At 43.1% G+C, this 71,586-nt stretch overlaps 2 protein-coding genes across 2 annotated transcripts in view; one reads left to right on the forward strand and one right to left on the reverse strand.

Moving 5' to 3' along the window:
* Nucleotides 1–4,721: 4,721 nt before the first annotated feature.
* LOC139563704 (ALK and LTK ligand 2b-like) lies at nt 4,722–24,892 on the forward strand. The gene is made up of 6 exons (XM_071382568.1): nt 4,722–5,849; nt 10,439–10,758; nt 14,072–14,125; nt 14,888–14,968; nt 20,517–20,590; nt 21,738–24,892. The coding sequence occupies exons 2-5, from the start codon at nt 10,494–10,496 to the stop codon at nt 20,579–20,581; spliced, it is 465 nt and encodes a 154-aa protein (XP_071238669.1). The 5' UTR covers nt 4,722–5,849; nt 10,439–10,493; the 3' UTR covers nt 20,582–20,590; nt 21,738–24,892.
* Nucleotides 24,893–50,717: 25,825 nt separating this feature from the next.
* Nucleotides 50,718–71,586, reverse strand: part of LOC139563487 (golgin subfamily A member 6-like protein 26) — a 21,262-nt gene continuing 393 nt past the window's right edge. Inside the window, exons 2-3 of the mRNA XM_071382196.1 lie at nt 55,139–55,960; nt 50,718–50,966 (exon numbers count right to left, since the gene is read on the reverse strand). Coding sequence (XP_071238297.1) covers nt 50,718–50,966; nt 55,139–55,960 — 1,071 coding nt within the window. The remainder of the gene's footprint in view (nt 50,967–55,138; nt 55,961–71,586) is intronic.

Consider the following 71,586-nt stretch of genomic DNA (forward strand, 5'->3'; position numbering starts at 1 on the left):
TGAACAGCTTCTATCACCATCAGACTGTTGAACAGCTTCTATCACCATCAGACTGTTGAACAGCTTCTATCACCATCAGACTGTTGAACAGCTTCTATCACCATCAGACTGTTGAACAGCTTCTATTACCATCAGACTGTTGAACAGCTTCTATCACCATCAGACTGTTGAACAGCTTCTATTACCATCAGACTGTTGAACAGCTTCTACTACCATCAGACTGTTGAACAGCCATCACTAGCCATCTACCAGGTGATGCTCACACAAAGCACACACACATCTCACCCGCACACCTCATACTCAAAAACACTTGCACATACATTCACATACACATTCACACAATCTCACACACACAGCCAACGCTGGTGTCCCATATCATAGAGACATGTGACCACTGGACACCTCACGATTCACACTGAGTATTTAAATACTGTATTCCCTACATACAGTATCAGTCAAAAGTCCGGACACACCTACTCATTCAAGGGTTTTTCTTAATTTTTACTATTTTCTACATTGTAGGATAATAGCGAAGACATCAAAACTATTAAATAACACGTATGGAATCATGTAGTAACCCAAAAAGTGTTAAACAAATTAACATGTATTTGAGATTTGAGATTCTTCAAAGTAGCCACCCTTTGCCTTGATGACAGCTTTGCAGACACTTGGCTTTCTCTAAACCAGCTTCATGAGGTAGTCACCTGGAATGCATTTCAATTAACAGGTTCATTTGTGGAATTTCTTTCCTTCTTAATGCGTTTGAGCCAATCAGTTGTGTTGTGACAAGGTAGGGGTGGTATACAGAAGATAGCCCTATTTGGTAAAAGACCAAGTCCATATTATGGCAAGAACAGCTCAAATCAGCAAAGAGAAACGACAGTCCATCATTACTTTAATACATGAAAGACAATCTGGACATTTTCAAAAAATGTGAATGTTTCTTAAAGTGCAGTCGCAAAACTATCAAGTGCTATGATGAAACTGGCTCTCATGAGGACCGCCACAGGAAAGAAAGACCCAGAGTTACCTCTGCTGCAGAGGATAAGTTCATTAGAGTTACCAGCCTCAGAAATTGCAGCCCAAATCAATGCTTCATAGAATTAAAGTAACAGACACATCTCAACATCAACTGTTCAGAGGAGACTGTGTGAATCAGGCCTTCATGGTCGAATTGCTGCAAATAAACCACTACTAAATGACACCAATAAGAAGAAGAGACTTGATTGGGCCAAGAAACATGATCAATCGACATTAGACCGGTGGAAATCTGTCATTTGGTCTGATGAGTCCAAATTTGAAATTTTTCGTCTTTGTGAGACGCAGAGTAGGTGAACAGAGGATCTCTGCATGTGTGGTTCCCACCGTGAAGCATGGAGGAGGTGGTGTGATGGTGTGGTTCCCACCGTGAAGCATGGAGGAGGTGGTGTGATGGTGTGGTTCCCACCGTGAAGCATGGAGGAGGAGGTGTGATGGTGTGGTTCCCACTGTGTAGCATGGAGGAGGTGGTGTGATGGTGTGGTTCCCACCGTGAAGCATGGAGGAGGAGGTGTGATGGTGTGGTTCCCACCGTGAAGCATGGAGGAGGAGGTGTGATGGTGTGGTTCCCACCGTGAAGCATGGAGGAGGAGGTGTGATGGTGTGGTTCCCACCGTGAAGCATGGAGGAGGTGGTGTGATCCTCGTCTGTAGAACCTGAGAAACAGCATGACATGAGGCCCATCCTCGTCTGTAGAACCTGAGGCCCATCCTCGTCTGTAGAACATGAGGCCCATCCTCGTCTGTAGAACATGAGGCCCATCCTCGTCTGTAGAACCTGAGAAAGAACATGACATGAGGCCCGTCCTCGTTTGTAGAACCTGAGAAACAGCATGACATGAGGCCCATCCTCGTCTGTAGAACATGAGGCCCATCCTCGTCTGTAGAACCTGAGGCCCATCATCGTCTGTAGAACCTGAGGCCCATCCTCATCTGTAGAACCTGAGAAACAGCATGACATGAGGCCCATCCTCGTCTGTAGAACATGAGGCCCATCCTCATCTGTAGAACCTGAGAAACAGCATGACATGAGGCCCATCCTCGTCTGTAGAACATGAGGCCCATCCTCGTCTGTAGAACCTGAGGCCCATCCTCATCTGTAGAACCTGAGAAACAGCATGACATGAGGCCCATCCTCGTCTGTAGAACATGAGGCCCATCCTCGTCTGTAGAACCTGAGGCCCATCCTCATCTGTAGAACCTGAGAAACAGCATGACATGAGGCCCATCCTCGTCTGTAGAACATGAGGCCCATCCTCATCTGTAGAACATGAGGCCCATCCGCGTCTGTAGAACATGAGGCCCATCCTAGTCTGTAGAACATGAGGCCCATCCTCATCTGTAGAACCTGAGAAACAGCATGACATGAGGCCCATCCTCGTCTGTAGAACCTGAGAAACAGCATGACATGAGGCCCATCCTCGTCTGTAGAACCTGAGGCCCATCCTCGTCTGTAGAACCTGAGAAACAGCATGACATGAGGCCCATCCTCGTCTGTAGAACCTGAGAAACAGCATGACATGAGGCCCATCCTCGTCTGTAGAACCTGAGGCCCATCCTCGTCTGTAGAACCTGAGAAACAGCATGACATGAGGCCCATCCTCGTCTGTAGAACATGAGGCCCATCCTCGTCTGTAGAACCTGAGAAACAGCATGACATGAGGCCCATCCTCGTCTGTAGAACCTGAGAAACAGCATGACATGAGGCCCATCCTCGTCTGTAGAACCTGAGGCCCATCCTCGTCTGTAGAACCTGAGAAACAGCATGACATGAGGCCCATCCTCGTCTGTAGAACCTGAGAAACAGCATGACATGAGGCCCATCCTCGTCTGTAGAACCTGAGGCCCATCCTCGTCTGTAGAACCTGAGAAACAGCATGACATGAGGCCCATCCTCGTCTGTAGAACATGAGGCCCATCCTCATCTGTAGAACCTGAGAAACAGCATGACATGAGGCCCATCCTCGTCTGTAGAACCTGAGGCCCATCCTCGTCTGTAGAACATGAGGCCCGTCCTCGTTTGTAGAACCTGAGAAACAGCATGACATGAGGCCCATCCTCGTCTGTAGAACCTGAGGCCCATCCTCGTCTGTAGAACCTGAGGCCCATCCTCATCTGTAGAACCTGAGAAACAGCATGACATGAGGCCCATCCTCGTCTGTAGAACATGAGGCCCATCCTCGTCTGTAGAACCTGAGGCCCATCCTCGTCTGTAGAACCTGAGGCCCATCCTCGTCTGTAGAACCTGAGAAACAGCATGACATGAGGCCCATCCTCGTCTGTAGAACATGAGGCCCATCCTCGTCTGTAGAACATGAGGCCCATCCTCATCTGTAGAACCTGAGGCCCATCCTCGTCTGTAGAACCTGAGGCCCATCCTCGTCTGTAGAACCTGAGGCCCATCCTCATCTGTAGAACCTGAGGCCCATCCTCGTCTGTAGAACCTGAGGCCCATCCTCGTCTGTAGAACCTGAGGCCCATCCTCGTCTGTAGAACATGAGGCCCATCCTCGTCTGTAGAACATGAGGCCCATCCTCGTCTGTAGAACATGAGGCCCATCCTCGTCTGTAGAACATGAGGCCCATCCTCGTCTGTAGAACATGAGGCCCATCCTCGTCTGTAGAACATGAGGCCCATCCTCGTCTGTAGAACATGAGGCCCATCCTCATCTGTAGAACATGAGGCCCATCCTCGTCTGTAGAACATGAGGCCCATCCTCGTCTGTAGAACCTGAGAAACAGCATGACATGAGGCCCATGGAGAGACATGGAGCAACATTGTTAAAAGGAATTGGCTCATCAGAAAAGAGTTCATTAAGAACTAGTAATATATTGGGGTTGTTCAACATTGCATTTTGGGTAAATCATGAGTGACTGACTTAATCTACAAATAATAAATTAGTAGTTATGAAGCAAGGTGATGTAAATCAGTGCCTGCAGTCGCTTGCACTAAAATATCGAACAAGCAACAATTACTTTATACAATTAAGCCATGGACGAGTTAGTAGTCAACCTATTAGTGCAAACGTCATAACAATGCAATATAGGCGGCAAAGCTGCGCAGTTCGTGTCCTTCCGTACCCGCCCCCGGGCATACGTCCACCCAGGGGTGGGCCAGATAGGGCAGGTTACATTCAGGAGGTTCTGAGCAGCTCAATGAATATTCAACAAAAAGTAAGAATCTTACGTGATCTGTCTTCATATAGTAGGCTCGGCTAGTGTAGCTTAACGTTCAGAAATAAACTAGAGCCTAGTTCTCAAATGAGTGCGTACAATTCTTCTTCGAGAGAAGAGATATATCATATATCATATAAGGAATGATATATTGAATGATATATCTACCAGTTTGGTCTATAATTTGAACGAGTGTAGGCTATTTTGCTGAGTTGCAGTGTTGAGCCCATAGTTGAGCTGAGATCGAGGTGAGCTGTTGTCTGTCCCTCGTGATCTTCCTGATTAATCAGCACAAGCTTAATAATAGTTCCAGCGCGAGCGAGACATAATCCCGATTAACATTAGCCGCCCCGAGGGCAAATAATAGCCTACCCCAAAACCACACGCGTGCACGCACGCACACACACAACCCCCGACTCAGGCCGAAAAGAGGAGGATAGATAATGTTTATTTCTCTATACGGGGAGTGGTGTTCAGATTAAGTAAACGAAAGCATTATCGGGCGTATAGTTCGAGGAGAGACCTGAATGCGCGTGCTCCATGGTACGGTCTAAACGGAGCGCACAGTTGTGTGTGAACGTTTACGTGAGAGCTTGTGTGTGTGTGTGTGTGTGTCCAGAACTACACAAACCACCCTGCCTCTGTAAATCATATTATTGTCTGTGAATTCCTGTCCTCTGGCGGACAAGATGTGAGTGAAACGGAAATCGATAGGGGAGGAACCTCGTGGGAGCAGGCTTTATACAATCTGTTAACCCTCGCGCTGCTCCTGTCCCATGCGGGGACATGGTTGAAGGACGGGAACACGTTTTTCCCATACTATCTTAGGGTACTAACTTATCATTCTCAGCACTATCGACCAAGATCAGGAAAAGAGAAAAGAGAGGAACATAAACGTTTTCCAAAACGAGAGGACTGAGTGAACGGCATAGGGCGACCGGGGCCAGGGCTCCTTACTGATCCGGTGTAAATATGACGTCTCTGTTCGGTTCAGCTCGCGCTCTGAACGCTGTTCTGATCAAAGACAACCCGGGATAATAGAAAAATACTCCAGGGACCTCAACACACACAAACACACACACACACACACACACACACACACACACACTCCACAGAGCGCGCGGCACAGCACAAGCCATCCAGCATGACAGCGCGAGCAGCAGCGGAGGAGCTCACCACAGACGAGCAACAGAACCTCTTCATCAGCGTGAGATGAGGTCTAGAGACTTGTTAATAAAGTTGTATCGGTCATTAATTTATCCAGGCACACTTCTACGGCCGCTCGGTCGGCACCTTCAGCAGAGGAGCACCAGATATAAGACAGCGCACGGTGCTGGGAACTACTGCACTTGTGAAAAGAAGACGCACGGCGCACTACTATCAGGGGAAAGTTGTGCGCAGCACCGGAGCTGGGGGATACCTATTTGGAAACGGACAGACGACGCACTGCGAGGACAACAAGCTGTGTTGTGTGTATTGGAGTGTGTCTGTGTGTCTAGTTGGAGTGCGTATTGTAGTGAGGGAGTGTGTGTGTGTGTGTGTAGTTGAAGCGATTAAAAGGTGTTTTAATCCTGGAATACGCAGCAGCGGGATCGGCTTCTGTTTCACCTGGAACCCGCGAGACAACAACACAACTCAGGTAACCTATTATATTACCGGTCCTGTTCGAACCCCGTCTGTCTGAGACTTAACTGTTGTTCATTGTAATGACATAAGTGAAAGTTAAAAGTAATATGGTCTCTAACGAGGCTGTCCTTTTACGCAGCATCGTTGCCCAAATGGCCAAATGTTGGCAGCGCCTCATGGGTCACAGCAGTAGTCTGTGGTTAGAACCGCGGATCAGACAGGGGAACATTAGCTTATAATAGCATATAGCCTTTCTCTGTCCCTCTCTTTCTTTCTCTCTTTCTCTCTCTCTCTCTCTCTCTATGTGTGTGTGTGTGTGTGTGTGTGTCTGAGAGAGAGAGAGAGACTTCTGGTCAGGTACTTCAGGGACACGTCCTGCTTTACCTACAGTACTGGCAGCTAACTCCTGTCTGTGTTTGTAAGTTGCCATGCAGCGAAAGTGGTGACATGGCAGATATGTCTGATGACAACTACAGAGGAGACAGCTACAGACAGTACAGATAATACTGGCAGCTACCGGCAGCACAGACAGTACAGATAGCGACAGACAGTACAACCAGCTACCGGCAGCTACTGACAGTACAGACAGCTACAGACAGCTACAGACAGTATGGTATGGGACACATTCAGCGGAATGCCTTTTGACTGTGTGTGTGTGTGTGTGTGTGTGTGTGTGTGTGTGTGTGTGTGTCTGTCTTATTAACACCTCCCCTGAATAAGCATAATAAGCATTGCTCAAAGTGCTTGTAGTTATGTGGCTGTGTTTAAGAGAGTCTACGTTTCGATCACATGACTAATATCATCATTATGTGATGTTTTAATGACTAACTCACACACACACACACACACACACACACACACACACACACACACACACACGCACGCGGGGGAGAAGGATGGATGGAGGGTGGGAGGGTTGTTAAAGAATTATAATATCAGGTTGTTACAGTATAAATCAGGTCTGGCCATCAGGAGGGTCTGTGAGGTTATAGATCATCAGGAGGGTCTGTTAGGTTATAGGTCATCAGGAGGGTCTGTGAGGTTATAGATTATCAGGAGGGTCTGTTAGGTTATAGATCATCAGGAGGGTCTGTTAGGTTATAGGTCATCAGGAGGGTCTGTTAGGTTATAGGTCATCAGGAGGGTCTGTTAGGTTATAGGTCATCAGGAGGGTCTGTGAGGTTATAGATTATCAGGAGGGTCTGTTAGGTTATAGATCATCAGGAGGGTCTGTTAGGTTATAGGTCATCAGGAGGGTCTGTGATGTTATAGATCATCAGGAGGGTCTGTTATGTTATAGGTCATCAGGAGGGTCTGTTAGGTTATAGGTCATCAGGAGGGTCTGTTAGGTTATAGATCATCAGGAGGGTCTGTTAGGTTATAGGTCATCAGGAGGGTCTGTTAGGGTATAGGTCATCAGGAGGGTCTGTTAGGTTATAGATCATCAGGAGGGTCTGTTAGGTTATAGGTCATCAGGAGGGTCTGTTAGGTTATAGATCATCAGGAGGGTCTGTGAGGTTATAGATCATCAGGAGGGTCTGTTAGGTTATAGATCATCAGGAGGGTCTGTTAGGTTATAGATCATCAGGAGGGTCTGTTAGGTTATAGGTCATCAGGAGGGTCTGTTAGGTTATAGATCATCAGGAGGGTCTGTTAGGTTATAGATCATCAGGAGGGTCTGTGAGGTTATAGGTCATCAGGAGGGTCTGTTAGGTTATAGATCATCAGGAGGGTCTGTTAGGTTATAGGTCATCAGGAGGGTCTGTTAGGTTATAGATCATCAGGAGGGTCTGTTAGGTTATAGATCATCAGGAGGGTCTGTTAGGTTATAGGTCATCAGGAGGGTCTGTGAGGTTATAGGTCATCAGGAGGGTCTGTTAGGTTATAGATTATCAGGAGGGTCTGTTAGGTTATAGGTCATCAGGAGGGTATGTTAGGGTATAGATCATCAGGAGGGTCTGTTAGGTTATAGGTCATCAGGAGGGTCTGTTAGGTTATAGGTCATCAGGAGGGTCTGTTAGGTTATAGATCATCAGGTCTGTGAGGTTATAGGTCATCAGGAGGGTCTGTGAGGTTATAGATCATCAGGAGGGTCTGTTAGGTTATAGGTCATCAGGAGGGTCTGTTAGGTTATAGGTCATCAGGAGGGTATGTTAGGTTATAGATCATCAGGAGGGTCTGTTAGGTTATAGGTCATCAGGAGGGTATGTGAGGTTATAGGTCATCAGGAGGGTCTGTGAGGTTATAGGTCATCAGGAGGGTCTGTGAGGTTATAGATCATCAGGAGGGTATGTGAGGTTATAGATCATCAGGAGGGTCTGTTAGGTTATAGGTCATCAGGAGGGTCTGTGAGGTTATAGGTCATCAGGAGGGTATGTGAGGTTATAGGTCATCAGGAGGGTCTGTTAGGTTATAGGTCATCAGGAGGGTCTGTTAGGTTATAGGTCATCAGGAGGGTCTGTGAGGTTATAGGTCATCAGGAGGGTCTGTGAGGTTATAGGTCATCAGGAGGGTCTGTGAGGTTATAGATCATCAGGAGGGTCTGTTAGGTTATAGGTCATCAGGAGGGTCTGTTAGGTTATAGGTCATCAGGAGGGTCTGTTAGGTTAATGGACACTTGGACTGAGATCACTGGGACTACTGCTGGGGAAAAGCCCTCACATCTCTCTCTCTTTGTCTCGTCTGTCTGTCTGTCTGTTTGTCTGTCTCTCTGTCTCTCTGTCTCTCTGTCTCTCTTTTTCTACAATGGATTGTGAGGGCTGGATTCACAAAACGTGGTGATTTGAGTGAGGTTGGGTGGCTGTCTGCAGCTGTTATAGCAGACTTGTCCTCTCTCATGTCTTCCCGGCTGCTACAGTAGGTTCTAGAGGGACTCTTTCCAGGGGCTACTGGAGAGAGATGAGGCTTGACTGGGTAGACAGGGTTGACGACTGCAGTCTCCTCCTTTGCCATCACTGCTGTTAGGGTTGGGTGATATATCTTGTTTTAAAGCTGGATTCCTTAGTTGCTACATCCACTTTTGGACATATAAATGCATGATATATACCCATTGATGGGTTTGGTGTGGATAGGGGTGGTGGATAGGGGTGGTGGATAGGGGTGGTGGATAGGGGTGGTGGATAGGGGGTGGATAGGGGGGGTGGATAGGGGTGGTGGATAGGGGTGGTGGATAGGGGTGGTGGATAAGTGTAGTGTGGATAGGGGTGGTGGATAGGGGTGGTGGATAGGGGTGGTGGATAGGGGGGTGGATAGGGGGGGTGGATAGGGGTGGTGGATAGGGGTGGTGGATAGGTGTAGTGTGGATAGGGGTGGTGGATATGGGTGGTGGATAGGGGTGGTGGATAGGGGTGGTGGATAGGGGTGGTGTGGATAGGGGTGGTGGATAGGGGTGGTGGATAGGGGTGGTGGATAGGGGTGGTGGATAGGTGTAGTGTGGATAGGGGTGGTGGATAGGGGTGGTGGATAGGGGTGGTGGATAGGGGTGGTGGATAGGGGTGGTGGATAGGGGTGGTGGATAGGTGTAGTGTGGATAGGGGTGGTGGATAGGGGTGGTGGATAGGGGTGGTGGATAGGGGTGGTGGATGGGGGTGGAGTGGATGGGGGGGGGGGTGGATAGGGGTGGTGGATAGGGGTGGTGGATGGGGGGGTGGATAGGGGTGGTGGATAGGGGGGGTGGATAGGTGTGGTGGATAGGGGTGGTGGATGGGGGGGTGGATAGGGGTAGTGGATAGGGGTGGTGGATAGGGGTGGTGGATAGGGGTGGTGGATAGGGGTGGTGGATGGGGGTGGTGGATAGGGGTGGTGGATAGGGGTGGTGGATAGGTGTAGTGTGGATAGGGGTGGTGGATGGGGGTGGTGGATAGGTGTAGTGTGGATAGGGGTGGTGGATAGGGGTGGTGGATAGGGGTGGTGGATAGGGGTGGTGGATGGGGGTGGTGGATAGGGGTGGTGGATGGGTGTGGTGCATGGGGGGGGTGGATGGGTGTGGTGGATGGGGTGGATGGGTGTGGTGCATTGGGGGGGGGTGGATGGGTGTGGTGGATGGGGGTGGATGGGTGTAAGCCGCAAGCTCCGGCTCCGAGGGTCACATGTTTTTGTCCCAGTCCTTGTGTTAAACCCAAACCTTGACTCTTAACTTAACCATTCAGAATTAATGTCTTAAATTGAACCACAGGTTGTATAAAAAAAAAACGACTTCGAATTTTGACGTTTGGAGAAAGTGGACAAAACATCTCAATCTGAAGTCAAACCATGAGATCTTGTTGCAAACGAGAAAAAACAGAGAAAATATTGTGATATGATATTTCGTCCATATCGCCCAGCCCTAACTGCTGCTATTTACCATACCGGTATACCTTTAAATAACGGTCTGGTTTTCATCAGACACAGATTCTTTCATGCCATGATCTATCAGTGGAAAGGAGGTGTTTTTGTGAGCAGGAGGAGACAGTGGATCATCTGTTTTCTTATGACTTGAGGGTGACGGTCTCTAAACTTATCTGAGGTCAACTGTCGTTCATGTCTCGTCTGTATGCTGAATGATGAATTGTACTTAGAAAGGCAGTCTGGAAGATCCTTTAGCGACAGTCTGTGTGTTTTCAGGGTAGTGCGAGGTGACTCTGCGAGGGGAAGGCGTGCTCCCGGGGGAGTAGAAGCGATGAGCGCGCTGCGTATCCCCGTCCTACTGGCGCTGCTGGTCCTACTGCTGACTGCTGGCTTCTGCAAACAGAGCTTCCTGGACGTGAGCAAAGGGGCGCGCACGGACGGACACAATCTCATGGAGCTCATCATGGACAAGGTGCGCCTGGCTCAGAACCAGGACCAGGTACACGTGCGCTACCCCGCCAAAAAACAGGAGTTTACCTTGGAGACCAAGGAGAGGAATGATGTGAACAAGTCTCACCATGGAGAACACATCATAGGTGAGTTATTAACAGTTAGTGACAAGTCCAACCATACAGAACACATCGTAGGTGACTTATTAACCATTAGTGACAAGTCTAACCATACAGAACACATCGTAGGTGACTTATTAACCATTAGTGACAAGTCTAACCATACAGAATACATCGTAGATGACTTATTCACCATTAGTGACAAGTCTAACCATACAGAACACATCGTAGGTGACTTATTAACCATTAGTGACAAGTCTAACCATACAGAACACATCGTAGGTGACTTATTAACCATTAGTGACAAGTCTAACCATACAGAACACATCGTAGGTGACTTATTCACCATTAGTGACAAGTCTAACCATACAGAACACATCGTAGGTGACTTATTAACCATTAGTGACAAGTCTAACCATACAGAACACATCGTAGGTGACTTATTAACCATTAGTGACAAGTCTAACCATACAGAACACATCGTAGGTGACTTATTAACCATTAGTGACAAGTCTAACCATACAGAATACATCGTAGGTGACTTATTCACCATTAGTGACAAGTCTAACCATACAGAACACATCGTAGGTGACTTATTAACCATTAGTGACAAGTCTAACCATACAGAACACATCGTAGGTGACTTATTAACCATTAGTGACAAGTCTAACCATACAGAATACATCGTAGGTGACTTATTCACCATTAGTGACAAGTCTCACCATACAGAACACATCGTAGGTGACTTATTAACCATTAGTGACAAGTCTAACCATACAGAATACATCGTAGGTGACTTATTCACCATTAGTGACAAGTCTCACCATACAGAACACATCGTAGGTGACTTATTAACCATTAGTGACAAGTCTAACCATACAGAATACATCGTAGGTGACTTATTCACCATTAGTGACAAGTCTCACCATACAGAACACATCGTAGGTGACTTATTCACCATTAGTGACAAGTCTAACCATACAGAACACATCGTAGGTGACTTATTCACCATTAGTGACAAGTCTAACCATACAGAACACATCGTAGGTGACTTATTAACCATTAGTGACAAGTCTAACCATACAGAATACATCGTAGGTGACTTATTCACCATTAGTGACAAGTCTCACCACGGAGAACACATCGTAGGTGACTTATTCACCATTAGTGACAAGTCTCACCACGGAGAACACATCGTAGGTGACTTATTCACCATTAGTGACAAGTCTAACCATACAGAACACATCGTAGGTGACTTATTCACCATTAGTGACAAGTCTCACCACGGAGAACACATCGTAGGTGACTTATTCACCATTAGCGCCAAGTCTCACCACGGAGAACACATCGTAGGTGACTTATTCACCATTAGTGACAAGTCTCACCACGGAGAACACATCGTAGGTGACTTATTCACCATTAGTGACAAGTCTCACCACGGAGAACACATCGTAGGTGAGTTATTAACAGTTAGTGACAAGTCTAACCATACAGAACACATCGTACGTGACTTATTCACCATTAGTGACAAGTCTAACCATACAGAATACATCGTAGGTGAGTTATTCACCATTAGTGACAAGTCCAACCATACAGAACACATCGTAGGTGACTTATTAATCATTAGTGACAAGTCTCACCATACAGAATACATCGTAGGTGAGTTATTCACCATTAGTGACAAGTCCAACCATACAGAACACATCGTAGGTGACTTATTAACCATTAGTGACAAGTCTAACCATACAGAACACATCATAGGTGAGTTATTCACCATTGGTGACAAGTCCAACCATACAGAACACATCGTAGGTGACTTATTAACCATTAGTGACAAGTCTAACCATACAGAACACATCATAGGTGAGTTATTCACCATTAGTGACAAGTCCAACCATACAGAACACATCGTAGGTGACTTATTAACCATTAGTGACAAGTCTAACCATACAGAACACATCATAGGTGAGTTATTAACCATTAGTGACAAGTCTAACCATACAGAACACATCGTAGGTGACTTATTCACCATTAGTGACAAGTCTCACCACGGAGAACACATCGTAGGTGACTTATTCACCATTAGTGACAAGTCTCACCACGGAGAACACATCGTAGGTGAGTTATTAACAGTTAGTGACAAGTCTAACCATACAGAACACATCGTACGTGACTTATTCACCATTAGTGACAAGTCTAACCATACAGAATACATCGTAGGTGAGTTATTCACCATTAGTGACAAGTCCAACCATACAGAACACATCGTAGGTGACTTATTAATCATTAGTGACAAGTCTCACCATACAGAATACATCGTAGGTGAGTTATTCACCATTAGTGACAAGTCCAACCATACAGAACACATCGTAGGTGACTTATTAACCATTAGTGACAAGTCTAACCATACAGAACACATCATAGGTGAGTTATTCACCATTGGTGACAAGTCCAACCATACAGAACACATCGTAGGTGACTTATTAACCATTAGTGACAAGTCTAACCATACAGAACACATCATAGGTGAGTTATTCACCATTAGTGACAAGTCCAACCATACAGAACACATCGTAGGTGACTTATTAACCATTAGTGACAAGTCTAACCATACAGAACACATCATAGGTGAGTTATTAACCATTAGTGACAAGTCTAACCATACAGAACACATCGTAGGTGACTTATTCACCATTAGTGACAAGTCTCACCACGGAGAACACATCGTAGGTGACTTATTCACCATTAGTGACAAGTCTCACCACGGAGAACACATCGTAGGTGACGTATTAACCATTAGTGACAAGTCTAACCATACAGAACACATCGTAGGTGACTTATTAACCATTAGTGACAAGTCTAACCATACAGAACACATCGTAGGTGACTTATTAACCATTAGTGACAAGTCTAACCATACAGAACACATCGTAGGTGACTTATTAACCATTAGTGACAAGTCTAACCATACAGAACACATCGTAGGTGACTTATTAACCATTAGTGACAAGTCTAACCATACAGAACACATCGTAGGTGACTTATTAACCATTAGTGACAAGTCTAACCATACAGAATACATCGTAGGTGACTTATTCACCATTAGTGACAAGTCTCACCACGGAGAACACATCGTAGGTGACGTATTAACCATTAGTGACAAGTCTCACCACGGAGAACACATCGTAGGTGACTTATTAAATCCCGCTGCTCACCGTGCTGAAGGAAAAAAACGCTAGTGGACGTGGCGATGTGGATGGCAAAATAAATAAAAACTACATATTGTCCTGCAGTCCAGCGTGCATGTGGTCTGAATTTATTGTATTCCCTGTCGTTCCAGAGGTGTTCCCCAGAGACCTGAGACAGAAAGAAAAGTTCCTCAAACACCTAACAGGTCAGACCCGCTTCTGTGTGTCAGTGACAGTTAGTGCAGACCTGGGCAACTCTGGTCTCCGAGGGGGGGGGGGAGGGGAGGGGGGGGGTCACACTTTTGCCCCAGCCCCAGCTAACACACCTGACTCCAATAATCAACTAATCATGATCTTCTGTTAAAAATGCAATTAGTTTAAATCAGGTGTGTTTGCTAGGGATGATGGGGGGAAAGTGTGACACCAATCAGGCCCCTGAGGACTGGAGTTGCCCAGGACTGAGATAGTTTGTGTGTTAATGTGTGTGTGTGTTCACCAGCGTAACCCTTATCTGTGTTAATGTGTGTGTGTTCACCAGCGTAACCCTTATCTGTGTTAATGTGTGTGTGTTCACCAGCGTAACCCTTATCTGTGTTAATGTGTGTATGTTCACCAGCGTAACCCTTATCTGTGTCTATGTGTGTGTGTGTGTGTGTGTGTTCACCAGTGTAACCCTTGTCTGTGTCTATGTGTGTGTGTGTGTGTGTGTTCACCAGTGTAACCCTTGTCTGTGTCTATGTGTGTGTGTGTGTGTGTGTGTTCACCAGTGTAACCCTTGTCTGTGTCTATGTGTGTGTGTTTACCAGTGTAACCCTTGTCTGTGTCTATGTGTGTGTGTGTGTGTTCACCAGTGTAACCCTTGTCTGTGTCTATGTGTGTGTGTGTGTGTTCACCAGTGTAACCCTTGTCTGTGTCTATGTGTGTGTGTGTGTGTGTTCACCAGTGTAACCCTTATCTGTGTGTTACAGGTCCTCTATTCTTTAACCCAAGGTGTAGGAAACACTTCTATAGACTGTACCACAACACCAGAGACTGTACCATCCCTGCCTGTGAGTATTAATGCTAACACACACACACACACACACACACACACACACACACACACACACACACACACACACACACACACACACACACACACACACACACACACACACACACACACACACACACACACAGGGGGAAGAGGAATCTAAGCCAGTATAATGTTTATCTGCAGCTGAGCGCATTACCTCTCTGATAAAGTGTTGTCTCTCTGGTAAAGTGTTGAGTCTCTGGTAAAGTGTTGTCTCTCTGGTAAAGTGTTGAGTCTCTGGTAAAGTGTTGTCTCTCTGGTAAAGTGTTGAGTCTCTGGTAAAGTGTTGTCTCTCTGGTAAAGTGTTGAGTCTCTGGTAAAGTGTTGTCTCTGGTAAAGTGTTGAGTCTCTGGTAAAGTGTTGTCTCTCTGGTAAAGTGTTGTCTCTCTGGTAAAGTGTTGTCTCTCTGGTAAAGTGTTCTCTCTGGTAAAGTGTTGAGTCTCTGGTAAAGTGTTGTCTCTGGTAAAGTGTTGTCTCTCTGGTAAAGTGTTGTCTCTCTGGTAAAGTGTTGTCTCTCTGGTAAAGTGTTGTCTCTCTGGTAAAGTGTTGTCTCTCTGGTAAAGTGTTGTCTCTCTGGTAAAGTGTTGTCTCTCTGGTAAAGTGTTGTCTCTCTGGTAAAGTGTTGTCTCTCTGGTAAAGTGTTGAGTCTCTGGTAAAGTGTTGAGTCTCTGGTAAAGTGTTCCTCTCTGGTAAAGTGTTTAGTCTCTGGTAAAGTGTTGTCTCTCTGGTAAAGTGTTGAGTCTCTGGTAAAGTGTTGAGTCTCTGGTAAAGTGTTGAGTCTCTGGTAAAGTGTTGTCTCTCTGGTAAAGTGTTGTCTCTCTCGTAAAGTGTTGTCTCTCTGGTAAAGTGTTCCTCTCTCTGGTAAAGTGTTGAGTCTCTGGTAAAGTGTTGAGTCTCTGGTAAAGTGTTGAGTCTCTGATAAAGTGTTCCTCTCTCTGGTAAAGTGTTCCTCCATGGTAATCATTACACTTACAGTGCCTTCAGAACGTATTCATACCCTTTGACTTTTTCTACATTTTGTCGTATTACAGCCTGAATTTTAAATTTATTCAATTGAGATTTTGTGTCACAGGCATACCCACAATACCCTATAATGTGAACGTGGAATTATGTTTCTCTCTGTAGTGACTGGGTGTATTGATACACCATCCAAAATATAATAACTTCACCATGCTCAAAGGGATATTCAATGTCTGCTTTTTTTATTTTTACCCATCTAACAATAGTTGCCTTTATTTGCGAGGCGTTGGAAAACCTCCCTGGTCTGTGTGGTTGAATCTGTGTTTGAAATTCACTGCTCGACTGAAGGACCTTACAGATAATTGTATGTGTAGGGTACAGAGATGAGGTAGTCATTCAAAAATCATGTTAAACACTATTTATTTCACGCAGAGTGAGTCCAAGCAACTTATTATGTGACTTGTTCAGCAAAGTTTTACTCCTGAACGTATTTAGGCTTGACTTAACGAAGGGCTTGAATACTTATTGACTCAAGACATTTCAGCTTTTCCTTTTTAATTCATTTGTAAGAATGTATAGAATCATAAATCCACTTTGACATTATGGGGTGTTGTGTGTAGACCAGCGACACAAAATCTTAAATCCATTTTAAATTCAGGATGTAACACAACAAAAATATGGGGGAAAATCTAAGGGTGTGAAAACTTTGTGATGGCGATGTACTTTAAGATTTCTGACAGTGTTGTTTTTTGTTTGTTGATTGCATGCCATTATAGCTGGCTAGACAAGATCATACTTAGAGGGAGATGGTAAAGATGTGTTCTGATTGGTCCGTCTGTATTTGTTCAGGCTTGTGATTGGATAGCAGATAGGAAACGTATAGCGTTCAAATGGGTTTATGCAGAGATAACTTTATAGTTTTGCCACTTAAAATTAACGTTAAAAAAACATATCTACCCAGACGTATGAAGAACCATCTACATATCAATTACACTGTATTCACATAGAACCTTATAGTCCAAAGGAAACGAACACCCCCACCTCTCTGTCATGGTTTAATCCATGTAGCTGTACTTGTCATCCGGGGACAGTATTTCAGACACTTTTCAGGTGTCTTCACTTCACTTCTTCACTTTACAGTTCTTTCTGCCTGCCTGCCCCCTCCTCTCTCTCCCTCATGCTGGCCTGCCTGCCCCTCCTCTCTCTCCCTCATGCTGGCCTGCCTGCCTGCCCCCTCCACTCTCTCCCTCATGCTGGCCTGCCTGCCCCTCCTCCCTCCCCTCTCTCTCCCTCATGCTGGCCTGCCTGCCCCCTCCTCTCTCTCCCTGCTGGCCTGCCTGCCCCCTCCACTCTCTCCCTCACGCTGGCCTGCCTGCCTCCTCTCCTCCACCTCCTCTCTCTCCCTCATGCTGGCCTGCCTGCCCCCTCCTCTCTCTCCCTCATGCTGGTCTGCCCCCTCCTCTCTCTCCCTCCTCTCTCTCCCTCATGCTGGCCTGCCTGCCCCCTCCTCTCTCTCCCTCATGCTGGCCTGCCTGCCCCCTCCTCTCTCTCCCTCCTCTCTCTCCCTCATGCTGGCCTGCCTGCCCCCTCCTCTCTCTCCCTCATGCTGGCCTGCCTGCCCCCTCCTCTCTCTCCCTCCTCTCTCTCCCTCATGCTGGCCTGCCTGCCCCCTTCTCTCTCTCCCTCACGCTGGCCTGTCTGCCCCCTCCTCTCTCTCCCTCACGCTGGCCTGCCTGCCCCCTTCTCTCTCTCCCTCACGCTGGCCTGTCTGCCCCTTCCTCTCTCCCTCACGCTGGCCTGCCTGCCCCCTCCTCTCTCTCCCTCACGCTGGCCTGCCTGCCCCCTTCTCTCTCTCCCTCACGCTGGCCTGCCTGCCCCCTCCTCTCTCTCCCTCACGCTGGCCTGCCTGCCCCCTCCTCTCTCTCCCTCATGCTGGCCTGCCTGCCCCCTTCTCTCCCTCACGCTGGCCTGTCTGCCCCCTCCTCTCTCTCCCTCACGCTGGCCTGCAGGCCCCCTTCTCTCCCTCCCTCACGCTGGAGCCCTGCTCTTTCTCTTTGCTAATGATGCCAGCGTGTGTTCAGTCTTCGGTCTGGTGCGTGTAGAATATTATAGCCTATTCATTGATGATAGAGGCGCTGCTTTACTGAGGTTGCGAGACATTGCAAGCCAAGATTGCAAGATACAGCATTGCAAGTGCGAGATACAGGTATTGATTGTCGATAGATGGGCCTAGTGTTCAAAATGTCTATCTGGTGGCTGACCTACCTATACCGTGCTGCTCCCCTCTCTCTCCGGCCCTCGCTAGCTCGCTGTGAAAGATGCAAGTGTTTGTGTTCTCGGGAAGTACGGCAGTTAATCAGTCTCTTCCGTTCCAAAAATACTGAATCTTGACACTCGGTCGACTCTCCACCACTACGTCATCGTCGTTAACAGTTGTAATAATGGCAGAGAAAGGCAAGCGACAGCAGCAAAGTCCTGTATGACTTTCAGATGTTAAATGAGAAGGAAATTCAAACTTTTCTAGGTGGAACTGAGGTACTGTAACGGTAGTACAGGTGCAATGCTTAACCATCTTAAAGGGACGGTAACATTAGTACAGGTGCAATGCTTAACCATCTTAAAGGGACGGTAACGGTAGTACAGGTGCAATGCTTAACCATCTTAAAGGGACGGTAACGGTAGTACAGGTGCAATGCTTAACCATCTTAAAGGGACGGTAACGCTAGTACAGGTGCAATGCTTAACCATCTTAAAGGGACGGTAACGGTAGTACAGGTGCAAGGCTTAACCATCTTAAAGGGACGGTAACGGTAGTACAGGTGCAATGCTTAACCATCTTAAAGGGATGGTAACGGTAGTACAGGTGCAATGCTTAACCATCTTAAAGGGACGGTAACGCTAGTACAGGTGCAATGCTTAACCATCTTAAAGGGACGGTAACGGTAGTACAGGTGCAATGCTTAACCATCTTAAAGGGACGGTAACGGTAGTACAGGTGCAATGCTTAACCATCTTAAAGGGACGGTAACGGTAGTACAGGTGCAATGCTTAACCATCTTAAAGGGACGGTAACGGTAGTACAGGTGCAATGCTTAACCATCTTAAAGGGACGGTAACGATAGTACAGGTGCAATGCTTAACCATCTTAAAGGGACGGTAACGGTAGTACAGGTGCAATGCTTAACCATCTTAAAGGGATGGTAACGGTAGTACAGGTGCAATGCTTAACCATCTTAAAGGGAAGGTAACGGTAGTACAGGTGCAATGCTTAACCATCTTAAAGGGAAGGTAACGGTAGTACAGGTGCAATGCTTAACCATCTTAAAGGGATGGTAACGGTAGTACAGGTGCAATGCTTAACCATCTTAAAGGGAAGGTAACGGTAGTACAGGTGCAATGCTTAACCATCTTAAAGGGAAGGTAACGGTAGTACAGGTGCAATGCTTAACCATCTTAAAGGGACGGTAACGGTAGTACAGGTGCAATGCTTAACCATCTTAAAGGGAAGGTAACGGTAGTACAGGTGCAATGCTTAACCATCTTAAAGGGATGGTAACGGTAGTACAGGTGCAATGCTTAACCATCTTAAAGGGAAGGTAACGGTAGTACAGGTGCAATGCTTAACCATCTTAAAGGGACGGTAACGGTAGTACAGGTGCAATGCTTAACCATCTTAAAGGGAAGGTAACGGTAGTACAGGTGCAATGCTTAACCATCTTAAAGGGAAGGTAACGGTAGTACAGGTGCAATGCTTAACCATCTTAAAGGGAAGGTAACGGTAGTACAGGTGCAATGCTTAACCATCTTAAAGGGAAGGTAACGGTAGTACAGGTGCAATGCTTAACCATCTTAAAGGGACGGTAACGGTAGTACAGGTGCAATGCTTAACCATCTTAAAGGGAAGGTAACGGTAGTACAGGTGCAATGCTTAACCATCTTAAAGGGAAGGTAACGGTAGTACAGGTGCAATGCTTAACCATCTTAAAGGGACGGTAACGGTAGTACAGGTGCAATGCTTAACCATCTTAAAGGGAAGGTAACGGTAGTACAGGTGCAATGCTTAACCATCTTAACGGGACGGTAACGCTAGTACAGGTGCAATGCTTAACCATCTTAAAGGGACGGTGCATCTGAGACCCAAACCGTTGCTGGCAGCAACACATCTGCGTTGTGAATTCACATGTCATTTTATGAATTTCGTTCTAATGGAAATTGGGCACAAAACCAACATTTTAAAATGGCCATCTCAGTCTCTGGACTTCAAACCCATTGGCAACCTGTGCTTTGAATTGTAGAGGGCAGTCCGATTCTGTATGGGGGAATGGTCTACGATCTCTCCCAATGTGTTCTCTAACTCATAAAACAATTTTAGATAAAGCCTCAGTGGCGTTGTCCTCGCTAGGTGAGGTATTGAAAACAGGGTTGTCAATATTTGTTACCTCTACCTTTCAAATGAATATTTTTTATTGTAAATGATAACGACGATGCATTCCAGCATTTTGTCAGTTATTCAAAACATTGCTGTTGTTGTTTGTAGATGGACCTGTTGTGTTGTTTTACAGACTATAAGAGGTGTGCCCGTCTTCTCACCAGACTGGCAGGCAGTCAGCGGTGTACAGAGAGGTAGAATACCCTGGTAAGACTATGGAAGATCATCTACATTTCTTTCTCTCCCTCCTTCCCTTTTTCTGTTTCTCTATCCCCTCTTTCTCTCCATTCTTCACTCTCTCTCACTCTCTCCCCCCCTTTCCACTCTCTCCCCCCCTTTCACTCTCTCCCCCCCTTTCCACTCTCTCCCCCCTTCCCTCTCTCTCCCTCCTTCCCTCTTTCTGTCTCCCTCTTCCTCTCTCTCTCTCCCATCTCGCTTTCCCTCCTCCATCTCGCTCTCCCTCTTTCCTCTCTCTACCTCTTCCCTCTCTCTCCCTTCCCCCTCTCCTTCCTTCTCTCTCTCCCTCTTCCCCCCTCTCTCCCTCTTCCCCCCTCTCCCTCCTTCCCTCTCCCTCCTTCCTTCCCTCTCTCTCCCTCCTTCCCTCTCTCTCCCTCCTTCCCTCTCTCTCCCTCCTTCCCTCTCTCTACCTCTTCCCTCTCTTTCCCTCTTCCGCTCTCTCTCTACCAGTGTTAGAAGGGTAGAGAGTTTATAAGGAGTATCTTTCTAGCAGATAAATCAGCATGTGACCTCCTGTGGGGCTGGGCTCTATAGCAGTATAATTCAGTAGTGGAATTCAATAACAATTTGTAGGTCTTTAAATTCCAGTGTCAGACTGCAGCAGTTGATTTAATGTTGTTGTAATTATCAGGAGAATATCAGAAAGACATTAAGGTGGACAAAACAGAATGATGTGTTTGTCTATTGTAGATATGATTGAAACAGGGCTTCTCTCTCTCTCTCTCTACTTTCTCTCTCTGTCTCTCCACTTTCTTTCTCACTCTCTCTCTTTCTCAGATATATCATTAGTCTGTTATTAATACCACTCTCAGACCACCTTATCTTGGAATGAATTCAACATGCAGCCAAGTACAAAGTTCACTATATCTCTCTTTCTTTCTTTCTTTCTTTCTTTCTTTCTTTCTTTCTTTCTTTCTTTCTTTCTTTCTTTCTTTCTTTCTTTCTTTCTTTCTTTCTTTCTTTCTTTCTTTCTTTCTTTCTTTCTTTCTTTCTCTCTCTCTCTCTCTCTCTCTCTCTCTCTCTCTCTCTCTCTCTCTCTCTCTCTCTCTCTCTCTCTCTCTCTCTCTCTCTCTCTCTCTCTCTCTCTCTTTCTCTCTCTCTTTCCCTCTCTCCACAGAGCCGATGAAAGAGAGAAGTGCCTTGAAAAGCAACAGGGAATGGAGATTGTTGGTTCTGTTCGCACCACAGACTGCCACTGTTTGCAGAGAGCTCACACTCTACTCTACATTCTAAATGGTGCAAATGAAGAGACTTGTTGGACAGAAGAAAAGACATCCTCATAGTTCTACTGCCAAAAAACCTTGACGACACAACACGTGGATACTAGTTTAAGACACTTGGATTATATATTTCATACAACATGACACTCTCTGGAACTGCTTCAGTGGTCATCGACATGCCTTCACGTTTTAATCAGAGTTTTGAATCATTTTGCTTTTGGATTATGGTTGGAGATTGGACGGTGGTCTCTGAGCTGTGGTGGTTGTGTGTTGTGGGCCGTGGCTTCAGACTGAAATATATGACAGTAGTCTTGATCTTCTCTTCAGCTACATTCCACAAAAGTGAACTAATCTAATCCCTAATGAAATGACTGATTGATCGCCTGGTGATAATCTAAACCCTGATGGAATGACTGACTGGTAGCCTGGTGAGAATCTAAACCCTGATGGAATGACTGACTGGTAGCCTGGTGAGAATCTAAACCCTGATGAAATGACTGATTGATCGCCTGGTGATAATCTAAACCCTGATGGAATGACTGACTGGTAGCCTGGTGAGAATCTAAACCCTGATGGAATGACTGACTGGTAGCCTGGTGAGAATCTAAACCCTGATGGAATGACTGACTGGTAGCCTGGTGGTAATCTAAACCCTGATGGAATGACTGACTGGTAGCCTGGTGATAATCTAAACCCTGATGGAATGACTGACTGGTAGCCTGGTGATAATCTAAACCCTGATGGAATGACTGACTGGTAGCCTGGTGGTCTGCAACAGGACTCTCATGCTACCTCAGCAGGTATACTCTGCCCTACTGCAGAAAGTCAACTCTGACATTTTGGACATTACGGACACTGTATGAAGACTAGTGTTGAAAAATTACGGTAAATTTCCCTCAAATTGCCTTCGGTTTCCAGAAATCCTGGTTGGAAGATTGCTGGAATCAAGCAGGAAATCTGCGATTCATACAATCAGTTACAGGAATTTTTCAACCCCAATGAGGACCAATCTGAATTCACTGTCTTTTCTCTACTACCGGCTAAACCTACACAGTGTACTACCGGCTAAACCTACACAGTGTACTACCGGCTAAACCTACTGCATGTGGCTCTGGTGCAAAGTAGATCACTTGCTAGAGAACAGGGTGTAAATTGGGACTCATCTCAGTTTGCACCTTAGTCTCTGTAATAAACCTAAAGAAGCGAACGATCATGGCCACCACAGCTCACACCTTGATGGAGAATCCAACTGTCTAAACATGAATGTGTCACATCATATATACATATATATTTATATATTCAACAAATTGTCTTTTTTTGCACATTGTGTTTATAGTTACCTTCTAGTGTGTACTATGTAAATATTGTAAATACTAAATATATATGAAGTATATATACAGTGCCAGTCAAAACTTTTGACACACCTACTCATTCAAGGGTTTTTCTTTATTTTAACTATTTTCGACATCGTAGAATAATAGTGAAGACATCAAAACTATGAAATAACACAAATGGAATCATGTAGTAACAAAAAAAAGTATTAAACATATCAAAATATTTTTTAGATATGAGATTCTTCAAAGTAGCCACCCTTTGAGTTGATGACAGCTTTGCACACTATTGGCATTCTCTCAACCAGCTTCACCTGGAATACTTTTCCAGCAGTCTAGGAGGAGTTCCCACATATGCTGAGCACTTGTTGGCTGCTTCATGAGGTAGTCACCTGGAAGGCATTTCAATTAAAACTTCTTCGGGATCGGTGTGGGAAGGTTGAGGTTGTCTTTGTTAATGTATTTCATTCTTAATGCGTTTGAGCCAATCAGTTGTGTTGTGACAAGGTAGGGGTGTTGTACAGAAGATAGCACTATTTGGTAAAAGACCAAGTCCATATTATGGCAAGCACAGCTAAAATAAGCAAAGAGAAACGACAGTCCATCATTAATTTAAGACATGAAGGTCAGTCAATCCGGGAACATTTACAAAAGCAGGTGCAGTTGCAAAAACCATCAAACTCTATGATGAAAGTGGCTTCATGAGGACCGCCACAGGAGAGGAAGACCCAGAGTTACCTCTGCTGCAGAGGATACGTTCATTAGAGTTACCAGCCTCAGAAATTGCAGCCCAAATAAATTCTTCACAGAGTTCAAGTAACAGACACATCTCAACATCAACTGTTCAGAGGAGACTGCGTGAATCAGGCCTTCATGGTCGAATTGCTGTAAAGAAACCACTAATAAAGGACACCAATAATAAGAAGAGACTTGCTTGGACCAAGAAACACGAGCAATGGACATTAGACCGGTGGAAATCGGTCCTTTGCTCTGATGAGTCCAAATTGGAGATTTTGGTTCCAACTGCCGTGTCTTTGTGAGATGCAGAGTAGGTGAACGGATGATCTCCGCATGTGTAGTTCCCACTATGAAGCATGGAGGAGGCACACTTAGAATTCAAGGCACACTTAACCAGACTGGCTATCACTGCATTCTGCAGCGATTAACCCTCCCATCTGGTTTGCGCTTAGTGGGACTATCATTTGTTTTTCAACAGGACAATGGCCCAAAACAGGCTGTGTAAGGGCTATTTGACCAAGATGGAGAGTGATGGAGTGCGGCATCAGATGACCTGGCCTCCACAATCACCCGACCTCAACCCAATTGAGATGGTTTGGGATGAGTTGGACCGCAGAGTGAAGGAAAAGCAGCCAACAAGTGCTCAGCATATGTGAGAACTCCTTCAAGACTGTTGGAAAGTATTCCACATGAATCTGGTTGAGAGAATGCCAAGAGTGTGCAAAGATGTCATCAAGGCAAAGGGTGGTTAATTTGAAGAATCTAAAATCTATTTGATTTGTTTTACACTTTTTTGGTTACTACATGATTCCATATGTGTTATTTCATAGTTTTGATGTCTTCACTATTAAAGAAAAGACTATTGAATGAGTAGGTATGTCCAAACCTTTGACTGGTAATGTATATATGAATGTGTTTGGTAAATAACATTAAGTAGCTTGACATAATGAAAATGTTAGTGAAATATATTCACGTGCAATATATGTTGAGACTCGTACTTCGAGAGGTGTGTGTGGGGGGATGGGGGTTAGTGGGACCTTTTCTCAGCGTGATGTTGTCACAGAAACTCATCAAATTGAAACCACACACACACACACACAGAACACAGACAGATTACAACAGCCAGTAATGTTAGTGTTGGCAGACTGCTATACAAGGCAGAGAGGGAAGTTGCTCAAACAAAGGATTACTGTTCTTTCCTGCCTGTTTACCTGGGTCTGAGAAGAGAGACGTGACCCCAAGGTTTATTCTAGTTGACTGTTAGTTAACCAGAACGTTTATTCTACTTGACTGTTAGTTAACCAGAAGGTTTATTCTAGCTGACTGTTAGTTGACTGTTAGTTAACCAGAAGGTTTATTCTAGTTGACTGTTAGTTGACTGTTAGTTGACCAGAAGGTTTATTCTAGTTGACTGTTAGTTGACTGTTAGTTGACCAGAAGGTTTATTCTAGTTGACTGTTAGTTAACCAGAAGGTTTATTCTAGTTGACTGTTAGTTAACCAGAAGGTTTATTCTAGTTGACTGTTAGTTAACCAGAAGGTTTATTCTAGTTGACTGTTAGTTAACCAGAATGTTTATTCTAGTTGACTGTTAGTTGACTGTTCGATAACCAGAAGGTTTATTCTAGTTGACTGTTAGTTTACTGTTAGTTGACCAGAAGGTTTATTCTAGTTGACTGTTAGTAGACTGTTAGTTGACCAGAAGGTTTATTCTAGTTGACTGTTAGTTAACCAGAAGGTTTATTCTAGTTGACTGTTAGTTAACCAGAAGGTTTATTCTAGTTGACTGTTAGTTAACCAGAAGGTTTATTCTAGCTGACTGTTAGTTGACTGTTAGTTAACCAGAAGGTTTATTCTAGTTGACTGTTAGTTAATCAGAAAGTTTATTCTAGATGACTGTTAGATAACCAGAAGGTTTATTCTAGTTGACTGTTAGTTAACCAGAAGGTTTATTCTAGTTGACTGTTAGTTGACCAGAAGGTGTATTCTAGTTGACTGTTAGTTAACCAGAAGGTTTATTCCAGTTGACTGTTAGTTAACAAGAAGGTTTATTCTTGTTGACTGTTAGTTAACCAGAAGGTTTATTCTAGTTGACTGTTAGTTAACCAGAAGGTTTATTCTAGTTGACTGTTAGTTAATCAGAAAGTTTATTCTAGATGACTGTTAGATAACCAGAAGGTTTATTCTAGTTGACTGTTAGTTAACCAGAAGGTTTATTCTAGTTGACTGTTAGTTGACCAGAAGGTGTATTCTAGTTGACTGTTAGTTAACAGGAAGGTTTATTCCAGTTGACTGTTAGTTAACAAGAAGGTGTTTTCTAATTGACTGTTAGTTAACCAGAAGGTTTATTCTAGTTGACTGTTAGTTGACTGTTAGTTAACCAGAAGGTTTATTCCAGTTGACTGTTAGTTAACAAGAAGGTTTATTCTAGTTGACTGTTAGTTAACCAGAAGGTTTATTCTAGTTGACTGTTAGTTAACAAGAAGGTGTTTTCTAGTTGACTGTTAGTTAACCAGAAGGTTTATTCTAGTTGACTGTTAGTTGACTGTTAGTTAACCAGAAGGTTTATTATAGTTGACTGTTAGTTGACTGTTAGTTAACCAGAAGGTTTATTCTAGCTGACTGTTAGTTGACCAGAAGGTTTATTCTAGTTGACTGTTAGTTGACTGTTAGTTAACCAGAAGGTTTATTCTAGTTGACTGTTAGTTAACTAGAAGGTTTATTCTAGTTGACTGTTAGTTAACAAGAAGGTGTTTTCTAGTTGACTGTTAGTTAACCAGAAGGTTTATTCTAGTTGACTGTTAGTTAACCAGAAGGTTTATTCTAGTTGACTGTTAGTTAACCAGAAGGTTTATTCTAGTTGACTGTTAGTTAACAAGAAGGTGCTTTCTAGTTGACTGTTAGTTAACCAGAAGGTTTATTCTAGTTGACTGTTAGTTGACTGTTAGTTAACCAGAAGGTTTATTCTAGTTGACTGTTAGTTAACCAGAAGGTTTATTATAGTTGACTGTTAGTTGACTGTTAGTTAACCAGAAGGTTTATTATAGTTGACTGTTAGTTGACTGTTAGTTAACCAGAAGGTTTATTCTACCTGACTGTTCGTTGACCAGAAGGTTTATTCTAGTTGACTGTTAGTTGACTGTTAGTTAACCAGAAGGTTTATTCTAGTTGACTGTTAGTTGACCAGAAGGTTTATTCTAGTTGACTGTTAGTTGACTGTTAGTTAACCAGAAGGTTTATTATAGTTGACTGTTAGTTGACCAGAAGGTTTATTCTAGTTGACTGTTAGTTGACTGTTAGTTGACCAGAAGGTTTATTCCAGTTGACTGTTAGTTGACCAGAAGGTTTATTCTAGTTGACTGTTAGTTGACCAGAAGGTTTATTATAGTTGACTGTTAGTTAACCAGAAGGTTTATTCTAGTTGGCTGTTAGTTGACTGTTAGTTAACCAGAAGGTTTATTCTAGTTGACTGTTAGTTAACCAGAAGGTTTATTCTAGTTGACTGTTAGTTGACTGTTAGTTAACCAGAAGTTTTATTCTAGTTGACTGTTAGTTAACCAGAAGGTTTATTCTAGTTGACTGTTAGTTGACTGTTAGTTAACCAGAAGGTTTATTCTAGTTGACTGTTAGTTAACTAGAAGCTTTATTCTAGTTGACTGTTAGTTAACAAGAAGGTGTTTTCTAGTTGACTGTTAGTTAACCAGATGGTTTATTCTAGTTGACTGTTAGTTAACCAGAAGGTTTATTCTAGTTGACTGTTAGTTAACCAGAAGGTTTATTCTAGTTGACTGTTAGTTAACAAGAAGGTGTTTTCTAGTTGACTGTTAGTTAACCAGAAGGTTTATTCTAGTTGACTGTTAGTTGACTGTTAGTTAACCAGAAGGTTTATTCTAGTTGACTGTTAGTTAACCAGAAGGTTTATTATAGTTGACTGTTAGTTGACTGTTAGTTAACCAGAAGGTTTATTATAGTTGACTGTTAGTTGACTGTTAGTTAACCAGAAGGTTTATTCTAGCTGACTGTTAGTTGACCAGAAGGTTTATTCTAGTTGACTGTTAGTTGACTGTTAGTTAACCAGAAGGTTTAATCCAGTTGACTGTTAGTTAACAAGAAGGTTTATTCTAGTTGACTGTTAGTTAACCAGAAGGTTTATTCTAGTTGACTGTTAGTTAACAAGAAGGTGTTTTCTAGTTGACTGTTAGTTAACCAGAAGGTTTATTCTAGTTGACTGTTAGTTGACTGTTAGTTAACCAGAAGGTTTATTATAGTTGACTGTTAGTTGACTGTTAGTTAACCAGAAGGTTTATTCTAGCTGACTGTTAGTTGACCAGAAGGTTTATTCTAGTTGACTGTTAGTTGACTGTTAGTTAACCAGAAGGTTTATTCTAGTTGACTGTTAGTTAACTAGAAGGTTTATTCTAGTTGACTGTTAGTTAACAAGAAGGTGTTTTCTAGTTGACTGTTAGTTAACCAGAAGGTTTATTCTAGTTGACTGTTAGTTAACCAGAAGGTTTATTCTAGTTGACTGTTAGTTAACCAGAAGGTTTATTCTAGTTGACTGTTAGTTAACAAGAAGGTGCTTTCTAGTTGACTGTTAGTTAACCAGAAGGTTTATTCTAGTTGACTGTTAGTTGACTGTTAGTTAACCAGAAGGTTTATTCTAGTTGACTGTTAGTTAACCAGAAGGTTTATTATAGTTGACTGTTAGTTGACTGTTAGTTAACCAGCAGGTTTATTATAGTTGACTGTTAGTTGACTGTTAGTTAACCAGAAGGTTTATTCTAGCTGACTGTTAGTTGACCAGAAGGTTTATTCTAGTTGACTGTTAGTTGACTGTTAGTTAACCAGAAGGTTTATTCTAGTTGACTGTTAGTTGACCAGAAGGTTTATTCTAGTTGACTGTTAGTTGACTGTTAGTTAACCAGAAGGTTTATTATAGTTGACTGTTAGTTGACCAGAAGGTTTATTCTAGTTGACTGTTAGTTGACTGTTAGTTGACCAGAAGGTTTATTCCAGTTGACTGTTAGTTGACCAGAAGGTTTATTCTAGTTGACTGTTAGTTGACCAGAAGGTTTATTATAGTTGACTGTTAGTTAACCAGAAGGTTTATTCTAGTTGGCTGTTAGTTGACTGTTAGTTAACCAGAAGGTTTATTCTAGTTGACTGTTAGTTAACCAGAAGGTTTATTCTAGTTGACTGTTAGTTGACTGTTAGTTAACCAGAAGGTTTATTCTAGTTGACTGTTAGTTAACCAGAAGGTTTATTCTAGTTGACTGTTAGTTGACTGTTAGTTAACCAGAAGGTTTATTCTAGTTGACTGTTAGTTAACTAGAAGCTTTATTCTAGTTGACTGTTAGTTAACAAGAAGGTGTTTTCTAGTTGACTGTTAGTTAACCAGATGGTTTATTCTAGTTGACTGTTAGTTAACCAGAAGGTTTATTCTAGTTGACTGTTAGTTAACCAGAAGGTTTATTCTAGTTGACTGTTAGTTAACAAGAAGGTGTTTTCTAGTTGACTGTTAGTTAACCAGAAGGTTTATTCTAGTTGACTGTTAGTTGACTGTTAGTTAACCAGAAGGTTTATTCTAGTTGACTGTTAGTTAACCAGAAGGTTTATTATAGTTGACTGTTAGTTGACTGTTAGTTAACCAGAAGGTTTATTATAGTTGACTGTTAGTTGACTGTTAGTTAACCAGAAGGTTTATTCTAGCTGACTGTTAGTTGACCAGAAGGTTTATTCTAGTTGACTGTTAGTTGACTGTTAGTTAACCAGAAGGTTTATTCTAGTTGACTGTTAGTTGACCAGAAGGTTTATTCTAGTTGACTGTTAGTTGACTGATAGTTAACCAGAAGGTTTATTATAGTTGACTGTTAGTTGACCAGAAGGTTTATTCTAGTTGACTGTTAGTTGACTGTTAGTTGACCAGAAGGTTTATTCCAGTTGACTGTTAGTTGACCAGAAGGTTTATTCTAGTTGACTGTTAGTTGACCAGAAGGTTTATTATAGTTGACTGTTAGTTAACCAGAAGGTTTATTCTAGTTGACTGTTAGTTGACTGTTAGTTAACCAGAAGGTTTATTCTAGTTGACTGTTAGTTAACCAGAAGGTTTATTCTAGTTGACTGTTAGTTGACTGTTAGTTAACCAGAAGGTTTATTCTAGTTGACTGTTAGTTAACCAGAAGGTTTATTCTAGTTGACTGTTAGTTTACTGTTCGTTAATCAGAAAGTTTATTCTAGATGACTGTTAGTTAACCAGAAGGTTTATTCTAGTTGACTGTTAGTTAACAAGAAGGTGTTTTCTAGTTGACTGTTAGTTAACCAGAAGGTTTATTCTAGTTGACTGTTAGTTGACTGTTAGTTAACCAGAAGGTTTATTCTAGTTGACTGTTAGTTAACAAGAAGGTGTTTTCTAATTGACTGTTAGTTGACTGTTAGTTGACCAGAAGGTTTATTCCAGTTGACTGTTAGTTGACCAGAAGGTTTATTCTAGTTGACTGTTAGTTGACCAGAAGGTTTATTATAGTTGACTGTTAGTTAACCAGAAGGTTTATTCTAGCTGACTATTAGTTGACCAGAAGGTTTATTCTAGTTGACTGTTAGTTAACCAGAAGGTTTATTCTAGTTGACTGTTAGTTAACCAGAAGGTTTATTCTAGTTGACTGTTAGTTGACTGTTAGTTAACCAGAAGGTTTATTCTAGTTGACTGTTAGTTAACCAGAAGGTTTATTCTAGTTGACTGTTAGTTGACTGTTAGTTAACCAGAAGGTTTATTCTAGTTGACTGTTTCTTGACTGTTAGTGGACCAGAATGTTTATTCTAGCTGACTGTTAGTTGACCAGAAGGTTTATTCTAGCTGACTGTTAGTTGACTGTTAGTTAACCAGAAGGTTTATTCCAGTTGACTGTTAGTTAACCAGAATGTTTATTCCAGTTGACTGTTAGTTAACCAGAAGGTTTATTCCAGTTGACTGTTAGTTAACCAGAAGGTTTACTCTAGTTGACTGTTAGTTAACCAGAAGGTTTATTCCAGTTGACTGTTAGTTAACCAGAAGGTTTATTCTAGCTGACTGTTAGTTAACCAGAAGGTTTATTCTAGTTGACTGTTAGTTAACCAGAAGGTTTATTCCAGTTGACTGTTAGTTAACCAGAAGGTTTATTCTAGTTGACTGTTAGTTGACCAGAAGGTTTATTCTAGTTGACTGTTAGTTAACCAGAAGGTTTATTCTAGTTGACTGTTAGTTAACCAGAAGGTTTATTCTAGTTGACTGTTAGTTGACCAGAAGGTTTATTCTAGTTGACTGTTTCTTGACTGTTAGTTGACCAGAAGGTTTATTCTAGCTGACTGTTAGTTGACCAGAAGGTTTATTCTAGCTGACTGTTAGTTAACCAGAAGGTTTATTCCAGTTGACTGTTAGGTAACCAGAAGGTTTATTCTAGTTGACTGTTAGTTAACCAGAAGGTTTATTCTAGCTGACTGTTAGTTAACCAGAAGGTTTATTCTAGCTGACTGTTAGTTAACCAGAAGGTTTATTCCAGTTGACTGTTAGTTAACAAGAAGGTTTATTCTAGTTGACTGTTAGTTGACTGTTAGTTAACCAGAAGGTTTATTCCAGTTGACTGTTAGTTAACCAGAAGGTTTATTCTAGTTGACTGTTAGTTGACCAGAAGGTTTATTCTAGTTGACTGTTAGTTGACCAGAAGGTTTATTCTAGTTGACTGTTAGTTAACCAGAAGGTTTATTCTAGTTGACTGTTAGTTGACTGTTAGTTAACCAGAAGGTTTATTCTAGTTTACTGTTAGTTGACTGTTAGTTAACCAGAAGGTTTATTCTAGTTGACTGTTAGTTAACCAGAAGGTTTATTCTAGTTGACTGTTAGTTGACCAGAAGGTTTATTCTAGTTGACTGTTAGTTGACTGTTAGTTAACCAGAAGGTTTATTCTAGTTGACTGTTAGTTTACTGTTAGTTAACCAGAAGGTTTATTCTAGTTGACTGTTAGTTGACCAGAAGGTTTATTCTAGTTGACTGTTAGTTGACCAGAAGGTTTATTCTAGCTGACTGTTAGTTGACCAGAAGGTTTATTCTAGCTGACTGTTAGTAGACTGTTAGTTAACCAGAAGGTTTATTCTAGTTGACTGTTAGTTGACTGTTAGTTAACCAGAAGGTTTATTCTAGTTGACTGTTAGTTGACCAGAAGGTTTATTCTATTTGACTGTTCGTTGACTGTTAGTTAACCAGAAGGTTTATTCCAGTTGACTGTTAGTTAACCAGAATGTTTATTCCAGTTGACTGTTAGTTAACAAGAAGGTGTTTTCTAGTTGACTGTTAGTTAACCAGAAGGTTTATTCTAGTTGACTGTTAGTTAACCAGAAGGTTTATTCCAGTTGACTGTTAGTTAACCAGAAGGTTTATTCTAGTTGACTGTTAGTTAACCAGAAGGTTTATTCCAGTTGACTGTTAGTTAACCAGAAGGTTTATTCCAGTTGACTGTTAGGTAACCAGAAGGTTTATTCTAGTTGACTGTTAGTTAAACAGAAGGTTTATTCTAGCTGACTGTTAGTTAACCAGAAGGTTTATTCTAGCTGACTGTTAGTTAACCAGAAGGTTTATTCCAGTTGACTGTTAGTTAACAAGAAGGTTTATTCTAGTTGACTGTTAGTTGACTGTTAGTTAACCAGAAGGTTTATTCCAGTTGACTGTTAGTTAACCAGAAGGTTTATTCTAGTTGACTGTTAGTTGACCAGAAGGTTTATTCTAGTTGACTGTTAGTTGACCAGAAGGTTTATTCTAGTTGACTGTTAGTTAACCAGAAGGTTTATTCTAGTTGACTGTTAGTTGACTGTTAGTTAACCAGAAGGTTTATTCTAGTTTACTGTTAGTTGACTGTTAGTTAACCAGAAGGTTTATTCTAGTTGACTGTTAGTTAACCAGAAGGTTTATTCTAGTTGACTGTTAGTTGACCAGAAGGTTTATTCTAGTTGACTGTTAGTTGACTGTTAGTTAACCAGAAGGTTTATTCTAGTTGACTGTTAGTTTACTGTTAGTTAACCAGAAGGTTTATTCTAGTTGACTGTTAGTTGACCAGAAGGTTTATTGTAGTTGACTGTTAGTTGACCAGAAGGTTTATTCTAGCTGACTGTTAGTTGACCAGAAGGTTTATTCTAGCTGACTGTTAGTAGACTGTTAGTTAACCAGAAGGTTTATTCTAGTTGACTGTTAGTTGACTGTTAGTTAACCAGAAGGTTTATTCTAGTTGACTGTTAGTTGACCAGAAGGTTTATTCTATTTGACTGTTCGTTGACTGTTAGTTAACCAGAAGGTTTATTCCAGTTGACTGTTAGTTAACCAGAATGTTTATTCCAGTTGACTGTTAGTTAACAAGAAGGTGTTTTCTAGTTGACTGTTAGTTAACCAGAAGGTTTATTCTAGTTGACTGTTAGTTAACCAGAAGGTTTATTCCAGTTGACTGTTAGTTAACCAGAAGGTTTATTCTAGTTGACTGTTAGTTAACCAGAAGGTTTATTCCAGTTGACTGTTAGTTAACCAGAAGGTTTATTCTAGGTGACTATTAGTTAACCAGAAGGTTTATTCCAGTTGACTGTTAGTTAACCAGAAGGTTTATTCTAGCTGACTGTTAGTTAACCAGAAGGTTTATTCTAGTTGACTGTTAGTTAACCAGAAGGTTTATTCCAGTTGAATGTTAGTTAACCAGAAGGTTTATTCTAGTTGACTGTTAGTTAACCAGAAGGTATATTCTAGTTGACTGTTAGTTGACCAGAAGGTTTATTCTAGTTGACTGTTTCTTGACTGTTAGTTGACCAGAAGGTTTATTCTAGCTGACTGTTAGTTGACCAGAAGGTTTATTCTAGCTGACTGTTAGTTAACCAGAAGGGTTATTCCAGTTGACTGTTAGTTAACCAGAAGGTTTATTCTAGCTGACTGTTAGTTAACCAGAAGGTTTATTCTAGCTGACTGTTAGTTAACCAGAAGGTTTATTCTAGCTGACTGTTAGTTAACCAGAAGGTTTATTCCAGTTGACTGTTAGTTAACAAGAAGGTTTATTCTAGTTGACTGTTAGTTGACTGTTAGTTAACCAGAAGGTTTATTCCAGTTGACTGTTAGTTGACTGTTAGTTAACCAGAAGGTTTATTCTAGTTGACTGTTAGTTGACTGTTAGTTAACCAGAAGGTTTATTCTAGTTGACTGTTAGTTAACCAGAAGGTTTATTCTAGTTGACTGTTAGTTGACCAGAAGGTTTATTCTAGTTGACTGTTAGTTGACTGTTAGTTAACCAGAAGGTTTATTCTAGTTGACTGTTAGTTTACTGTTAGTTAACCAGAAGGTTTATTCTAGTTGACTGTTAGTTGACCAGAAGGTTTATTCTAGTTGACTGTTAGTTGACCAGAAGGTTTATTCTAGCTGACTGTTAGTTGACCAGAAGGTTTATTCTAGCTGACTGTTAGTTGACTGTTAGTTAACCAGAAGGTTTATTCTAGTTGACTGTTAGTTGACTGTTAGTTAACCAGAAGGTTTATTCTAGTTGACTGTTAGTTGACTGTTAGTTAACCAGAAGGTTTATTCTACTTGACTGTTAGTTGACCACAAGGTTTATTCTAGCTGACTGTTAGTTGACTGTTAGTTAACCCGAAGGTTTATTCTAGCTGTCTGTTAGTTGACCAGAAGGTTTATTCTAGTTGACTGTTAGTTGACTGTTAGTTAACCAGAAGGTTTATTCTAGTTGACTGTTAGTTGACTGTTAGTTAACCAGAAGGTTTATTCTACTTGACTGTTAGTTGACCACAAGGTTTATTCTAGCTGACTGTTAGTTGACTGTTAGTTAACCCGAAGGTTTATTCTAGCTGTCTGTTAGTTGACCAGAAGGTTTATTCTAGTTGACTGTTAGTTGACTGTTAGTTTACCAGAAGGTTTATTCTAGTTGACTGTTAGTTAACCAGAATGTTTATTCTAGTTGACTGTTAGTTGACTGTTAGTTAACCAGAAGGTTTATTCTAGTTGACTGTTAGTTGACCAGAAGGTTTATTCTAGTTGACTGTTAGTTGACTGTTAGTTAACCAGAGGGTTTATTCTAGTTGACTGTTAGTTGACCAGAAGGTTTATTCTAGTTGACTGTTAGTTGACTGTTAGTTAACCAGAAGGTTTATTCTGGTTGACTGTTAGTTGACTGTTAGTTTACCAGAAGGTTTATTCTAGTTGACTGTTAGTTAACCAGAATGTTTATTCTAGTTGACTGTTAGTTGACTGTTAGTTAACCAGAAGGTTTATTCTAGTTGACTGTTAGTTGACTGTTAGTTAACCAGAAGGTTTATTCTAGTTGACTGTTAGTTAACCAGAATGTTTATTCTAGTTGACTGTTAGTTGGCTGTTAGTTGACCAGAAGGTTTATTCTAGTTGACTGTTAGTTGACCAGAAGGTTTATTCTAGCTGACTGTTAGTTGACCAGAAGGTTTATTCTAGTTGACTGTTAGTTGACTGTTAGTTAACCAGAAGGTTTATTCTAGTTGACTGTTAGTTGACTGTTAGTTAACCAGAAGGTTTATTCTAGTTGACTGTTAGTTGACTGTTAGTTAACCAGAACGTTTATTCTACTTGACTGTTAGTTGACCAGAAGGTTTATTCTAGCTGACTGTTAGTTGACTGTTAGTTAACCAGAAGGTTTATTCTAGCTGTCTGTTAGTTGACCAGAAGGTTTATTCTAGTTGACTGTTAGTTGACCAGAAGGTTTATTCTAGCTGACTGTTAGTTGACCAGAAGGTTTATTCTAGTTGACTGTTAGTTGACTGTTAGTTTACCAGAAGGTTTATTCTAGTTGACTGTTAGTTAACCAGAATGTTTATTCCAGTTGACTGTTAGTTAACAAGAAGGTGTTTTCTAGTTGACTGTTAGTTAACCAGAAGGTTTATTCTAGTTGACTGTTAGTTAACCAGAAGGTTTATTCCAGTTGACTGTTAGTTAACCAGAAGGTTTATTCTAGTTGACTGTTAGTTAACCAGAAGGTTTATTCCAGTTGACTGTTAGTTAACCAGAAGGTTTATTCTAGGTGACTATTAGTTAACCAGAAGGTTTATTCCAGTTGACTGTTAGTTAACCAGAAGGTTTATTCTAGCTGACTGTTAGTTAACCAGAAGGTTTATTCTAGTTGACTGTTAGTTAACCAGAAGGTTTATTCCAGTTGAATGTTAGTTAACCAGAAGGTTTATTCTAGTTGACTGTTAGTTAACCAGAAGGTTTATTCTAGTTGACTGTTAGTTGACCAGAAGGTTTATTCTAGTTGACTGTTTCTTGACTGTTAGTTGACCAGAAGGTTTATTCTAGCTGACTGTTAGTTGACCAGAAGGTTTATTCTAGCTGACTGTTAGTTAACCAGAAGGGTTATTCCAGTTGACTGTTAGTTAACCAGAAGGTTTATTCTAGCTGACTGTTAGTTAACCAGAAGGTTTATTCTAGCTGACTGTTAGTTAACCAGAAGGTTTATTCTAGCTGACTGTTAGTTAACCAGAAGGTTTATTCCAGTTGACTGTTAGTTAACAAGAAGGTTTATTCTAGTTGACTGTTAGTTGACTGTTAGTTAACCAGAAGGTTTATTCCAGTTGACTGTTAGTTGACTGTTAGTTAACCAGAAGGTTTATTCTAGTTGACTGTTAGTTGACTGTTAGTTAACCAGAAGGTTTATTCTAGTTGACTGTTAGTTAACCAGAAGGTTTATTCTAGTTGACTGTTAGTTGACCAGAAGGTTTATTCTAGTTGACTGTTAGTTGACTGTTAGTTAACCAGAAGGTTTATTCTAGTTGACTGTTAGTTTACTGTTAGTTAACCAGAAGGTTTATTCTAGTTGACTGTTAGTTGACCAGAAGGTTTATTCTAGTTGACTGTTAGTTGACCAGAAGGTTTATTCTAGCTGACTGTTAGTTGACCAGAAGGTTTATTCTAGCTGACTGTTAGTTGACTGTTAGTTAACCAGAAGGTTTATTCTAGTTGACTGTTAGTTGACTGTTAGTTAACCAGAAGGTTTATTCTAGTTGACTGTTAGTTGACTGTTAGTTAACCAGAAGGTTTATTCTACTTGACTGTTAGTTGACCACAAGGTTTATTCTAGCTGACTGTTAGTTGACTGTTAGTTAACCCGAAGGTTTATTCTAGCTGTCTGTTAGTTGACCAGAAGGTTTATTCTAGTTGACTGTTAGTTGACTGTTAGTTAACCAGAAGGTTTATTCTAGTTGACTGTTAGTTGACTGTTAGTTAACCAGAAGGTTTATTCTACTTGACTGTTAGTTGACCACAAGGTTTATTCTAGCTGACTGTTAGTTGACTGTTAGTTAACCCGAAGGTTTATTCTAGCTGTCTGTTAGTTGACCAGAAGGTTTATTCTAGTTGACTGTTAGTTGACTGTTAGTTTACCAGAAGGTTTATTCTAGTTGACTGTTAGTTAACCAGAATGTTTATTCTAGTTGACTGTTAGTTGACTGTTAGTTAACCAGAAGGTTTATTCTAGTTGACTGTTAGTTGACCAGAAGGTTTATTCTAGTTGACTGTTAGTTGACTGTTAGTTAACCAGAGGGTTTATTCTAGTTGACTGTTAGTTGACCAGAAGGTTTATTCTAGTTGACTGTTAGTTGACTGTTAGTTAACCAGAAGGTTTATTCTGGTTGACTGTTAGTTGACTGTTAGTTTACCAGAAGGTTTATTCTAGTTGACTGTTAGTTAACCAGAATGTTTATTCTAGTTGACTGTTAGTTGACTGTTAGTTAACCAGAAGGTTTATTCTAGTTGACTGTTAGTTGACTGTTAGTTAACCAGAAGGTTTATTCTAGTTGACTGTTAGTTAACCAGAATGTTTATTCTAGTTGACTGTTAGTTGGCTGTTAGTTGACCAGAAGGTTTATTCTAGTTGACTGTTAGTTGACCAGAAGGTTTATTCTAGCTGACTGTTAGTTGACCAGAAGGTTTATTCTAGTTGACTGTTAGTTAACCAGAAGGTTTATTCCAGTTGACTGTTAGTTAACCAGAAGGTTTATTCTAGTTGACTGTTAGTTAACCAGAAGGTTTATTCCAGTTGACTGTTAGTTAACCAGAAGGTTTATTCTAGGTGACTATTAGTTAACCAGAAGGTTTATTCCAGTTGACTGTTAGTTAACCAGAAGGTTTATTCTAGCTGACTGTTAGTTAACCAGAAGGTTTATTCTAGTTGACTGTTAGTTAACCAGAAGGTTTATTCCAGTTGAATGTTAGTTAACCAGAAGGTTTATTCTAGTTGACTGTTAGTTAACCAGAAGGTTTATTCTAGTTGACTGTTAGTTGACCAGAAGGTTTATTCTAGTTGACTGTTTCTTGACTGTTAGTTGACCAGAAGGTTTATTCTAGCTGACTGTTAGTTGACCAGAAGGTTTATTCTAGCTGACTGTTAGTTAACCAGAAGGGTTATTCCAGTTGACTGTTAGTTAACCAGAAGGTTTATTCTAGCTGACTGTTAGTTAACCAGAAGGTTTATTCTAGCTGACTGTTAGTTAACCAGAAGGTTTATTCTAGCTGACTGTTAGTTAACCAGAAGGTTTATTCCAGTTGACTGTTAGTTAACAAGAAGGTTTATTCTAGTTGACTGTTAGTTGACTGTTAGTTAACCAGAAGGTTTATTCCAGTTGACTGTTAGTTGACTGTTAGTTAACCAGAAGGTTTATTCTAGTTGACTGTTAGTTGACTGTTAGTTAACCAGAAGGTTTATTCTAGTTGACTGTTAGTTAACCAGAAGGTTTATTCTAGTTGACTGTTAGTTGACCAGAAGGTTTATTCTAGTTGACTGTTAGTTGACTGTTAGTTAACCAGAAGGTTTATTCTAGTTGACTGTTAGTTTACTGTTAGTTAACCAGAAGGTTTATTCTAGTTGACTGTTAGTTGACCAGAAGGTTTATTCTAGTTGACTGTTAGTTGACCAGAAGGTTTATTCTAGCTGACTGTTAGTTGACCAGAAGGTTTATTCTAGCTGACTGTTAGTTGACTGTTAGTTAACCAGAAGGTTTATTCTAGTTGACTGTTAGTTGACTGTTAGTTAACCAGAAGGTTTATTCTAGTTGACTGTTAGTTGACTGTTAGTTAACCAGAAGGTTTATTCTACTTGACTGTTAGTTGACCACAAGGTTTATTCTAGCTGACTGTTAGTTGACTGTTAGTTAACCCGAAGGTTTATTCTAGCTGTCTGTTAGTTGACCAGAAGGTTTATTCTAGTTGACTGTTAGTTGACTGTTAGTTAACCAGAAGGTTTATTCTAGTTGACTGTTAGTTGACTGTTAGTTAACCAGAAGGTTTATTCTACTTGACTGTTAGTTGACCACAAGGTTTATTCTAGCTGACTGTTAGTTGACTGTTAGTTAACCCGAAGGTTTATTCTAGCTGTCTGTTAGTTGACCAGAAGGTTTATTCTAGTTGACTGTTAGTTGACTGTTAGTTTACCAGAAGGTTTATTCTAGTTGACTGTTAGTTAACCAGAATGTTTATTCTAGTTGACTGTTAGTTGACTGTTAGTTAACCAGAAGGTTTATTCTAGTTGACTGTTAGTTGACCAGAAGGTTTATTCTAGTTGACTGTTAGTTGACTGTTAGTTAACCAGAGGGTTTATTCTAGTTGACTGTTAGTTGACCAGAAGGTTTATTCTAGTTGACTGTTAGTTGACTGTTAGTTAACCAGAAGGTTTATTCTGGTTGACTGTTAGTTGACTGTTAGTTTACCAGAAGGTTTATTCTAGTTGACTGTTAGTTAACCAGAATGTTTATTCTAGTTGACTGTTAGTTGACTGTTAGTTAACCAGAAGGTTTATTCTAGTTGACTGTTAGTTGACTGTTAGTTAACCAGAAGGTTTATTCTAGTTGACTGTTAGTTAACCAGAATGTTTATTCTAGTTGACTGTTAGTTGGCTGTTAGTTGACCAGAAGGTTTATTCTAGTTGACTGTTAGTTGACCAGAAGGTTTATTCTAGCTGACTGTTAGTTGACCAGAAGGTTTATTCTAGTTGACTGTTAGTTGACTGTTAGTTAACCAGAAGGTTTATTCTAGTTGACTGTTAGTTGACTGTTAGTTAACCAGAAGGTTTATTCTAGTTGACTGTTAGTTGACTGTTAGTTAACCAGAACGTTTATTCTACTTGACTGTTAGTTGACCAGAAGGTTTATTCTAGCTGACTGTTAGTTGACTGTTAGTTAACCAGAAGGTTTATTCTAGCTGTCTGTTAGTTGACCAGAAGGTTTATTCTAGTTGACTGTTAGTTGACCAGAAGGTTTATTCTAGCTGACTGTTAGTTGACCAGAAGGTTTATTCTAGCTGACTGTTAGTTAACCAGAAGGTTTATTCCAGTTGACTGTTAGGTAACCAGAAGGTTTATTCTAGTTGACTGTTAGTTAACCAGAAGGTTTATTCTAGCTGACTGTTAGTTAACCAGAAGGTTTATTCTAGCTGACTGTTAGTTAACCAGAAGGTTTATTCCAGTTGACTGTTAGTTAACAAGAAGGTTTATTCTAGTTGACTGTTAGTTGACTGTTAGTTAACCAGAAGGTTTATTCCAGTTGACTGTTAGTTAACCAGAAGGTTTATTCTAGTTGACTGTTAGTTGACCAGAAGGTTTATTCTAGTTGGCTGTTAGTTGACCAGAAGGTTTATTCTAGTTGACTGTTAGTTAACCAGAAGGTTTATTCTAGTTGACTGTTAGTTGACTGTTAGTTAACCAGAAGGTTTATTCTAGTTTACTGTTAGTTGACTGTTAGTTAACCAGAAGGTTTATTCTAGTTGACTGTTAGTTAACCAGAAGGTTTATTCTAGTTGACTGTTAGTTGACCAGAAGGTTTATTCTAGTTGACTGTTAGTTGACTGTTAGTTAACCAGAAGGTTTATTCTAGTTGACTGTTAGTTTACTGTTAGTTAACCAGAAGGTTTATTCTAGTTGACTGTTAGTTGACCAGAAGGTTTATTCTAGTTGACTGTTAGTTGACCAGAAGGTTTATTCTAGCTGACTGTTAGTTGACCAGAAGGTTTATTCTAGCTGACTGTTAGTAGACTGTTAGTTAACCAGAAGGTTTATTCTAGTTGACTGTTAGTTGACTGTTAGTTAACCAGAAGGTTTATTCTAGTTGACTGTTAGTTGACCAGAAGGTTTATTCTATTTGACTGTTCGTTGACTGTTAGTTAACCAGAAGGTTTATTCCAGTTGACTGTTAGTTAACCAGAATGTTTATTCCAGTTGACTGTTAGTTAACAAGAAGGTGTTTTCTAGTTGACTGTTAGTTAACCAGAAGGTTTATTCTAGTTGACTGTTAGTTAACCAGAAGGTTTATTCCAGTTGACTGTTAGTTAACCAGAAGGTTTATTCTAGTTGACTGTTAGTTAACCAGAAGGTTTATTCCAGTTGACTGTTAGTTAACCAGAAGGTTTATTCTAGGTGACTATTAGTTAACCAGAAGGTTTATTCCAGTTGACTGTTAGTTAACCAGAAGGTTTATTCTAGCTGACTGTTAGTTAACCAGAAGGTTTATTCTAGTTGACTGTTAGTTAACCAGAAGGTTTATTCCAGTTGAATGTTAGTTAACCAGAAGGTTTATTCTAGTTGACTGTTAGTTAACCAGAAGGTTTATTCTAGTTGACTGTTAGTTGACCAGAAGGTTTATTCTAGTTGACTGTTTCTTGACTGTTAGTTGACCAGAAGGTTTATTCTAGCTGACTGTTAGTTGACCAGAAGGTTTATTCTAGCTGACTGTTAGTTAACCAGAAGGGTTATTCCAGTTGACTGTTAGTTAACCAGAAGGTTTATTCTAGCTGACTGTTAGTTAACCAGAAGGTTTATTCTAGCTGACTGTTAGTTAACCAGAAGGTTTATTCTAGCTGACTGTTAGTTAACCAGAAGGTTTATTCCAGTTGACTGTTAGTTAACAAGAAGGTTTATTCTAGTTGACTGTTAGTTGACTGTTAGTTAACCAGAAGGTTTATTCCAGTTGACTGTTAGTTGACTGTTAGTTAACCAGAAGGTTTATTCTAGTTGACTGTTAGTTGACTGTTAGTTAACCAGAAGGTTTATTCTAGTTGACTGTTAGTTAACCAGAAGGTTTATTCTAGTTGACTGTTAGTTGACCAGAAGGTTTATTCTAGTTGACTGTTAGTTGACTGTTAGTTAACCAGAAGGTTTATTCTAGTTGACTGTTAGTTTACTGTTAGTTAACCAGAAGGTTTATTCTAGTTGACTGTTAGTTGACCAGAAGGTTTATTCTAGTTGACTGTTAGTTGACCAGAAGGTTTATTCTAGCTGACTGTTAGTTGACCAGAAGGTTTATTCTAGCTGACTGTTAGTTGACTGTTAGTTAACCAGAAGGTTTATTCTAGTTGACTGTTAGTTGACTGTTAGTTAACCAGAAGGTTTATTCTAGTTGACTGTTAGTTGACTGTTAGTTAACCAGAAGGTTTATTCTACTTGACTGTTAGTTGACCACAAGGTTTATTCTAGCTGACTGTTAGTTGACTGTTAGTTAACCCGAAGGTTTATTCTAGCTGTCTGTTAGTTGACCAGAAGGTTTATTCTAGTTGACTGTTAGTTGACTGTTAGTTAACCAGAAGGTTTATTCTAGTTGACTGTTAGTTGACTGTTAGTTAACCAGAAGGTTTATTCTACTTGACTGTTAGTTGACCACAAGGTTTATTCTAGCTGACTGTTAGTTGACTGTTAGTTAACCCGAAGGTTTATTCTAGCTGTCTGTTAGTTGACCAGAAGGTTTATTCTAGTTGACTGTTAGTTGACTGTTAGTTAACCAGAAGGTTTATTCTAGTTGACTGTTAGTTGACTGTTAGTTAACCAGAAGGTTTATTCTACTTGACTGTTAGTTGACCACAAGGTTTATTCTAGCTGACTGTTAGTTGACTGTTAGTTAACCCGAAGGTTTATTCTAGCTGTCTGTTAGTTGACCAGAAGGTTTATTCTAGTTGACTGTTAGTTGACTGTTAGTTTACCAGAAGGTTTATTCTAGTTGACTGTTAGTTAACCATAATGTTTATTCTAGTTGACTGTTAGTTGACTGTTAGTTAACCAGAAGGTTTATTCTAGTTGACTGTTAGTTGACCAGAAGGTTTATTCTAGTTGACTGTTAGTTGACTGTTAGTTAACCAGAGGGTTTATTCTAGTTGACTGTTAGTTGACCAGAAGGTTTATTCTAGTTGACTGTTAGTTGACTGTTAGTTAACCAGAAGGTTTATTCTAGTTGACTGTTAGTTGACTGTTAGTTAACCAGAAGGTTTATTCTAGTTGACTGTTAGTTAACCAGAATGTTTATTCTAGTTGACTGTTAGTTGGCTGTTAGTTGACCAGAAGGTTTATTCTAGTTGACTGTTAGTTGACCAGAAGGTTTATTCTAGCTGACTGTTAGTTGACCAGAAGGTTTATTCTAGTTGACTGTTAGTTGACTGTTAGTTAACCAGAAGGTTTATTCTAGTTGACTGTTAGTTGACTGTTAGTTAACCAGAAGGTTTATTCTAGTTGACTGTTAGTTGACTGTTAGTTAACCAGAACGTTTATTCTACTTGACTGTTAGTTGACCAGAAGGTTTATTCTAGCTGACTGTTAGTTGACTGTTAGTTAACCAGAAGGTTTATTCTAGCTGTCTGTTAGTTGACCAGAAGGTTTATTCTAGTTGACTGTTAGTTAACCAGAAGGTTTATTCTAGTTGACTGTTAGTTGACGAGAAGGTGAGACCCCCTCATAAAACATGGAGAAAGACGTTAACTCTGGACAATACTACACTCAGCAATGAAACACACACACGCACGCACGCACGCACGCACGCACGCACGCACGCACGCACGCACGCACGCACGCACGGCACGCACGCAGGCAGGCAGGCAGGCACGCACGCACGCAGGCGCGCGCGCGCGCACACACACACACACACACACACACACACACACACACACACACACATGAGACTGATATTTCACTCCGCTTTCTCACTTGTGTGTGTGTGTTGGTTACAGTTGAATATTACACATGTGATAGGATGACAATGTCCCCATCCACAGGGCACGAGTGGTCACTGAAGGGTTTGATGAGCATGAAAACCATGTAAACCATATGCCACGGCCGTCTCAGTCACCAAATCTCAACCAAATTGAACACCCATGGAAGATTCCGCAGCTGTGCCTGAGACGGGGTTATCCACCACCATCAACCCTGAAACAGGGTTATCCACCACCATCAACCCTGAAACAGGGTTATCCACCACCATCAACCCTGAAACAGGGTTATCCACCACCATCAACCCTGAAACAGGGTTTTCCACCACCATCAACCCTGAAACAGGGTTTTCCACCACCATCAGCCCTGAAACAGGGTTATCCACCACCATCAACCCTGAAACAGGGTTATCCACCACCATCAGCCCTGAAACAGGGTTATCCACCACCATCAGCCCTGAAACAGGGTTATCCACCACCATCAACCCTGAAACAGGGTTATCCACCACCATCAGCCCTGAAACAGGGTTATCCACCACCATCAACTTGTAGAACCCCACAGACCGTAGCAACAGACCCCACAGACCGTAGCAACAGACCACACAGACCGTAGCAACAGACCACACATACCGTAGCAACATACCACACATACCGTAGCAACAGACCCCACAGACCGTAGCAACAGACCCCACATACCGTAGCAACATACCACACATACCGTAGCAACAGACCACACAGACCGTAGCAACAGACCACACATACCGTAGCAACATACCACACATACCGTAGCAACAGACCCCACAGACCGTAGCAACAGACCCCACATACAGTAGCAACAGACCACACAGACCGTAGCAACAGACCACACATACCGTAGCAACAGACCACACATACAGTAGCAACAGACCCCACAGACCGTAGCAACAGACCCCACAGACCGTAGCAACAGACCCCACATACCGTAGCAACAGACCACACATACAGTAGCAACAGACCACACATACCGTAGCAACAGACCACACATACCGTAGCAACAGACCACACATACCGTATCAACAGACCACACATACCGTAGCAACAGACCACACATACCGTAGCAACAGACCACACATACAGTAGCAACAGACCCCACAGACCGTAGCAACAGACCACACATACCGTAGCAACAGACCACACATACCGTAGCAACAGACCACACATACAGTAGCAACAGACCACACAAACCGTAGCAACAGACCACACATACTGTAGCAACAGACCCCACATACCGTAGCAACAGACCACACATACCGTAGCAACAGACCCCACAGACCGTAGCAACAGACCACACATACCGTATCAACAGACCCTTTACCTTACTACTCCTTCTTTCCCTCTTTCCCTCTCCTTCCTTCTTTCCCTCTTTCCCTCTTTCCCTCTCCTTCCTTCTTTCCCTCTTTCCCTCTCCTTCCTTCTTTCCCTCTTTCCCTCTCCTTCCTTCTTTCCCTCCTTCCCTCTCCTTCCTTCTTTCCCTCCTTTCCTCTCCCTCTTTCCTTCCTTCTTTCCCTCTTTCCTTCCTTCCCTCCTTCCATCCTTCCTTCCCTCTACCCCTGCTTCCTTTTTTCCCTCCTTCCTTCCTTTTTCCTTCCTTCCCTCTTTCCCTCCTTCCTTTACTCTTTCTCACACTCCCTACTTCCTTCCCTCATCCCTCCTTCCTTCTTTCCCTCCTTCCTTTCCTCTTTCTCACATTCCCTACTTCCTTCCCTCTTTCCCTCTTTCCTTCTATCCCTCCTCTCTCTCTTCTCTCCTTCCTTCCTTCTTCCCTCCTATCTTCCCTCTTCCCTCCTATCTTCCCTCTATCCTTCCTTCTATCCCTCCTTCTCTCTTTACCTCCTTCCTTCCTTCTTCCTTCCTATCTTCCCTCTTCCCTCCTATCTTCCCTCTATCCTTCCTTCCTTCCCTCCTTTTCTACTTCCCTTTTTCCCTCTTTCCCTTTCTCTTTTTAAGGGTTTACAGGGGGACTGTGGTGTTAGTGAAGATGTCTCAGTAAAGAACATGGAGAGTCAAGTCTCTCTCTCTGTCCGGTGACACTTTCTCCTGTTTCAGATTTACTGACGGATTAACAAAGGGGTGGAGAAGGAGGCTGTGTTAAGCTATGCGCCCAGGCACGCTGGTAACAATCAGAAAACACTCAGACTTCAATACAAACATACAATTATCCTCTCACACCCCAAACCCTTTCTACAATATAACCTGTCACACACGCACAAACACAGTGTCTGACACATCAAAGGGCATCGCGTGTGAGGGGAGGAGGCCTGCCAAGAATGAGAGAAGAGAGAGGGAAAGAGAGGGGGAATGAGTGGGAGAGAAACGACTCGTTGAAAAGTCTGCCGATGTGCCCTTGAGCAAGGCACTTAACCCTAATTGCTCCTCTAAGTCACTCTGGATAAGAACGTCTGCTAATTAACTAAAATGTTAATAAATATGTAAACGACGCCAAAGAGAAGTATGAACCGTCTCGACAGGCCCTCTCATACATTGACAGTTGACACTTCCTGTTCCCTGATTCTCTACTGTACTTAATCTTCTGATCACAAAATCTGACTTTTAAACATTGCATGTCTACACAGCATTAGGGCCACCGCTGGCCTTTACGCTATACCATCACATCTCAGGGAAAGTATCCAGGAACACACACACACACACACGTAGATGTGATGTTTCCATAGATACTGATGGGATGCGAAGGCACCTGATCACACTAGAAACTGTCTACGTCTACAGCGTGGGCTGATTCCTGGCTAGCAACATCGGCTCATGTTGCCTCTGTGTGTGTGTGTGTGTGTTTGTGTGTTTGTGTGTGTGTGTGTGTGTGTGTGTGTGTGTGTGTGTGTGTGTGTGTGTGTGTGTGTGTGTGTGTGTGTGTGTGTGTGTGTGTGTGTGTGTGTGTGTGTGTGTGTGTGTGTGTGTGGGTGAGCACCCTCTGTCACTGAAGGGAACTCCCACAAGCTGCAGTGCCAAAACTGCAGCAGAGCTGGTCTGACGGTAGGGCTGGGTTTGTGCCAACGCTAACACACACACATGTAGACATCAGCCTGTCACAGGGAGAGGGCAGGGCAGACCATAGCTGGGAAATGAACACTATTGCCATGTCAGCCCTGGTAGCAGCCAGCAGCCATAGCACCCTAAATCCCACTGCTCGCTCGCCTCAGACGCTAAGCAGGGTTGAGTCTGGTGAAGCCTCAGAAGCTAAGCAGGGTTGGGTCTGGTGAAGCCTCTGAGGCTAAGCAGTGTTGGGTCTGGTGAAGCCTCTGGGGCTAAGCAGGGTTGGGTCTGGTGAAACCTCTGGGGCTAAGCAGGGTTGGGTCTGGTGAAGCCTCAGAAGCTAAGCAGGGTTGGGTCTGGTGAAGCCTTGAATGAGAGACCAGATGCGGGTGTTGGAGGTCCAGAGAACTGACCACGATGTCATCAGAGTGAGCAACAGAACAGTGTACTTACTTACTGGCTAATCTCAATTTGTTTTTTTCATGAAATCATTTTCATTGAATAGTTTTTAAATCATCGCTAAGGTTTTTATTGCTACGGATTCCTCGATGCGGTTAGCCTTTACGGCTGGGACTGCAAATTTGTGATCTGGATTCCTGTTAAGTAGCAGTTAGCTGCTAGCCGTCATGAAAATTGAGCAGGCTAACGTAAGCAGTGATAGCCCACCTGTTTAAGATATTACAAGGGTATTTTATACAGCTGAAACTTGTTTTAAATGCAAAGGAAACACATTTTATGATTTTTAATAGATTCAAAAAGTTGTTTGAAAATACACTTGCACTTACGAGCTTAGATTGCTCTCGAATTAATCAGGTCTCTGCATATAAATACTTAGTTTATCATCCAACCATATCCCTGTCTTTTAAAATGCATGTTGACGAACTTTGTCAACAGCTAAAAATCAAGCTAGGCTTCCTCTATAGAAACAGGACATGTTTGTCCTCTACAAATAGAAGACAAATTGTGCAAGCTACTTTTATGTCTCTTATAGATTATGGGGATATTATTTACATGCTACGGCATCAACACTTAAATCGCTGGATGCTACTTATCATTGCGCACTTAGGTTTATTACGGGTGCTACAGAACTCACCACTGTGTTTTATATCATAATGTGGGTTGGACTTCGCTGTCCGTGAGACGAGAACAACATGCTCTCGTGTTTGTCTATAAAGCACTTCTGAATAAACTACCTTCTTATTTATCATCACTCATCAACATTAGAATTATAATTCCTAAAACCAGGTCTCAACATGGATTACACTTGAGGCCCATGTGATCTCCACAGAGTTGGGTATGGCTGCCTTTTCCTGTTACGCTCCTTGCCTATGGAATAAGGTGCTTCTACACCTGCATTGCTTGCTGTTTGGGGTTTTAGGCTGGGTTTCTGTACAGCACTTCGAGATATTAGCTGATGTACGAAGGGCTATATAAAATAAATTTGATTTGATTTGAATAGCCTGCAGACTAAACTTAAAATTGAGACTCTTGTCCCCCTGTTGCCCATTTTAAACATTTATTGGAGGATTTTTATTTTTGTTTTGCTTGTAACTGCTTCGGGTAATGCAGGTTCTTGTTCTGTTAGGGGAATAACCTGTGTGTAAATGTAACAATCTGCTGCTGTATTGTTTTTGTGTTATCTGTGATCGTTTTGTTTTGTCTTGTATAATTTTTTTATCATTGTACCTAAACTGTATGTGTAAACATGTATACGCAGGGCCCAGCTGTTAAAGAGACCTCGGTCTCAGTCTGTGTTCCTTGTTGAAATAACAGTATAATAATGTAGCCTAAGCAAACCGTTTCTCAGTTATAAATGCCTCCTTATAGCAAAGGTGTCGATGAGTCGGGGTTGATGAGTTGATTTGTCCCAATCCAACGGAGAGATGTTCAGTTCAGCTCCGCAGCCCATGGGAGACTGGACAATCGCAAGGCGTAGGAGATTGGGGAGGCCGTCTGGTCACCACAGTTCAGCAGGTCTCTGACTCAAGGCAGAAGGGTCTCGGGCCATCTTCCACCATTCCGGGGGTTTCCGACGCCATCCGCTGCTGCTGGTGCAAAGAGTTAGCCTAGCCTGGTTCGAAGTCTCGATCCCCACGGCCCGAAGCAGTCCCATCCCACTCCCCGTCTTCCTGCCTCATCAGATTCCATCCCAAGCACCATCATTGTGGGCAGGTCGATGGTGAAAGATTTTGGCCTGTCGACGGTCTGTGGACCGATCAAGGTCTATTGTCATCTGAGGGAGGACTACAATTTATTTTGAAACACCCTTACTAGCACAGGAAAGATAATAATGATCTGTGGCCCCCTCCCGTGCTATCGAAAGGCTTCGGAACATTTCAGCTGACTGTCTCCGTTTATGATAGAGACCCTTCTGCCTTGATAGATTGGAGACTGTCACAAAATGTGCTCGTGATGTTATTTGCTGTGCGTGCAACCAGCAGAAAAGAGATGAGATTCACACTAACCGCATGGGGTTCCAGGATTACTTCCAACAACATCAAACTGTTTAAGAGACTGACGGACAGGGTCTAGTAGGGCTCCAGTCCTCCCTGTCCGTATGAGCAACAGAGGACTTGGAAAGCATATCAGCTCCTGTAGAAATGGCACTATGGTTATTGTGAGTAACCTAATTTATGTTCCTCTAACTCTGCCTTCTAGTGAGTTTATATAAACTGTCATATCCTACAATTCTGATAGATTGGAGACTGTCAGAGAATTTGCTTGTGATGTTAATAATTTTGTTGTTAATAATCCATTGGTTACCTCGAGGCAGATGCCCCAGGGGCCCACAGTCATTGAATATGCCGCTTTTAAATGTTAGAGCAATCACTGGTAAAACCTTTCTCGTGAATGACCTCATTACTGAGCGCAAAGTTGATTACACATCTCTCACTGAAACATGGCTGTCTTCAGACTGTAATGCTGCTCTTATTGAAGCCCCCCCCCCCCCCTCCACGGACTACAGCTTTTCATACTGTATCAGAAAAGGAAAAAAGGGTGGGGGGACAGCCTTTACTCTTACTAATGCTCTCAGCTGTAAGGACATTCCGTTTGGCGACTTTGGGTATTGTGAGCATCATGCTATACTGTTTAAATGTCAGCCACCAGTGCTGGCCATCACCCTGTATAGGCCTCCAAAGCACTGCCCCACTTCCTTTACTGATTTCTCTGAACTATTGTCTATTGTCCTTGAGAACTGTGATCAGATCATTATGTTGGGCGATTTTAATATTCATGTTGACAAAGACTCCAAGAATAAAAAACATGAGCTGGAGCACACCCAGAAACTATCTATACTAACTAACTATTTTGTGTGGAGGTGCTGACTCATGGCGAATAAACTATCAACTATAAAAACTAAAGACAGTCGCACACTCCATATATAAACTCCCAGTCATTTATTGGATGGTGATTTACCCGATAAATTACTTCCTCCCCAAAAAATCTAATCTGGTTTTCTGTGCCCACTACAGCACAGAGACAGCCTTAGTTAAAGTGGTATATGATCCTAGAGCCAACACAGATGTCAAACAGCTCTCTATCCGTGTACTCTTGAATTTAAGTGCTGCATTCGACACTGTTAACCAAGATGTCCTTCTGGACAGACTGGAGAGGTGGGTTGGTCTCTCCGGTCCAGGAGAGGTGGGTTGGGCTCTCAGGTCCAGGAGAGGTGGGTTGTCCTCTCCGGTCCAGGAGAGGTGGGTTGTCCTCTCCGGTCCAGGAGAGGTGGGTTGGGCTCTCAGGTCCAGGAGAGATGGGTTGGCCTCTCCGGTCCAGGAGAGGTTGGTTGGCCTCTCAGGTCCAGGAGAGGTGGGTTGGCCTCTCCGGTCCAGGAGAGGTGGGTTGGGCTCTCAGGTCCAGGAGAGGTGGGTTGGCCTCTCCGGTCCAGGAGAGGTGGGTTGGGCTCTCAGGTCCAGGAGAGGTGGGTTGGGCTCTCAGGTCCAGGAGAGGTGGGTTGTCCTCTCCGGTCCAGGAGAGGTGGGTTGGCCTCTCCGGTCCAGGAGAGGTGGGTTGGTCTCTCCGGTCCAGGAGAGGTTGGTTGGCCTCTCAGGTCCAGGAGAGGTGGGTTGGCCTCTCCGGTCCAGGAGAGGTGGGTTGGGCTCTCAGGTCCAGGAGAGGTGGGTTGGCCTCTCCGGTCCAGGAGAGGTGGGTTGGGCTCTCCGGTCCAGGAGAGGTGGGTTGGCCTCTCCGGTCCAGGAGAGGTGGGTTGGACTCTCCGGTCCAGGAGAGGTGGGTTGTCCTCTCCGGTCCAGGAGAGGTGGGTTGGCCTCTCCGGTCCAGGAGAGATGGGTTGGCCTCTCCGGTCCAGGAGAGGTGGGTTGGCCTCTCCGGTCCAGGAGAGGTGGGTTGGCCTCTCCGGTCCAGGACAGGTGGGTTGGCCTCTCAGGTCCAGTTCTAAATTGGTTTAGGACCTATTTAACCAGTCAAGAGTTTTTTGTCAACATTGGTAAACATAACTCAGTGAAAATAGATATCACGTGGCGGTCCCCAAGGTTCGATTTGGGATCCGGTACTGTTCAGTTTATATGTGTTACCCTTTGGCAGTGTTATCAGAAAGCACGGGCATTGATTTTCACTGCTAAGCAGACAATACACAACTTTGCATTTCTGTATCACCAGAGGTTATTAGTTAGTATTAGACTGTATTAGTGATTTAAATAATTGGATGGCTTACAACTTCCTCTAGCTAAATCAAGACGAGACCGAGGTACTTATTGTTGGAGCCAAAGCACAGACAATACAAATAGAACACCAGGTCAAAAACCGATGTGTCATTTTAGATTCTGAATTCAATTTCGAATCACACAATAAGAATGTGAACAAAATAGCTTTTTTTTACCAGCTGAGGAACATTGCCAAAGTTATGGCCCTTTCTATCTCAGGCTGATACAGAGAGATTCATCCATGTATTTATTACAAGCATGCTTGACTACTGTAATGCTCTCCTGTCTGGTCTACCCAAGAAAGCCATTGGTCAACTGCAAAACATACAGAATGCTGCAGAACGAGTACTGACCAAGATCAGACGGAGAGGACACATTACACCTGTTTTAAAGTCTCTCCACTGGCTGCCTGTGGGATTTAGAATTAATTTTAAGATTTTTCTATTCAATTTTGCACCCCAATACATGTCAGACCTGCTTTTAAGTTATAACACCATCTCTCCCCCTCTCTCCTCCTCACTCCCCCTCTCCCCATCTCCTCCCCTCACTAACCCCCCTCTCCCCATTTCCTCCCCTCACTACCGCCCCTCTCGCCCTCCCTCCCCCATCTCCTCCCTTCACTAACCCCCACTCTTCCCCTCTACCTCTCACCTCTCACTCCCCTTCTCCCCCATCCTCTCCCCTCACTAACACCCTTCTCTTCCCCATCTCTTCCCATCACTAAACCCCCTCTCTCCCCCTCTACCCCTCACTCCCCTTCTCCCCCACCCTCTCGCCTCACTAAACCCCCTCTCTCCCCCTCTACCCCTCACTCCCCTTCTCCCCCATCCTCTCCCCTCACTAACACCCTTCTCTTCCCCATCTCTTCCCATCACTAAACCCCCTCTCTCCCCCTCTACCTCTCACTCCCCTTCTCCCCCATCCTCTCCCCTCACTAACACCCTTCTCTTCCCCATCTCTTCCCATCATTAAACCCCTTCTCTTCCCCTGACCTCCTGTATTCCCCTGCATGCAAGTGCTACCTCTAAAAAGGTGTGTGATTAAGTGTACTAGCCATTAGCTGGCTAAATAGTGGGGCTTTGACACCGAGATGGACAAATACTCAATACTCTCCACTTAACATTGAACCGTTTCCTGGAGGAGTCCAGCAGCGTGTCCTGATGATCCCCTTAGAAAACAGTCATTGTCTGTGGCCCAAGTATCTCTCCTTCCTCCTAAAGTGTGCTCTTGTTCACTTCCCTTCAATGAATTAAAAGGAAATGGCCGGTACAAGAAATATGGTGGAAACTCCCACTAGCCTATTTTTTTTCTACCAACTATCAACGCTTTTAGATTTGTGGGAGTTAGTGAACGAGTGCACACTTCAGGAGGAAGGAGACTGCATAGGTTGCAGTGGGAGGTGAGGTATGGCCACTGAAGTCAGAAGGGAGCTGAAGCATTCCTTAAGTGGCTCATTAGTCTTAAAGAAACAGGCAGCCATTTCCTAGGGCTGACCCTGGTGATGCTTTCCTAGGGCTGACCCTGGTGATGCTTTCCTAGCGCTGACCCTGGTGATGCTTTCCTAGGGCTGACCCTGGTGATGCTTTCCTAGGGCTGACCCTGGTGATGCTTTCCTAGCGCTGACCCTGGTGATGCTTTCCTAGGGCTGACCCTGGTGATGCTTTCCTAGGGCTGACCCAGGTGATGCTTTCCTAGCGCTGACCCTGGTGATGCTTTCCTAGCGCTGACCCTGGTGATGCTTTCCTAGGGCTGACAGTGTTCATTAACAACTTCAGGGACAGGAATACATGTAGATGGCACTCTCTCTCTCTCTCTCTCTCTCTCTCTCTCTCTCTCTCTCTCTCTCTCTCTCTCTCTCTCTCTCTCTCTCTCTCTCTCTCTCTCTCTCTCTCTCATCCTCAACACACACATAGCCAGGTTGTCAGTCATCATGGTGTTAGATGTGAGTAATCACAAACCTGATTGAGGTGTGTGAGAGAGAACACTGACTGTAGAATCTAGAATTCAACATTCCAGAATATCATCCAGTCCATAGTTCGCTAGATGGATCCAGTCCACTAGATAGATCCAGTCCTCTAGATAGATCCAGTCCACTAGCTAAATCCAGTCCACTAGCTAAATCCAGTCCACTAGAAACTAACACATTGGTTAGTAGGACATCAGACATACACCTCTGCTTTAACCAACTTCAGACATGCAAACACACACACACACACCACATCGCACCGCAGCAGGAAAAGACACTTGTTGCATTTCTGACATACCTGGGTGTGTATGATTGGCAGGTTGGGGGTGTGGTCACATTCAACCAGATGGGAGCAGTGAGTACATTGCAACTCAGACACAGGTAACTTCTGTGTGTGTGTGTGTGTGTGTGTGTGTGCGTGACCTGAACAAGGTGACCAGGGGGAGGTACTAGGCTCTCTGGGCACGGGGCAAGAGGAGTGGTATATAATTTGTAATATGCGGGAGGGATGAGCTGTGTGTGTGTGTGTGTGTGTGTGTGTGTGTGTGTGTGTGTGTGTGTGTGTGTGTGTGTGTGTGTGTGTGTGTGTGTGTGTGTGTGTGTGTGTGTGTGTGTGTGTGTGTGTGTGTGTGTGTGTGTGTGTGTGTGCTGGCTGTGGCATTGTTTGACTCATATTCAAATATTTGATTTATATTCAATGACTCATTAGTGTGTGTGTGTGTGTGTGTGTGTGTGTGTGTGTGTGTGTGTGTGTGTGTGTGTGTGTGTGTGTGTGTGTGTGTGTGTGTGTGTGTGTGTGTGTGTGTGTGTGTGTGTGTGTGTGTGTGTGTGTGTGTGTGTGTGTGTGTGTGTGTGTTCAGAGAAATCAGTAAAGGAAGTGGGGCAGTGCTTTGGAGGCCTATACAGGGTGATGACCAGCACTGATGGCTGACATTTAAACAGATGCTCACTATAATAAGCAGATTGTCAAGTCACATACAACAAGCCAGTTCATCCAAAATATGAAAAGGAGAGAGGAGAGAGGAGAGGAGAGAGGAGAGGAGAGAGGAGAGGAGAGAGGAGAGGGGAGAGAGGAGAGGAGAGAGGAGAGGAGAGAGGAGAGAGGAGAGAGCACAGAGGAGAGGGGAGAGGGGAGAGAGGAGAGGAGAGGAGAGAGGAGAGAGGAGAGAGAGGAGAGAGGAGAGGGGAGAGGAGAGAGGAGAGAGGAGAGAAGTGTTCCGTTTTTAGCCTGCTAGCTACGTTAGCTGGTAAACCTTGTGTGTTCAATGTTCAAGCTAGCTACGGCTACTTAGCTAGCTTGCTAACATTTTCTTTATTCAGTCTGTTTTGTACTCAAAGAAATCTAACAATAGCATCATTTAGCTTGGGCTTGGAGCCTCAAGACTCGTGACTTGACTTTGACTTGAAATTATTTGGCCAGGATTTGTAATGTTTTGTCACTCATTTTGTGGCACAGTCTCCGTGACTTGACTGAAGAAATAAACTTGTATCTCGACTTGACTTGCTCTTAGAATACACGACTTTGACTTGACTCGAGACTTGACCCGTTCTTCTTGGGACTCGACTTGAGACTCGACCTGTTCTACTTGAAACTTGACTCGAGACTTGACCCGTTCTTCTTGGGACTCGACTTGAGACTCGACCTGTTCTACTTGAAACTCGACTTGAGACTCGACCTGTTCTACTTGAAACTTGACTCGAGACTTGACCCGTTCTACTTGGGACTCGACTTGAGACTCGACCTGTTCTACTTGAAACTTGACTCGAGACTTGACCCGTTCTTCTTGAAACTCGACTCGAGACTCGACCCGTTCTACTTGAAACTCGACTTGAGACTCGACCCGTTCTACTTGAAACTCGACTTGAGACTCGACCTGTTCTACTTGAAACTTGACTCGAGACTTGACCCGTTCTACTTGGGACTCGACTTGAGACTCGACCTGTTCTACTTGAAACTTGACTCGAGACTTGACCCGTTCTTCTTGGGACTCGACTTGAGACTCGACCTGTTCTACTTGAAACTTGACTCGAGACTTGACCCGTTCTACTTGGGACTCGACTTGAGACTCGACCTGTTCTACTTGAAACTTGACTCGAGACTTGACCCGTTCTTCTTGGGACTCGACTTGAGACTCGACCTGTTCTACTTGAAACTTGACTCGAGACTTGACCCGTTCTTCTTGGGACTCGACTTGAGACTCGACCCGATCTACTTGAAACTTGACTCGAGACTTGACCCGTTCTTCTTGGGACTCGACTTGAGACTCGACCTGTTCTACTTGAAACTTGACTCGAGACTTGACCCGTTCTTCTTGGGACTCGACTTGAGACTCGACCTGTTCTACTTGAAACTTGACTCGAGACTCGACCCGTTCTACTTGAAACTCGACTCGAGACTTGAACCCGTTCTACTTGGGACTCGACTTGAATAATTCATAAAAAATATATATGAATACTGTATGAGCGTAAACAAATACTTGTCAGCAAGTTTTCATAGAATTGATTCGAACTCAATGTAATTGTATGTTAATTTTAATCAGGAAAAAGGAAAATACTTCCATTCTGTATGAACAAAAGTTTCTTATCAAGCCCTTTGCATTGATGTTCCTGAAGAGACTCTTGCTTGGTTGGTAGTGGGAGTCTGAGCCTGTGGGAAAACCAGGGGCGCAACTTTCACTGGGGGCGGGGGGGACATGAACCCCCAGCCACATTCAAAAATTTCATTTTTTGTCCCCCCCAGTTTTATTACTGCACTGTGATACAAAAGGTGGGAACTGGTGTGCTTCAGGACCATGCAGACGCCTGGGTAGGCTGTTTCACGGTTTTAGACGGCTGAATGTAGGACCACACGGACACCAAAGAGTGTGCGGTAAGGCTGACTGGTTCTCAAAAGCTAGTGTATAGGAACAGCATGGGAGAAATGAGGCAGCTGATGTCTGTCTGTGTTGCGCTTTTTCTCCGAGTTGTAAAAGCAAGCAGAGCAGAAACTTGCTACTCTTTAGTTGACTGATCTAGTTTGCAAGGTAACTGCTGTTTGAGAGAAACATTTTTATTCCCAGTGCTGAGCTAGAAGTGTAAGTGACATGTTATGTTAGCTAATGTATCATCCCCTCTCCACTGAAGTGAATGATCTATTAGCAGGTAGATTGCTAGCTAGTAGCCACCACAGCCAGTTCAGCTCTAGCTAGCCTCTAGCTAGAGCTAGAGCTTGTTTTGTCTTGTTTCAACAGAAGTCAATTTGATGATGTACCATTGTACCATGAGCTAGCCAAAAGTTGGCTAACATTAGCTAGCTAGCGCACTAACTTTAGCTATTATTTTTGGACATGATTTGGAAAGGCACAAACCTGTCTATATAAGGTACCACAGTTGACAGTACATGTCAGAGCAAAAACCAAGCCATGATGTCAAAGGAATTGTCCGTAGAGCTCCGAGACAGGATTGTTTCAAGGCACAGATCTGGGGAAGGGTAGCAACTTTTTTTGCAGCGTTGAAGGTCCCCATGAACACAGTGGCCTCCATCATTCTTAAATGGAAGAAGTTTGGAACCACCAAGACTCTTCATAGAGCTGGCCATCCAGCCAAAATGAGCAATCGTGGGAGAAGGGCCTTGGTTAAGGAGGTGACGAAGAACCCGATGGTCACTCTGACAGAGCTCTGGAGTTCCTCTGTGGAGATGGGAGAGCCTTCCAGGAGGACAACCATCTCTGCAGCACTCCCCCAATCAGGCCTTTATGGTAAAGTGACCAGACGGATGGGCACATGACAAGTTAGGCAAAAGGCACTTAAAGACTCTCAGGCCATGAGAAACAAAATTCTCTGGTCTGATGAAACCAAGATGGAATTCTTTGGCCTGAATGCCAAGGATCACGTCTGGAGGAAACCTGGCACCATCCCTACGGTGAAGCACGGTGGTGGCAGCATCATGCTTTGGGGATGGTTTTCAGCGGCAGGGACTGGGAGACTAGTCAGGATCGATGGAAAGATGAACGGAGCAAAGTACAGAGAGATCCTTGATGAAAACCTGCTCCAGAGCACTCAGGACCTCAGACTGGGGCGAAGGTTCACCTTCCAACAGGACAACGACCATAAGCACACAGCCAAGATAACGCAGGAGTGGCTTCGAGACAAGTCTCGGAATGTCCTTGAGTGACCCAGCCAGAGCCCGGACTTGAACCCGATCGAACATCTCTGGAAATACCTGAAAATAGCTGTGCAGCAATGCTCCCCATCCAACCTGACGGAGCTTGAGAGTATCTGCAAAGAAGAATGGGAGTACCTCCCCAATTACAGGTGTGCCAAGCTTGTAGGTCATACCCAAGAAGACTCAAGGCTTTAATTGCTGTCAAAGATGCTCCAACGAAGTACTGAGTAAAGGGTCTGAATACTTATGTAATTGTGATATTTCAGTTTTTTTGTTGTTGTAATGACTTGGCAAAAATATCTAAAAACCTGTTTTGTTTTGTCATTATGAGGTATTGTAGATTGATGAGGGAAAAAAAATATTTATTCCATTTTAGAATAAGGCTGTAACTTAATAAGAAAATGTGGAAAAAAAATCTAAGCATCTGAATACTTTCCGAATGCAGATTTTGCTGTGAAGAGACATACGATTTAGACCTGACGGAGCTTGAGAGGATCTGCAAAGAAGAATGGGAGTAACTCCCCAAATACAGGTGTGCCTAGCTTGTTTGTTTTGGTATTGTTCATATGTAGCTTGTTTTTATTCACAGGTTCAAGGATAGGCTGAAGAATTGCAACATTTACCTGGAATTAACTCTGCAAATAGCACTGCTAGGTGATCTGAAAAGTCATAGTCAATCGATCAATAACATAATAATACTCTTAGCAAAAATGTTTATCTTGAATTTACAATCTGTAGAAACTACGAGAATAGAAAGGCTCAGAACTTTTGTGAAACACGACAGCACAGTTGAAGAAAAGATGGCAGCTGGAAATCAATACTGGATGGTCTTCAGAGATAGATGGGAGACGTTGAGGATAGATGGGAGGGGTTGAGGGTAGCTGAAGGATGGGACTAGATGGTCTTCAGAGATAGATGGGAGGGGTTGAGGGAAGCTGAAGGATGGGACTGGATGGTGGTCAGAGATAGATGGGAGGGGTTCAGAGATAGCACAGTTGAAGAAAAGATGGCAAATAGAAGTCACAACTGCTTGTGCTTCAGAGATAGATTGGAGGGGTTGAGGGGAGCTGAAGGATGGGACTAAAAACAAACAAAAGATAACTAACGTCAAATATTCTGTGTCCGTAAAACGTATTTAGTATGTATAAACTGGAAGCAGAACCCTAAGTGTTGTTGTCCATTAGTTTACTCCAATTAAGGGAGGGGTGGAAGGGTTAGGGGGAAATAATAAAGGAAAATATATAATATATATCGATTTATAAAAAATATATATGGGGGATAAAAACAATGAAACACTTTTTAAAATGTGTTGCATCGTGATATCTCCACTCTTTCTACATTTCTAATGGATATTTTCATCTCTATCACATGAAACTACTAGTTTTACTAACATCATAACAAACCTGCTTCCTCTCATTAAGGGGCTACATAGTTTTACTAACATTATAACAAACCTGCTTCCTCTCATTAAGGGGCTGCATACTGAGTTGCAGTAGTGCTATGCAGAAAAGCACATACACACTGAAACATACTATAGGGCTGTGGTGGCCATGACATTTTGTCAGACACTTTGTTGTTATGCGAAAGACTGCCGGTCTTATGGTAATTAGCATAATCACGTTTGACCGTTAATTAACACGTTTAGCGTCTCTAGGTCTCCACACATTACAAAGACACATAAAAAGCAGCTGATGCCTTTTGAACATTTTTGTATTTAAAAAGTCTAATAAATCAATTGAATATACACCATCACAATGAATATATTATCTCTTTTAGGCAGGTCTAAAGAAACATTATGATATGAGGACAATTCAGAACTTGAGTTGGTCTTGCTGAATGTTATCTGGCTATGCTCCGTGCCATAGGCTGTAGGCTTGTTCATTTAGCAGACAAGATATGCTTATAAGTCCCGTGCCATTATTTTATATTACAGTGCCTTCGGAAAGTATTCACGCCCCTTGGCTTTTTCAACGTTTTGTTGTGTTACAGTCTGAATTTAAAAATAGTGTTACGCTCGCTGTCCTCAAACTCCCTGTCATAAATGAACCAAGGTGCAGCGTGGTAGGCGTACATTTTCTTTAATGAAATGTTCCACCAAAAAAACAACTCAACGAACGTAAAGCTAGGAGTGCAAACATGTGCAACACAAAAAGACAAGATCCCACAAAAGAAAGTGGGAAAAAGGGCTGCCTAAGTATGATTCCCAATCAGAGACAACGGTAGACAGCTGCCTCTGATTGGGAACCATACTCGGCCAAAAACAAAGAAATAGACAACATAGAATGCCCACCCCAAATCACACCCTGACCTAACCAAATAGAGAAATAAAATGGCTCTCTAAGGTCAGGGCGTGACAAATAGATTACATAGGGATTGCTTTTTTGTTCACTGGCCTACACACAATACCCCATAATGTCAAAGTGGAATTACAGTGCCTTCAGAAAATATTCACACAGCTTGACTTTTTCAACATTTTGTTTTGTTACAAATGTTGGGTCACTGGTCTAAACACTACCCCACTACTACGCCAAAGTGGAACTATGATTTTCTAAATGTTTACAAATTAATAAAAAAACTAAAAGCTGAAATGTCTTGAGTCAATAAGTATTTAACCACTGTGTTATGGCAAGACTTAATAAGATCAGCTGTAAAAATGCTTAATAAGTTGCACTATTATTGTGTGCAATAATAGTGTTTACTATGATTTCTGAATGACTGTCACGCCCTGACCTTAGTATTCTATGTTTTCTGTATTATTTTGGTTAGGTCAGGGTGTGACGAGGGTGAATATGCGTGTTTTTTGTATTGTCTAGGGTTTATGTATTGTCTAGGGGTGTTTGTAAGTCTAGGCATATCGTAGGTCTATGGTGGCCTGAATTGGTTCCCAATCAGAGACAGCTGTTTATCGTTGTCTCTGATTGGGGATCCTATTTAGGTTGCCTTTTTCCATTTTGGTTTTGTGGGTAGTTGTCTATGTGTAGTTGCATGTCAGCACTCGTTTGATTAGCTTCACGTTCATTTTGTTAGTTTGTTTAAGTGTTCTTCGTTAATAAAAGAAGAAAGTATTCAAATCACTCTGCGCCTTGATCTCCTCGTAATGACGAACGTGACAATGACTACCTCATCTCTGTACCCCACACATACAATTATCTGGAAGGTCACTCAGGCGAGCAGTGAATTTCAAACACAGATTCCACCACAAAGAACAGGGAGGTTTTCCAACGCCTCGCAAAGAATGGCACCGATTGGTAGATGAGTGAATATCACTTTGAGCATGGGGAAGTAAGTTATTAACTTACACTTTGGATGGTGTATCAATACACCCAGTCACTACAAAGATACAGGCATCCTTCCTAACTCAGTTTGCCGGAGAGGAAGGAAACCGCCCAGGGATTTCACAAGGAGGCCAATGGCAACTTTAAAACAGTTATAGAGTTTAATGGCCGTGATAGGAGAAAACTGAGAATTTATCAACAACATTGTAGTTACTCCACAATACTACCCTAATTGACAGAGTGAAAAGAAAGAATCCTGTACAGAATACATGCATCCTGTTTGCAACAAGGCACTAAAGTAATACTGCAAAGAAAAATTGGCAAAGCAATTCACTTTTATGTTTGGGGCAAATCCAATACAACACATTACTGAGTATCACTCTCCATATTTGCAATCATAGTGGTGGCTGGATCATGTTATGGGTATGCTTGTAATCATTAAGGACTAGGGAGGTTTTCTGGATAAAAAAGAAATGGAAATGAGCTAAGCACCGGCAAAATTCTAGAAGAAAACCTGGTTCAATCTGCTTTCCACCAGACATTGGGAGATAAATTCACCTTTCAGGAGGACAATAACCTAAAACACATGGCCAAATATACACTGGAGAGGCTCACCAAGAAGACCATGAAGGTTCCTGAGTGGCCGAGATACAGTTCTGACTTAAATCTACCTGAAAATTATTGTCTAGCAATGATCAATAACCAATTTGACAGAACTTGAAGAATTTAGAAAATAATTATGGGCAAATGTTGCACAATCCAGGTGTGCAAAGCTCTTAGAAATTTACCCAGAAAGACTCACAGCTGTAATCGCTGCCAAAGGTGATTCTAAAATGTATTGACTCAGAGGATTCAATACTGATCTAATCAAGATATAGTAGTTTTATTTAAATTAAAAAATGTTTTTACAAATGTTCGAATTTTTCTTACACTTTGAAATTTCAGAGATATTTTGTGTAGATCCTTGACAAAAAAATGACAATTTAATAAAAGTTGAATCCCACTTTGTAACACAATAAAATGTGGAAAAAGTCAAAGGGTGTGAATACTTTATGAAGGCACTGTATATGATGTTATATTAAGAAAAATGTAATTGAACTTAAGTGAATAATATATAGGAAGAATATTTGTCCCATTCCGGAGCGAGTACGCATATGAACTGGCTATGTTGAGCGAAGAAGTGATCATATGAAACAGGTCCTATAAAACATTCCCTTGATAAAGCAATCCTTGGATAGCTTTTCAGAATGCACCGATAACTTGGTCCACGTGGAAAACTAAAGGCATGGAAACCGTAAATGACTTAGAATATAGGAAATACATGTATTTCCATGACAGAATTAAGAAGCAATTTTGGACTGACCCTAACCCCCTTCACAGACCAGACCATAGAGAAAGGACTGTTCAAACCCCCTTTCACAGACCAGACCATAGAGTAAGGACTGTTCAAACCCCCTTTCACAGACCAGACCATAGAGAAAGGACTGTTCAAACCCCCTTTCACAGACCAGACCATAGAGAAAGGCTTGGATGTAAATAGCTTGTGTTAGATCTTCCCATGGGTTGATATCTATGCTCCTGGGTGGCCTGCATGAGGAAACAAGCCAAAGCGCCAAAGACAAATTTCCATTGTGTAAACTTAATGGACAATAACGTTTTTCTAATTTCATCTTATCTAAACACATAACTATCCCAGCCTGTACACTGGTTAGAGAGAGACAGATCACTTCTGATTAAACCTACCGTATTGTGTTTACACATGTCTTATTTTAAGCAACGAGCGAGGAGATGAAGGGAGGGGAGTGGAGAAATTACAAAACTCTCTCTGACATTAAGGCAGTATAAGGTAATATGGATTTGTCCTAAACCAACATGTGAAATCCCATGAAATCCTGAATAATGATCTGTCAGCTACTTTCAACACAGGATCAGGCTGTAGGCTCTGCATTATGACATCATGACATTTGACTCCACAGGGACAGGCTTGGGAAAAGATTCCACATGCTTTCCGGAACACAAACAAACACACACACACACACACACACACACACACACACAAACACACACACACACACACACACATACACACACACACACACACACACACACACACACACACACACACACACACACACACACACACACACACACACACACACACACACACACACACACACACACACACACACACACACACACACACACACACACACACACACACACACACACACACACACACACACACTCAAACACGCAAACAAGCACACTCAAAATCATAAAAGCCAGTACACACTGTCACAACATGTCCCAGCACTGTCATTATCATCAGTCATGTTCACAGGTGGTTAATGGTAGAAGAAAGACTGGCATTACTCTTCAATAATCAAAATCCAAAGAGAAATATGCTGCTGAAATGAACAAGAACGGTGTCATTTCAAAGAGACATCACTGGAATTTATACTATACACTTTTACTAAATTAATTTCATTTTAATAACTTTGAAGTATTAACTAACATTGGAATGTTTCTCAATAAAATGGAAGAAGATGGGGACTTTAAACGGGATGAGTTTCCCCTGTACAGAGTGGGGTTAGGGTGGTGAGTTTCCCCTGTATAGAGTGGGGTTTGGGTAGTGAGTTTCCCCTGTAGAGAGTGGGGTTAGGGTAGTGAGTTTCCCCTGTAGAGAGTGGGGTTAGGGTTGTGAGTTCCCCTGTAGAGAGTGGGGTTAGGGTGGTGAGTTTCCCCTGTATAGAGTGGGGTTTGGGTAGTGAGTTTCCCCTGTAGAGAGTGGGGTTAAGGTTGTGAGTTTCCCCTGTAGAGAGTGGGGTTAGGGTGGTGAGTTTCCCCTGTATAGAGTGGAGTTAGGGTGGTGAGTTTCCCCCTGTATAGACTGGAGTTAGGGTGGTGAGTTTCCCCTGTATAGAGTGGAGTTAGGGTGGTGAGTTACCCCTGTATAGACTGGAGTTAGGGTTGTGAGTTACCCCTGTATAAACTGGAGTTAGGGTGGTGAGTTACCCCTGTATAGACTGGAGTTAGGGTGGTGAGTTTCCCCCTGTATAGAGTGGAGTTAGGGTGGTGAGTTACCCTGTATAGACTGGAGTTAGGGTGGTGAGTTTCCCCCTGTATAGAGTGGAGTTAGGGTGGTGAGTTTCCCCTGTATAGAGTGGAGTTAGGGTGGTGAGTTTCCCCTGTATAGAGTGGGGTTAGGGTGGTGAGTTTCCCCTGTATAGAGTGGAGTTAGGGTGGTGAGTTTCCCCTGTATAGAGTGGAGTTAGGGTGGTGAGTTTCTCCCTGTATAGAGTGGAGTTAGGGTGGTGAGTTTCCCCCTGTATAGAGTGGAGTTAGGGTGGTGAGTTTCCCCTGTATAGAGTGGAGTTAGGGTGGTGAGTTTCCCCCTGTATAGACTGGAGTTAGGGTGGTGAGTTTCCCCTGTATAGAGTGGAGTTAGGGTGGTGAGTTTCCCCTGTATAGAGTGGAGTTAGGGTGGTGAGTTTCCCCTGTATAGAGTGGGGTTTGGGTAGTGAGTTTCCCCCTGTATAGAGTGGGGTTTGGGTAGTGAGTTTCCCCCTGTATAGAGTGGGGTTAGTTTGGTGAGTTTCCCCTGTATAGAGTGGAGTTAGGGTGGTGAGTTTCCCCCTGTATAGACTGGAGTTAGGGTGGTGAGTTTCCCCTGTATAGAGTGGAGTTAGGGTGGTGAGTTTCCCCTGTATAGAGTGGAGTTAGGGTGGTGAGTTTCCCCCTGTATAGACTGGAGTTAGGGTGGTGAGTTTCCCCTGTATAGAGTGGAGTTAGGGTGGTGAGTTTCCCCCTGTATAGAGTGGGGTTAGGGTGGTGAGTGTCCCCTGTATAGAGTGGAGTTAGGGTGGTGAGTTTCCCCTGTATAGAGTGGAGTTAGGGTGGTGAGTTTCCCCTGTATAGAGTGGAGTTAGGGTGGTGAGTTTCCCCTGTATAGAGTGGAGTTAGGGTGGTGAGTTTCCCCCTGTATAGACTGGGGTTAGGGTGGTGAGTTACCCCTGTATAGAGTGGAGTTAGGGTGGTGAGTTTCCCCTGTATAGAGTGGAGTTAGGGTGGTGAGTTTCCCCCTGTATAGAGTGGGGTTTGGGTGGTGAGTTTCCCCTGTATAGAGTGGGGTTAGGGTTGTGATTTACCCCTGTATAGAGTTGGGTTAGTGTTGTGAGTTACCCCCTGTATAGAGTGGGGTTTGGGTAGTGAGTTTCCCCTGTATAGAGTGGGGTTTGGGTAGTGAGTTTCCCCCTGTATAGAGTGGGGTTTGGGTAGTGAGTTTCCCCCTGTATAGAGTGGGGTTTGGGTAGTGAGTTTCCCCCTGTATAGAGTGGGGTTTGGGTAGTGAGTTTCCCCCTGTATAGAGTGGGGTTTGGGTAGTGAGTTTCCCCTGTATAGAGTGGGGTTTGGGTAGTGAGTTTCCCCCTGTATAGAGTGGGGTTTGGGTAGTGAGTTTGCCCCTGTATAGAGTGGGGTTTGGGTGGTGAGTTTCCCCTGTATAGAGTGGGGTTTGGGTAGTGAGTGTCCCCCTGTATAGAGTGGGGTTTGGGTAGTGAGTTTCCCCCTGTATAGAGTGGGGTTTGGGTAGTGAGTTTCCCCCTGTATAGAGTGGGGTTTGGGTAGTGAGTTTCCCCTGTATAGAGTGGGGTTTGGGTAGTGAGTTTCCCCCTGTATAGAGTGGGGTTTGGGTAGTGAGTTTCCCCCTGTATAGAGTGGGGTTTGGGTAGTGAGTTTCCCCCTGTATAGAGTGGGGTTAGGGTAGTGAGTTTCCCCCTGTATAGAGTGGGGTTTGGGTAGTGAGTTTTCCCCTGTATAGAGTGGGGTTAGGGTAGTGAGTTTCCCCTGTATAGAGTGGGGTTTGGGTAGTGAGTTTCCCCCTGTATAGAGTGGGGTTTGGGTAGTGAGTTTCCCCTGTATAGAGTGGGGTTTGGGTAGTGAGTTTCCCCCTGTATAGAGTGGGGTTTGGGTAGTGAGTTTCCCCCTGTATAGAGTGGGGTTTGGGTAGTGAGTTTCCCCTGTATAGAGTGGGGTTTGGGTAGTGAGTTTCCCCCTGTATAGAGTGGGGTTTGGGTAGTGAGTTTCCCCCTGTATAGAGTGGGGTAGTGAGTTTCCCCCTGTATAGAGTGGGGTAGTGTGTTTCCCCCTGTATAGAGTGGGGTAGTGAGTTTCCCCCTGTATAGAGTGGGGTAGTGAGTTTCCCCCTGTATAGAGTGGGGTAGTGAGTTTCCCCCTGTATAGAGTGGGGTTTGGGTAGTGAGTTTCCCCCTGTATAGACTGGGGTTAGGGTGGTGAGTTACCCCTGTATAGAGTGGAGTTAGGGTGGTGAGTTTCCCCTGTATAGAGTGGAGTTAGGGTGGTGAGTTTCCCCCTGTATAGAGTGGGGTTTGGGTGGTGAGTTTCCCCTGTATAGAGTGGGGTTAGGGTTGTGATTTACCCCTGTATAGAGTTGGGTTAGTGTTGTGAGTTACCCCCTGTATAGAGTGGGGTTTGGGTAGTGAGTTTCCCCTGTATAGAGTGGGGTTTGGGTAGTGAGTTTCCCCCTGTATAGAGTGGGGTTTGGGTAGTGAGTTTCCCCCTGTATAGAGTGGGGTTTGGGTAGTGAGTTTCCCCCTGTATAGAGTGGGGTTTGGGTAGTGAGTTTCCCCCTGTATAGAGTGGGGTTTGGGTAGTGAGTTTCCCCTGTATAGAGTGGGGTTTGGGTAGTGAGTTTCCCCCTGTATAGAGTGGGGTTTGGGTAGTTAGTTTCCCCTGTATAGAGTGGGGTTTGGGTAGTGAGTTTCCCCTGTATAGAGTGGGGTTTGGGTAGTGAGTTTCCCCCTGTATAGAGTGGGGTTTGGGTAGTGAGTTTCCCCCTGTATAGAGTGGGGTTTGGGTAGTGAGTTTCCCCCTGTATAGAGTGGGGTTTGGGTAGTGAGTTTCCCCTGTATAGAGTGGGGTTTGGGTAGTGAGTTTCCCCCTGTATAGAGTGGGGTTTGGGTAGTGAGTTTCCCCCTGTATAGAGTGGGGTTTGGGTAGTGAGTTTCCCCCTGTATAGAGTGGGGTTAGGGTAGTGAGTTTCCCCCTGTATAGAGTGGGGTTTGGGTAGTGAGTTTTCCCCTGTATAGAGTGGGGTTAGGGTAGTGAGTTTCCCCTGTATAGAGTGGGGTTTGGGTAGTGAGTTTCCCCCTGTATAGAGTGGGGTTTGGGTAGTGAGTTTCCCCTGTATAGAGTGGGGTTTGGGTAGTGAGTTTCCCCCTGTATAGAGTGGGGTTTGGGTAGTGAGTTTCCCCCTGTATAGAGTGGGGTTTGGGTAGTGAGTTTCCCCTGTATAGAGTGGGGTTTGGGTAGTGAGTTTCCCCCTGTATAGAGTGGGGTTTGGGTAGTGAGTTTCCCCCTGTATAGAGTGGGGTAGTGAGTTTCCCCCTGTATAGAGTGGGGTAGTGTGTTTCCCCCTGTATAGAGTGGGGTAGTGAGTTTCCCCCTGTATAGAGTGGGGTAGTGAGTTTCCCCCTGTATAGAGTGGGGTAGTGAGTTTCCCCCTGTATAGAGTGGGGTTTGGGTAGTGAGTTTCCCCCTGTATAGAGTGGGGTAGTGAGTTTCCCCTTACACTGTAAAGAGCTTTCAGTGTCTAGAGAAGTTCCATGTACAGTGGGGAGAACAAGTATTTGATACACTGCCGATTTTGCAGGTTTTCCTACTTACAAAGCATGTAGAGGTCTGTCATTTTTATCATAGGTACACTTCAACTATGAGAGACGGAATCTAAAACAAAAATCCAGAAAATCACATTGTATGATTTTTAAATAATTAATTTGCATTTTATTGCATGACATAAGTATTTGATCACCTACCAACCAGTAAGAATTCCGGCTCTCACAGACCTGTTAGTTTTTCTTTAAGAAGCCCTCCTGTTCTCCACTCATTACCTGTATTAACTGCACCTGTTTGAACTCGTTACCTGTATAAAAGACACCTGTCCACACACTCAATCAAACAGATTCCAACCTCTCCACAATGGCCAAGACCAGAGAGCTGTGTAAGGACATCAGGGATAAAATTGTAGACCTGCACAAGGCTGGGATGGGCTACAGGACAATAGGCAAGCAGCTTGGTGAGAAGGAAACAACTGTTGGCGCAATTATTAGAAAATGGAAGAAGTTCAAGATGACGGTCAATCACCCTCGGTCTGGGGCTCCATGCAAGATTTCACCTCGTGGGGCATCAATGATCATGAGGAAGGTGAGGGATCAGCCCAGAACTACACGGCAGGACCTGGTCAATGACCTGAAGAGAGCTGGGACCACAGTCTCAAAGAAAACCATTAGTAACACACTACGCCGTCATGGATTAAAATCCTGCAGCGCACGCAAGGTCCCCCTGCTTAAGCCAGTGCATGTCCAGGCCCGTCTGAAGTTTGCCAATGACCATCTGGATGATCCAGAGGAGGAATGGGAGAAGGTCATGTGGTCTGATGAGACAAAAATAGAGCTTTTTGGTCTAACTCCACTCGCCGTGTTTGGAGGAAGAAGAAGTATGAGTACAACCCCAAGAACACCATCCCAACCGTGAAGCATGGAGGTGGAAACATCATTCTTTGGGGATGCTTTTCTGCAATGGGGACAGGACGACTGCACCGTATTGAGGGGAGGATGGATGGGGCCATGTATCGCGAGATCTTGGCCAACAACCTCCTTCCCTCAGTAAGAGCATTGAAGATGGGTCGTGGCTGGGTCTTCCAGCATGACAACGACACGAAGCACACAGCCATGGCAACTAAGGAGTGGCTCCGTAAGAAGCATCTCAAGGTCCTGGAGTGGCCTAGCCAGTCTCCAGACCTGAACCCAATAGAAAATCTTTGGAGGGAGCTGAAAGTCCGTATTGCCCAGCGACAGCCCCGAAACCTGAAGGATCTGGAGAAGATCTGTAGGGAGGAGTGGGCCAAAATCCCTGCTGCAGTGTGTGCAAACCTAGTCAAGAACTACAGGAAACGTATGATCTCTGTAATTGCAAACAAAGGTTTCTGTACCAAATATTAAGTTCTGCTTTTCTGATGTATCAAATACTTATGTCATGCAATAAAATGCAAATTAATTACTTAAAAATCATACAATGTGATTTTCTGGATTTTTGTTTTAGATTCCGTCTCTCATAGTTGAAGTGTACCTATGATAAAAATTACAGACCTCTACATGCTTTGTAAGTAGGAAAACCTGCAAAATCGGCAGTGTATCAAATACTTGTTCTCCCCACTGTATGTCCATTCAATTATTATTATTAAATGTGTTGCCTTCTTCCATAGCTGTAAGACCATGCCTTTGTACAGAGATGGAAACTGTTACGAAATACCAAAAAGGTTGACTGCAGTCTACGTTAAGTTAAATAAATAAATGACTTTGGTAAGTGCCTAGGGACCAAATAAAGTAACAGTGTATGATGACACTAGGCGAGACCCAAATGCAGATATCGGAGGCAGACGGTTGGAGTTTAAGATGTTTAATAAATCCAAAAGGAATAGGCAAGAGAATGGTCTTGGACAGGCAAAAGGTCATAACCAGATCAGAGACCAGGAGGTACAGAGTGGCAGGCAGGCTCGAGGTCAGGGCAGGCAGAATGGTCAGGCAGGTGGGTACAGAGTCCAGAACAGGCAAGGGTCAAAACCGGGAGGACTAGAAAAAGGAGAAAAGGCAAAGCAGGAAAACGGGAAAAACCGCTGGTAGGCTTGGACATACAAGACAAAAACTGTCACAGAGAGACAGGAAACACGGGGATAAATACACTGGTACAGAGAGACAGGAAACACAGGGATAAATACACTGGCACAGAGAGACAGGAAACACAGGGATATATATATACACTGGCACAGAGAGACAGGAAACACAGGGATAAATACACTGGCACAGAGAGACAGGAAACACAGGGATAAATATACTGGTACAGAGAGACAGGAAACACAGGGATATATACACTGGTACAGAGAGACAGGAAACACAGGGATAGATACACTGGTACAGAGAGACAGGAAACACAGGGATAAATACACTGGCACAGAGAGACAGGAAACACAGGGATATATATATACACTGGCACAGAGAGACAGGAAACACAGGGATAAATACACTGGCACAGAGAGACAGGAAACACAGGGATAAATATACTGGTACAGAGAGACAGGAAACACAGGGATATATACACTGGTACAGAGAGACAGGAAACACAGGGATAGATACACTGGTACAGAGAGACAGGAAACACAGGGATAGATACACTGGTACAGAGAGACAGGAAACACAGGGATAAATACACTGGCACAGAGAGACAGGAAACACAGGGATAAATACACTGGCACAGAGAGACAGGAAACACAGGGATAAATACACATAGAGACAGGAAACACAGGGATAAATACACTGCCACAGAGAGACAGGAAACACAGGGATAAATACACTGGTACAGATAGACAGGGAACACAGTGATAAATACACTGGCACAGAGAGACAGGAAACACAGGGATAAATACACTGGCACAGAGAGACAGGAAACACAGGGATAAATACACTGGCATAAAGAGACAGGAAACACAGGGATAAATACACTGGCATAAAGAGACAGGAAACACAGGGATAAATACACTGGCACAGAGAGACAGGAAACACAGGGATAAATACACTGGCACAGAGAGACAGGAAACACAGGGATAAATACACTGGTACAGAGAGACAGGAAACACAGGGATAAATACACTGGCACAGAGAGACAGGAAACACAGGGATAAATACACTGGCACAGAGAGACAGGAAACACAGGGATAAATACACTGGTACAGAGAGACAGGAAACACAGGGATAAATACACTGGTACAGAGAGACAGGAAACACAGGGATAAATACACTGGTTCAGAGAGACAGGAAACACAGGGATAAATACACTGGTACAGAGAGACAGGAAACACAGGGATAAATACACTGGCACAGAGAGACAGGAAACACAGGGATAAATGTGATGGGGGATCATATTTAGGCAGCCGTTTCCCGATTGTGCTTTGTGGGATCTTGTCTATGTATAGTTGCCTACGAGCACTACATTAGCTTCACGTTTCGTTTTGCGCTTTATTGTTTTCTTTGAGTTTCATTACCTAATAAAGAGGATGGAACCATACCACGCTGCATCTTGGTCCACTCATTATAACGAACGTGACAGAAGATCCCACCACAAACGGACCAAGCAGCGTGGCCAGGAGAAGCAGATATCCTGGACATGGGAGGATATCTTGGACGGTAAGGGATCCTGGACGTGAGAGATCCTGGAGGGTAAGGGACCCTGGACATGGGAGGATATCTTGGAGGGTAAGGGATCCTGGACGTGAGAGGAGATCCTGGCCGGAAAGCATCGCCTTAAATGGGAGCAGACGGAGGCAGCGAGGGAGGAACAACGACGACACCGGGGTTCACGGCCACGACGGAAGCCCGAGAGGCAGCCTAAAAACATTTTGGGTGGGGGGCACACGGGGTGGTTGGTGGAGCCAGGGTTTGAACCAGAGCCAACTCCCCGTACTCACCGTGGGGAGCATGTGACCGGTCAGGCACCATGTTTTGCGGTGATACGCACTGTGTCTCCAGTGCTCATCCACAGCCCG

The sequence above is a fragment of the Salvelinus alpinus genome, chromosome 34, assembly GCF_045679555.1.
Source record: "Salvelinus alpinus chromosome 34, SLU_Salpinus.1, whole genome shotgun sequence".
Classification (NCBI taxonomy): domain Eukaryota; kingdom Metazoa; phylum Chordata; class Actinopteri; order Salmoniformes; family Salmonidae; genus Salvelinus; species Salvelinus alpinus.

Excerpts from the sequence above, each read along its gene's own strand:
- LOC139563704 (XM_071382568.1), top strand. The coding sequence starts at position 10,494 with ATGAGCGCGCTGCGTATCCCCGTCCTACTGGCGCTGCTGGTCCTACTG. Across the intron at positions 10,759-14,071 it reads CCATGGAGAACACATCATAG|AGGTGTTCCCCAGAGACCTG; the intron begins GTGAGTTATTAA and ends CTGTCGTTCCAG. Across the intron at positions 14,969-20,516 it reads AGACTGTACCATCCCTGCCT|ACTATAAGAGGTGTGCCCGT; the intron begins GTGAGTATTAAT and ends GTTGTTTTACAG.